Genomic DNA, 72,089 nt, shown 5'->3' on the forward strand with positions numbered 1-72,089 from the left:
AGGGAAAAATAGTGAAAACAGGGAAAAATAGTGAAAACAGGGAAAAATAGTGTGTCCTAGTGGAAAGAGCACAGGCTTGGCAGTCAGAGGGTCTGCCTTCTAATCCCGGCTCCGCCGCTTGCCTGCTGTGCGACCTCGGGCAAGTCACTTCATTTCTCTTGGCCTCAGTTTCCTCATCTGTAAAAGAGGTTGCAACATGGCTCTCCCTCTTAGACTGGGGGCCCCATGGGGGACAGGGACCCGATTTTCTTGTATCTATCCCAGTGCTTAGTACAGACATAGCAAGTACTAAACAAATACCACAATTGTAATGATAATTATTCATGGCATCAGTTGCTGCCCACAACAAACAGGGCAGTGCAAGGAGCACAGCCTGTTGTGAACTGTGTGGTTGGGATTGCAGGCCTCCACATTGACCTTTTTCATTCAGTCATATTTATTGAGCACTCACTGTGTGCAGGGCATTGTACTTGGGAGAGTAAAATATCACAGAGTCAGAGAGTCACAGAGTCAGTAAATATGTTCCCTGCCCACATACCCATGTAGAACATGGACTGGGGCTAACCTGATTATCTTGCATCTATTCCCAGGCTTAGTGCAGTGCTTGGCACATAGTAAGTGCTTAACAAATGCCACTATTATTATTTTTAAGAGAGGACTTTATCACTGAGCTATTGTTGTAAACAGCAGTGTGTTTGGAGAAAACATCTACTCTCCTAGGTTACCAGAACACCATGCCAAACACCACTCTGGGCTAAAAATAAAAAAAAATCTGAAATAGTCACTTCAGAGTTATTCCTTTACTCATAGAATTTAATTACAACTTTTTCTCTCATTCTCAAATGTGCTTAGCACACAGAAAACTTCCAGTACCAAATCCCGTCTCTAACTGGGAGGAAGACGTATAGTCAATAATGTGACTTTTCCCTCAAATCTCATGCTAAAATTCTTGCAAAATATTTCTTTCTTTCCACTCTAAGACCTTAAATTTCAAGCTCTTGCCTGTTGGACGGGAAGAAATACCGGCTCACTCTATGTTTTCATTGAGCTCTAAGTTTTTTCTTTTCATACTATACATGCTTTTTTTAAATCCCTCTTCTCTAACCGATAAATAACCGCTCTAAGAAAATCAGGTACCTGAGAATTTATGCTTCAGAGTTTAAATTCTCACCTGGCACCTCCCCAAAGAAGGAGCTGTAATACGATGGTACAAATCGAGGTGCTGTCAGGATGAATTTGCTTTTAGCTGAGAGATTGTCCTCTCTGAATTAGGCAGGTTTCTTTTTCTATCCATTCCCCTCCTCACGACAACCACCACACCATATACTGAGATTCCATGCAAATGTCTGATTTGCGGAGACTCTTTCAAGTGAGAGAGCTGCTTGCAGACCTCTTTTCTAAATAATTTTCACAATTCCCGGTGCATTTACCTGGACTGTCCTGGGGAATTAAGCAATTAAGTGCAACCATCCAAATCCTACATGGCAACCCTCTGGAAAGGTGTCCTTTATTTACCTGGCATGGGTACTGTTGAAACGGTTGATCAATCAACCGATCAGCGGTATTTACTGAGCGCTCACTGTGGGTCGTGCACTGTTCTAAGCGGTTGAGTGGAACGGCAGCTTTCTGGGATATTTTCCTCAATGGGTGCTGTTGTCCCTCTGAGGACGCTCACCTCTCTCCAGTGCCAGACTGCTCAGCCCACCCTGTCTCCTGCTGCTATGGGGGTCCAGGAGAGAGAATCCGACAATATTTATTGAGCCCATCCTGTGTGCAGAGCACTGTACTAAGAGCTTGGAAGAGTACAATACAACAGAGTTGGTAGCCATCTTCCCTCCCCAAAGTGATCTTACAGTCTAGAGGGGAGAAAGACATTTATATAAATGAATAAATTACAGATACGGACATAAGTGCTGTTGGGGTGGGAGGGAGGATAAGTAAAGGGAGCAAATCAGGGTGACGCAGGAGGGAGGGGGAGAAAAGGAAAGGAGGGCTTAGTCAGGGAAGGCCTCCTGGAGGAGGTGTGACTTTAATAAGGCTTTGAAGTGGGGGGAGAGTGAAGGTCTGCCCCATATGAAGAGGGAGGGCATTCCAGGCCAAGGGAAAGTGTTCTCTGCCGTGCTGCTGTGGAGGCTTTGATAATGATGGTGATGATGATGGTATTTGTTAAACACTTACTATGTGTCAAGCGCTGTTCTAAGTGCTGGGATAGATGCAACTAATCAGGTTGGACATGGTCCCTGTCCCACATAGGACTCATAGTCCTAATCTCCATTTTACAGACGAGGGAACTGAGGCACAGAGAAGTTCAGTGACTTGCCCGAAGTCGCACAGCAGGCAAGTGGAGGAGCCGGGATTAGAACCCAGGTCCTTGTGAGAAGAAAATCCTAACAAGGAAAAGTCTCTGAACCCACCTTCATCCCAACCTTGCGTTAGGTACAGGGCCGCAAGATAGCCACGGATGCTACTCGTGAAATTATAAGGATGATGTTCTTTTGTTTTTCCAGACTCTAATTGCAAATCCATAAACCCCCAAATGAATCAAGCCTGTATTAAGAACAGCCATGAGTTCAGTTCACCCATCTGATTATTCCGCAAAATCATTAGTCTTTCCAGAGAGAGGCTCTTTGGCATATAATAATAAATAATAATGATGGTATTTGTTAAATGCTTACTACGTGCGAACACTGTCCTAAGCGCTGAGGGGGATACAAGGTGATCAGGTTGTCCCATTTGGGGCTCACAGTCTTCATCCCCATTTTTCAAATGAGGGAACTGAAGCACAGAGAAATGAAGTGACTTGCCCCGAGTCACACAGCTGACAAGTGGCGGAGCCGGGATTAGAACCCATGACCTCCGACTCCCAAGCCCGGGTTCTTTCCAGTGAGCCACGCTGCTTTTCCGATTTCTGGGAAGGAGACGGTTGGGATGCACCCAGTAAAGAAACTGTCTCTTTAAAATATAAAATTCAGCCCATCCCAATAGACAACCCAGACGAGGCGTATTTGATATTAGCCTTTGGTTTCCAACCTGTTGTTGGTTGCTTTAGGGCCCTGACCTTTAATGCCACATCTAATCCAAATTTCCTCACAGGACTGTCACCACTGGAAAAAAAAAATCACTCCTTCGGCCTCATTATCTAATGCGACCTTCGGGACCGTAACCCGGAATTAATTTGTTTATTTCTAGGTGTAAATCATTCCCATCCCTCTGACATTTTGAGTGTGTTATAACTCTATTGTCCAAGCTAATAGCTGAGTTCTGCTATCTATATAGTTCACACGGAGTCACCAAGAAAACCAGAGTCCCGCAGCAATAATTATTAATAATAATTTTGGTATTTTTTAAGCACTTACTATGTTGCCACTTTTAGACTGTGAGCCCACTGTTGGGTAGGGACTGTCTCTATGTGTTGCCAATTTGTACTTCCCAAGCGCTTAGTACAGTGCTCTGCACATAGTAAGCGCTCAATAAATACGATTGATTGATTGATTGATTGCCAGGCACTCTACTAAGCGCTGGGGTGGATACAAGCAAATCGGGTCAGACAAAGTCCCTATTTCACATGGGGCTCACGGTCTTAATCCCCATTTTACAGATGAGGGAACCGAGGCCCAGAGAAGTGAAGTGACTTGCCCAAGGTCCCACAGCAGACAAGTGGCAGGGCTGGGATTAGAACCCAGGTCCTTCAGATCCCAGGCCCGTACTCTACCCACTAGGCAACGCTGCTTCCTTTCCTCCATTTTATCAGGGTACGGGGTTTCTAATTCTGTTATATTGAACGCTTCCAAGCACTTAGTACAGTGCTCTGCACACAGTAATAATAATAATAATAATAATGGCATTTATTAAGCGCTTACTATGTGCAAAGCACTGTTCCAAGCTCTGGGAAGGTTACAAGGTGATCAGGTTGTCCCCCGTGGGGCTCACAGTCTAAATCCCCATTTTACAGACGAGGGAACTGAGAAGTTAAGTGACTTGCCCGAAGTCACACAGCTGACAATTGGTGGAACCCACGACCTCTGACTCCAAAGCTCAGGCTCTTTCCACTGAGCCGCACTGCTTCTCTAAGTAAGTAAGCCCTCGATAAATACCATTGATTATCATATCAATCCCAGGCCTTCCATTCAGCTCCACTCTGCTTTCCAGCGACCAGGGGAGTCAAAGACAGAAAGAAAAAGACAAAGAAAAAGACAGACTTCTTATGCAATTTTGCTTTGTTTTCTGAAACACTGTTCTGCCCACAACTCCGTGCCTCTGAAAACCTCCAATGATCACCCGTTTCTCCCAGCAAGAAGAACGAACTCCTGACCATAGGCTTTAAAGTGCTCAGTCAGTTCTCTGCCTCCCACTATATAATAATAATAATGTTGGTATTTGTTAAGCGCTTACTACGTGCAAAGCACTGTTCTAAGCACTGAAACACTGTTCTAAGCGCTAGGGGAGGTTACAAGGAGATCAGGTTGTCCCTCAGGGGGCTCACGGTCTTAATCCTCATTTTACAGATGAGGGAACTGAGGCACAGAGAAGTTAAGTGACTTGCCCAAAGTCACACAGCTGACAATTGGCAGAGCTGGGATTCGAACCTATGACCCCTGACTCCAAAGCCACGAGCAGTTATCCTCTTCCCACCATATCTCAGCTCTCACTCTTTATCCCTCTCAAGCTAACCTATTCACCACACCTTGTCTGGTCTCCCCAACTTCAGGCCTCTGGCTTTCATAGGGACCGTCTCTATATCATCATCATCAATCGTATTTATTGAGCGCTTACTATGTGCACAGCACTGTACTAAGCGCTTGGGAAGTACAAGTCGGCAACATATAGAGACAGTCCCTACCCGACAGTGGTCTCTATATGTTGCCGACTTGTACTTCCCAAGCGCTTAGTCCAGTGCTTTGCACAGAGTAAGCACTCAATAAATGCGATTGAAAAGAATGAATGAATGAGGGCATCCCAGGCCAGAGGCAGGATGTGAAATTCCCAAAGGTAGGAACTGTCTGGAGTCCAAGTCATTCTGGAATGATTTTCCAGGACTGGGGTACCTCAAAAAGGGATTTGATTAAGGGGCCAAGCCTGAATCATGTATTACATAACATCCCCGAACAAGGGGGAGCATTTTAATCATCCTCTTGAAGGGCATACCATGATTCTTCCCATGGCAACCCTCAATCAATCAGTCGATATTTATTAATAATTGCGGTATTTATTAATCATCATCATCATCATCAATCGCATTTATTGAGCGCTTACTATTTGCAGAGCACTGTACTAAGCGCTTGGGAAGTACAAATTGGCAACATTAGGGGAAAAAATCTACTCAACCATGAAACAAAGTAATATTTCTATAAACGTTTTTGGTTATCTCGCTGTTGCATAATAATAATATTAATAATGGTATTTGTTAAGCTCTTACTATCGTCCGAGCACTGTGTAGATACAGGATAATCAGGTCCCAGATGGGGCTCACAGTCCAAATAGGAGGGAGAACAGGTATTGAATCCTCATTTTGCAGATGAGGAAACTGAGGCCCAAGAAGCGAAGGGACGTGCCTAATTTACACACCGGAGATGAGGCGGGGCTGGGATAATAATAATAATGTTGGTATTTGTTAAGCGCTTACTATGTGCAAAGCACTGCTCTAAGCGCTGGGGGGAACACAAGGAGATGAGGTTGTCCCATGTGGGGCTCACAGTCTTAATCCCCATTTTACAGATGAGGGAACTGAGGCACAGAGAAGCGAAGTGACTTGCCCAAGGTCACACAGCAGACATGTGGGGGAGGCGGGATTCGAACCCATGACCTCTGACTCCCAAGCCCGCGCTCTTTCCACTGAGCCACGCCGCTTCCCGAGTAACTTATTGAGCGCTTACTGTGTGCAGAGTGCCTTACTAAGTGCTTATGGTCATGGGTTCTAATCCTGTCTCCGCCACTTGTCTGCTGTGTGACCTTAGACAAATCCCTTCATTTCTCTTTGCCTCAGTTACCTCATCTGTCAAATGGGGATTGAGACTGTGAGCCCACCTTGGGACGGGGACTGTGTCCGCCCCAATTTGTTTGTATCCACCCCAGCACGTAGAACGGTGCCTGGCACATAATAATAATGATGATGGCATTTGTTAAGCACTTACTATGTGCAAAGCCCTGTTCTAAGTGCCGGAGGGGATACAAGATGATCAGGTTGTCCCACGTGGGGCTCACGGTCTTAATCCCCATTTTACAGATGAGGGAACTGAGGCACAGCGAAGTTAAGTGACTTGCCCAAGGTCACACAACAGACACGTGGCGGAGCCGGGATTCAAACCCGTGACCTCTGACTCCAAAGCCCAGGCTCTTTCCACTGAGCCGCGCTGCTTCACCTAGTGCTTAACACACACCATCACTATTATTATCATTACGGAAAAGTCGGTGTGAAAGTACAAAAGAAGGAAAGATAAAGGCCCGAAGTTTTCAAACGGCAGTCAATCTAGCGATTAGCAAAGGCCGCGAGTCCTTCCTTTCCGGCTCCACGTTCTTCCGTGAACTTTCGTGCCCGTCGGCGGCATGAGTGCGAATCCATTTCGAAACGTAACGTTTCTAATGGAGAAATCGTATAAAAATAGCACCGGGGCCCTCCCGGATTCGCTGTAATGGGATCATTAATATACGCCTCCGGGCTCCCGTATTAGCAGCTCCATAAAACACGCTCTGTTGTGTTTGACTGATAGCAAGGAGGAAAAATGCCTGCTTTTGAAATATCTACTTACGTTGACGGGCCGGAGGCCCCAAGGAGCGGAACGGATTTCCTCCGGCTGCTAACCTGACTCTGATGGCTCCCTCGACGAATAACGCGGAAACCTTGAGAGGTCATTACCCCTCGCCCGCTTTATTGAGAAGAGAATTGAAGAGCAAAGGACGCCGGAGGAGAGAGAAGGGGATGGCTGCCGTTCGGGATGGCTATTCGGGCCCCGTCTTCTTCATGCCGTAACCCCTGGAGAGGCGGGGGGTTCCTTCTTCCTTACATCCCCCAATTCAGGAAAACGCATGGCCTAGCGGATAGAGTACAGGCCTTGGAGTCGGAAGGTCATGAGTTCTAATCCTGCCCTGCCACTTGACTGCCGTGTGACCTTGGGCACTTCTCCGTGCCTCAGTTCCCTCATCCCTAAAAAGGGGATTAAAACTGTTAGCCCTACGTGGGACAGGGACTGTGTCTAATCCAATTATCTTATATCTAGCCCAGTGCCTGGTACATGGCACTTAACAATCAATCAATCAATCAATCAATCGTATTTATTGAGCGCTGACTATGTGCAGAGCACTGTACTAAGCGCTCGGGAAGTACAAATTGGCAACACATAGAGACAGTCCCTACCCAACAGTGGGCTCACAGTCTAAAAGGGGGAGACAGAGAACAGAACCAAACATACCAACAAAATAAAATAAATAGGATAGAAATGTACAAGTAAGATAAATAAATAAATAAATAAATAAATAAATAGAGTAATAAATATGTACAACCATATATACATATACACAGGTAACAAATGCCGGTATTATTATTAGAGAGCGCAGGCTTTGGAGTCAGAGGTCATGGGTTCAAATCCCAGCTCCGCCACTTATAATAATAATAATAATGGCATTTATAAAGTGCTTACTAAGCACTTACTATTATGTTGCCAATTTGTACTTCCCAAGCGCTTAGTACAGTGCTCTGCACATAGTAAGCGCTCAACAAATACGATTGATTGATTATGTGCAAAGCACTGATCTAAGCACCAGGGAGGTTACAAGGTGAGCGGGTTGTCCCACTTGGGGCTCACAGTCTTAGTCCCCATTTTACAGATGGGGTAACTGAGGCACAGAGAAGTTAAGGGACTTGTCCAAAGTCCCACAGCTGACAATCGGCGGAGCCGGGATTTGAACCCGTGACCTCTGACTCCAAAGCCCGGGCTCTTTCCACTGAGCCACGCTGCTTCTCAGCTGTGTGACTTTGGGCAAGTCACTTAACTTCTCTGGGCCTCAGTTACCTCGTCTTTAAAATGGGGATAAAGACGGCGAGCCCCCCGTGGGACAACCTGATCACCTGGTAACCTCCCCAGCGCTTAGAACAGTACTTTGCACATAGTAAGCGCCTAATAAATGCCATTATTATTATTATTCGATTGTCTCTGTTGCTGAATTGTACTTTCCAAGCACTTAGTACAGTGGTCTGCACACAGTAAACACTCAATAAATACGATTGAAGGGATGAGTCCCATGAGGGACAGGGACTGTATACAACCCTATTATCTTGTATCTATCTCAGCGCTTATCTTGTGGGTAGGGAATGTTTCTGTTGCATTGTTATATTGTCCTCTCCCAAGCACTTAGTACAGTGCTCCGCACACAGTAAGCGCTCAGTCCATACCATTGATTGATCGATTGATTGATTGAATCCCACATGATACTGTGTCCCACCCGATTTGCTTGAATCCACCCCAGAGCTTAGTACAGTGCCTGGCAAGTAATAAGTGCTTAACAAATATCACATAGTAAGCTCTTAACAAGTAGTGCGAGAAGTAGTTGGCTCCGTGGCTTACATGGTTAAAGCGCCTGTGTAGTAAACAGAAGATCCTGGGTTCGAATCCCAGCGGGACCTCTTCTCTCCAACTTGTACTTCCCAAGCACTTAGTACAGTGCTCTGCGCACAGTAAGTGCTCAGTAAATACGATTGAATGAATTGAATGAAAGTAATATGGTCTAACGGTTAGAGCAGTGGCCTAGGAGTCAGAAGGTACTGGGTTCTAATTCTGCTCCACCACTTGTCTGATGTATGACCTTGGGCCCTTAATAATCATAATGATAATTATGTTATTTGTTAAGCCCTTACTACGTCCCAAGCACTGCTCTAAGCGCTGGAGTAGAGACAAGGTAATCATGTTGTCCCACATGGAGCTCACAATCTTAACCCCCATTTTACAGATGAGGCACTGAGGCACAGAGAAGTGAAGTGACTTCCCCAAGGTCACGCAGCAGACAGGTGGCAGAGCCGAGATTAGAACCCACGTCCTCCGGCTCCCAAGCCCGGGCTCTTCCCACTAAGCCACGCTGCTCCTCTTCTCTTCACTTTGCTTCTCTGTGTCTCAGTTCCCCCATCTGTAAAATGGGGATGGAGACTGTGAGCCCTACTTAGGACATGGTCTGCATGTTAACAAATAACATAATTATCATTATTATTATTAAGTGCCCAAGGTCATACATCAGACAAGTGGTGGAGCAGAATTAGAGCCCAGTACCTTCTGACTCCTAGGACACTGCTCTAACCGTTAGACCATATTACTTTCATTCAATTCATTCAATCGTATTTACTGAGCACTTACTGTGCGCAGAGCACTGTACTAAGCGCTTGGGAAGTACAAGTTGGAGAGAAGAGGTCCCGCTGGGATTCGAACCCAGGATCTTCTGTTTACTACACAGGCGCTTTAACTATGTAAGCCACGGAGCCAACTACTTCTCACACTACTTGTTAAGAGCTTACTATGTGATATTTGTTAAGCGCTTATTATGTGCCAGGCACTGTACTAAGCTCTGGGGTGGATTCAAGCAAATCGGGTTGGACACAGTATCATGTGGGATTCAATCAATCAATCGATCAATCAGTGGTATGGACTGAGCGCTTACTGTGTGCGGAGCACTGTACTAAGTGCTGATTAGCTTGTATCTACCCCAGTGCTTAATACGGTGCCTGCTACATGGTAAGCATTTAACAAATATGATTAAAAAAAAACAAAGAAAAAATTGACTTATCTGACCTCATCTCTCTCACGGGGCTTCTAAACACATTTGACTCAGCCAACTTGTGAATCATCACTCTGTTGAACTTATTCCCCAAGATGTGCCGGACCAGTGACCTTTTCCATACAAAACCATCCGCCGGGCATTTAAAAACCTTTTATTTTACCCATCCCAACCACCCAGTAACTAAATCCACCTCCTTTCTCTTCTCCATTTCCCCAAAGGCTGTATTCCTCGAATGGATTTTCCACCAGTTCTTCCAAAGCCTCACTTCCCTCCCAAGAAGCGGCGTGGCCGAGTGGGCTGGGGCGGCCGAGGCCCTGAGTTCTAATCCTGACTCTGCCTCTCCCCTGCTGCGTGGCCTTGGGCAAGTCGCTTCTCTTCTCTGGGCCTCAGTGACCTCGTCTGTAAAATGGGGATGAAGACCGTGATCCCCCAAGTGGGACGTGGCTCCTCTGGGCCTCATTTTCTTTATCTGTAAAATGGGGATTTAATACCTGTTCTCCCTCTCACTTAGACTGTCCACCTGATGAGGGATGGGAACTGTGCCCTTCTGTGCTTAGTCCACTGCATGACACCTAGTGAGCCCTTAATGATAATAATAATAATAACCGTGGTATTTTTTAGCGCTTACTATGAGCCAAGCACTGGACTAAGCGCTGAGGTAGAACAAGATCATCAGGTCCCACATGAGGCTCATAGTCTAAATATCAAAATAGGAGGGAGAGCAACATCACCCTTGTTACTGGCAAAACAATAATAATAATGGTATTTGTTAAGCATTCACTATGTGCCAAGCACTGTACTAAGCACTGGGGTAGATACAGTTGCCAATTTGTACTTCCCAAGCGCTTAGTACAGTGCTCTGCACACAGTAAGCGCTCAATAAATACGATTGATGATGATGATACAAGGTAATCAGGTTTACCTTGGCGCTCAATACAGTGCCTGGCACACTGTAAGGCTTAACAAATACCATTGCATGAGATACACAGCTTCCCCGTACTGGAGTTCTTGAGGGGTAAACTGAGGAAGGTTCCGGCAGGGTCACGGAGAGGGCTGGAGGAACTAGCCTCTTTTCCAGATGCGATCACAGAGATAACGGTCTCCACGATCAGAGACGATCATGGAGAGCGGAACCTGATTACGGCTTCGCTGAGGCGTCGATGGAGAACGGCGTACATCATTTCAAAGCGGGGCAGTTTGGAATCGGCAATAGCCAACGCTGCCTTTTATACGGGGAGTGCTGCTAAACACAGTAATGGACGTCTTTATGGAGGTCTTTGTATTTTCAGAGGAGCCATGGGGCTTTAGTGTCCTAGTAAATTGGCCTTTGCAGAGGAAATGCCCATACTGGAGAGATGCGAAGACAACATTACCCGTGAAAATCACCTACAATCATCATCATATCATCATCGGGACATTTAGGAAGTGCCGACTATATGCTAAACATTGGGGTGGGCCCACGGTTATCAATCCGTGGTATTTATTGAGTGCTTACCGTGTGCGGAGCGCTGTACTAAACGCTTGGGAGGGTACAATACAACAGAGTTGGTTGACAAATTCCCTGCCCACAAGGAGTTTACAGTCTGGAGATTATGAGACTGGGGCACAGTCTCTGCTCATGTGGGGCTCAAAATCTAGCCTATCCCCATTTTAAAGATGAGGAAACTGAGGCCCAGCCATCTTAAGTGACTTAAGAGAAGCAGCGTGGCTTAGTGGAAAGAGCACGGGCTTGAGAGTCAGAGGATGCAGGTTCTAATCCTGCCTCTGCCACTTGTTTGCTGTGTGACCTTGGGCAAGCCACTTAACTTCTCTGTGCCTCAGTTCCCTCATCTGTAAAATGGGGATAAAGATTGTGAGCCTCATGCGGGACAACCTGATTGCCTTGTATCTACCCCAGTGCTTAATACAGTGCTTGGCACATAGTAAACGCTTAACAAATACCATTATTATTATTGTTTTGCCAGTAACAAGGGTGATGTTGCTCTCCCTCCTATTTTGATATTTAGACTATGAGCCCCATGAGGGACCTGATGATCTTGTATCTACCCCAGTGCTTAGTCCAGTGCTTGGCTCATAGTAAGTGCTAAAAAAATACCAGAGTTGTTATTATTATTATTATCATCATCAATCACATTTATTGAGCGCTTACTATGTGCAGAGCACTGTACTAAGTGCTTGGGAAGTACAAATTGGCAACATATAGAGACAGTCCCTACCCAACACTGGGCTCACAGTCTAAAAGGGGGAGACAGAGAACAAAACCAAACATACTAACAAAATAAAATACAATAGATATGTACAAGTAAAATAAATAAATAAATAGAGTAATAAATATGTACAAACATATATCATTAAGGGCTCACTAGGTGTCATGCAGTGGACTAAGCACTGGGATAGTTGTCAGCTAAACAGAAGGACACAGTTACCATCCCTCATCAAGTGGACAGTCTAAGTGAGAGGGAGAACAGGTATTAAATCCCCATTTTACAGATAAAGAAAATGAGGCCCAGAGGAGTAAGGTCACCAACGGACAAGTTGTGGAGCTGGGATTAGAACTCATGACCCTCTGAATCCCAGGCCCATGCGCTATCCACTACTCCATGCTGCTTCTCAGTAATGTCAGATGATAATCCGTATTGAACAGCTGACCCTCCGAACGAATGAGATGGACTTTTTCGGTCTGACTTGGAGGTTCAGAAGAATTAGGCAGGCTGCCTTCGATTGGCAAAAATCACGTAGGCCTATCGGCTCTTTTGAGGAAGCGTAATGAATGTCATTCATTTTCCGGCATTAGTGGGGAAAGAACGAATCCATAAACTGATCTGACCCAGGATGGCTTGGGAGACATTTAGGGAAAGTACAAACTGCTTCAGGCCAAACCGTTCTCCGGGAAAAGGCCACAGTCTGCAATAAAATCATCGTCGTCGTGATGAACGGCCGTGAGGTTTACTCAGTGTAATTCCAAACCTGTAAAAATCATTTCACGGTGTTTGGTTAGAGCCCGTCTTATTCAGCAGGAGGGCAGGTAGCCACCTCCTCCCAACCAGAAATCATGGATCATCATCAATCGTATTTATTGAGCGCTTACTGTGTGCAGAGCACTGTATTAAGCGCTTAATGGATCATTCGGTCGTGTTTACTGAGTGCTTAAGGTATTCAAAGCACTGTCCTAAGCACTTGGGAGAGAACAGAAGAACAATAAACAGACACGTTCCCTGCCCACAGTGAGCTTACAGTCTAGAGGGGGAGACAGACATTAATATAAACAAATACAAAAATTAATTACAGATATTTACCTGAGTTCTGGAACTCCCAGATAATCCCTATCAGCCTTTGATCACCATCTTCTATTCCAGTTCTGTGTTGACACTGCAACGAGAAGCAGTTCTGCCTAATGGATAGAGCACAGTCCTGGGAGTCAGAGGACCTGTATTCTAATCCTGCATTCCCCACTTGTCTGCCCTGTGACCCTGGGCAAGTCATTTCACTTCTCTGTGCCTCAGTTTCCTCATCTGTAAAATGGGAAATCAGCAATGCCCATTCTCCCTCCTACTTGGATTGTGAGCCCCAGGTGGGGACAGTGTCCAACCTGATTGACTTGTACTTACCCGAATGCTTAGAACGATGCTTGACGCGTAGCAAGCACTTAATAGATGAAGGGAAAGGAGAAGGAAATGGAGGAGAAGGAGAAGGAGAAGGAAGAGGAAGAGAAGCAGAAAGAAGAAGAGGAGGAAGAGGAGAAGGAGAAGAATAAGGAAGAGGAGGAGGAGAAGAGGAAGGGGAATGGAAAAGGTAGGAGGAGGAGATGGGCTCTGGTGCTCACGAGGACTCTAAGAATATGCCAGGTTAGGCTGAGTTACTCCATCCCTCCCTGATAATTTACAGGGTGGCTAGCATTTAGCAATTCTCTCTTTTTCTATAAAGATGTTTTAAGCAACCCAGTTTCTCAAACAGGGAGGCTTGCTTGTGGGGGCCTGGGCAGGTCACTGAACCTCTTAATTTCCACCCTCTATGAAATGGGGATCGAATATCTGCTCTCTCTACCTCTTAGAGTCTGAGCCCCAGGGACCGTGCCTGGTCTGATTATCCTTTTTATATCTCAGCATGCACCGCTTAATTAATATCTTAATGAACTGATTCATCAGATTTAGCTGCTGAAGAATGAAGATCACCCAACTTGCTCACTGCTAATGGAAAAGGTAAATGCAAGATAATCAGGCCTGACACAGTCCCTGCAATAATAATAATAAATAAGAATAATCGTGGCACTTGTTAAATACTTACTGTGTGCGGGGCACTGTACTAAGTGCTGGGGTGGATACAAGCAAATTGGGTTGGACATAGTCTCTGTCCCACGTGGGGCTCAAGGTCTCAATCCCCATTTTGCAGATGAGGTAAGTGAGGAAGGGAGAAGGGAAGTGACTTGCCCGTGACACAGCAGGCCACGTGTTTGGCACATGGTAAGCATTTAACAAATACCGTAATAATAATAATGAAATAATAATACAGAAGCGTTCTCCAGAGGCATCGTTTCTAGGACTTCACCATCCTGGCACTCCAGAGTTAGCGATGTTGGTGTCATTCCTTCCCTTCCCATTCTCTCCTGGCCATTTTTCCCATTGTCATCCAGGTAGTGGGAGGAGTGATTTTTTCCCTGGCTCTGGGCAAAACAAGATGGTGGACTACTTCCCCAATGAAATTATTAGGGTTTGTACTAAACCCCAGCACTTAGTACAGTGCCCCGCACACAGTAAGTATTTAACAAGTGCCACAATTATTCTTATTTATTATTATTATTGCAGGGACTGTGTCAGGCCTGATTATCTTGCATTTACCTTTTCCATTAGCAGTGAGCAAGTTGGGTGATCTTCATTCTCAGCAATCTATGGCAAAGACCCTCTGGCTTTGTTTGTCTTGGAAACCGAGGAGTACCGATTATTTTTCTAAAGAAGAGATAACGAAAGTGACCGGTAAGGTCAGAGAAGGAATTGTGTTGGAAAAGCAGCTTTTATATTCCCTAACTGAAGAGAGATGGCTAAGCTGGTAGGCTTAGGTTTTCTTTGACTTTCTTGAATGCGCCAATACTTCGTTCTTTAAAAGCCTTGCTTTTCTATTCCAGCCCTGGGCAGGGTGTATTATCCTCTGCAAAGGAGCCATCTACTGGGGTAAAATGCCTGAAAATTCAAGATGCATCAGGAAGAAATAGAAAGGCTGAGCCCTCTGACCTTTAACAAAAGCAAACAATCATACGGTGTCAACAGTTTAGAGCAGCACTTTCTGAGAGATTCACTTGACAAAGGTATCGACAGCGCACTCTATGATTTTGAAGGGACAAATTGGAGATGCCTGTGCATTTGTATCCATGTTTCTTGGGGCCAGATATTTGGAAGGGAGAGGCGGGACAAAATGAAGAATTAACACTCCTGAGCTGAGAATTCCTTTATCTTGAAAAACAGATACCTAGATTGAAGCGTACTTTGGGCTGGCACACGATTAACTTTGTGGGCGTAAGAGGTGGGACCAGATGTTACCATGTTTCAAGAATCCCTTCGAGAACACATTCGTTCCCATGGCTTCAACTATGCGGATGATTCCCAAATCTCCATCTCCTGCCCCGATCCCTCTCCCTCTCTGCAGTCTCACGTCTTCTCCTGCCTGTCTTGAGACATCTCTCTTTGAATGTCCCACCGACACCTCCAACTGTCCAAAACGGAGCCCCTTATCTTCCCACCTGATTTTCCCATCGCTGCAGATGGCACCACCATCCTTCCTGTCTCACGACCTCATAACCTTGACTTTATCCTCGACTCCACTCTCTCATTCGACACATATATTCAGTCCACTAAATCCTGTCAGTTCATCCTTCACGAAGTCGCTAAAACCCGCCTTTCCCTCTGTGTCCAAATTGCTACCATGTTTATCCGAGCACTTATCCTACCCCTATCCTTACTGTATCAGCCTCTTTGCTGATCTCCCTGCTTCCTAGCTCACCCCACTCCGGTCTATACTTCCCTCTGCTGCCCGGCTCATTTTTCTACAAAAACGTTCAGTGCATGTTTCCCCACTCCTCAAGACCCTGTAGTGGTTCCCCACACACCTCCACATCAAACAAAAACTCCTCACCGTCAGCTTTCAAGCTCTCGATCACCTGGCCTCCTCCTATCTCGTCTCGCTGTTCTCGTACTACAACCCAACCCGCACACTTTTCTCCTCTAATGCCAAACTACTCACCGTGCCTCGATTGCGTCCATCTCTATGCCAACTTCTTGCCCACGTCCTATCTCTGGCCTGGAACGCCCTCCCATTTCAGATCCGACAAACAATCTCTCTCTCCACCTTCAAAGGCCTGTTGAAGGCACGTCTCCTCCAAGAAGCCTTCCCCGAGTAGCCCCTCATTTCCTCTTTTCCCACTCGCTTCCACATTACCCTTGCACTTGAATTTGTACCCTTTATTCACTACCCCCTCAGCCCCAAAGCACTTATGTCCATACCCCTAATTTATTTATATTAATGTTTGTCTCTCCCCCTAGACTGTGAGCTCATTGTGGGGAAGGAATATGTCTGGAGAGAGACCCCCGGAGAGAGACCGTAGGGGAGAGACCCTCGGAGAGAGATCCCCCCGGGGAAAGCCCCTTGTGGAGAGACCCCTGGGGACAGACCCTTGCGGAGAGGCCCCGGGGAGAGACCCTCGTGGAGAGACCCCCGGGGGAAGACCGTCGGGGAGAGACCCTCGGGGAGAGATCCTCGGAGAGAGACCCCCCAGGGAAAACCCCTTGTGGAGAGACCCCCCGGGGAGAGACCCTGGGGAGAGACCCCCCGGGGAAAGCCCCTCGTGGAGAGACCCCTGGGGAGAGACCCTCAGTCAATCAATCCCTCAATCGTATTTAATGAGCGCTTACTCTGTGCAGGGCACTGGACTAAGCGCTTGGGAAGTACATGGCAACATCTAGAGACAGTCCCTACCCAACAGTGGGCTCACAGTCTAAAAGGGGGAGGCAGAGAACAAAACCAAACCTACTAACAAAATAAAATAAATAGAATAGATATGTACAAGTAAAATAAATCAATAAATAGGGTAATAAATATGTACAAACATATATACACATATACAGGTGCTGTGGGGAAGGGAAGGAGGTAAGATGGGGGGATGGAGAGGGGGATGAGGGGGAGAGGAAGGAAAGGGCTCAGTCTGGGAAGGCCCTCGGGGAGAGACCCTCGAGAAGAGACCCCCCAGGGAGAGGCCCTCTCTATATGTTGCCAACTTGTACTTCCCAAGCGCTTAATAATAATAATGATGGCATTTATTAAGCGCTTACTATGTTCTAAGCGCTGGGGAGGTTACAAGGTGATCAGGTTGTCCCATGGGGGGGGGCTCCCAGCCTTCATCCCCATTTTCCAGATGAGGGAACTGAGGCCCAGAGAACTGAAGTGACCTGCCCAAAGTCACACAGCTGACAATTGGCAGAGCCGGGATTCGAACCCATGACCCCTGACTCCAAAGCCCGGGCTCTTCCCACAGAGCCACGCTGCTTCTCTAGTCCAGTGCTCTGCACACAGTAAGCGCTCAATAAATACGATTGAATGAATGAATGAGGGGGCGAGGTGATGCCTGATTCCTAGGTATGATGGTATTTGTTAAGCACCTATTATGTGCTGAGTATTCATTCATTCATTCATTCACTCATTCAATCGTATTTATTGAGTGCTTACAGTGTGCAAGGCACTGTACTAAGTGCCGGGGTAGATGTAAGGTAATTAGGTTGTCCCACGTCTTAATCCCCATTTTCCAGATGAGGTAACTGAGGCACAGAGAAGTGAAGTGGGCTGTAACACCCCCCCCCCCCCCTTGTTCTCTGTCTCCCCCTTTTAGACTGTGAGCCCACTGTTGGATAGGGACCGTCTCTGTATGTTGCCAACTTGTACTTCCCAAGCGCTTAGTACAGTGCTCTGCACATAGTAAGCGCTCAATAAATACGATTGAATGTATGAATGAATACATATTCATTCTATATATTTTATTTTGTTAATATGCTTTGTTTTGTTGCCCGTCTCCCCCTTCTAGACTGTGAGCCCGCTGTTGGGTCGGGACCGTCTCTGTATGTTGCCAACTTGTACTTCCCAAGCGCTTAGTACAGTGCTCTGCACATAGTAAGCGCTCAATAAATACGATTGAATGAGTGAATGAATACATAGTCATTCTATTTTATTTTGTTAATGTTTTGTTTTGTTACCTGTCTCCCCCTTCTAGACTGAGCCCGCTGTTGGGTCGGGACCGTCTCTGTATGTTGCCAATTTGGACTTCCCAAGCGCTTAGTACAGTGCTCTGCACACAGTAAGCACTTGGCTTAGTGGAAAGAGCAGGAGCTTTGGAGTCAGAGGTCATGGGTTCGAATCCCAGCTCCGCCAACTGTCAGCTGTGTGACTTTGGGCAAAGTGCCCAGCGCTTAGAACAGTGCTCAGCGCTTAGAACAGTGCTTTGCACATAGTAAGCGCTTAACACATGCCATCATTATTACTTCACTTCTCTGTGCCTCAGTTATCCCATCTGTAAAATGGGGATGAAGACTGTGAGGCCCCTGTGGGACAACCTCATCACCTTGCAACCTCCCCAGCGCTTAGAACAGTGCTTTGTATATAGTAAGTGCTTAATAAATGCCATCATCATTATTATTATTATTAATAAATACGATTGAATGAATGAATGAATGAAATACGATTGAATGAATGAATGAACCCATGACCTCTAACTCCAAAGCCCGTGCTCTTCCCACTGAGCCACTTTGCTTCTCACATAGTGAGCTCGTAAATTCCATTATTATTATTATTATTATTATTTTATTATTGTTATTGTTATTATTATTATTAATATGAAGGCCTCTAGTTGGGCCTTTGTGGGGCCTGACAGGATGATTGACAGCGCCGTTCTCGCGCTCGGCGGCCGACCGAAGTCTCGCGAGATTTGGCCGCCGCGCGGGCGGAGCGCGAGAGGCCCCGCCCCCCCGCCCGGCCTCGCGGCCCGGCCGGCTCCGGACCGGAACCGGAAGTCGGGGGGAGGGGCGGGGCCAAGGAGAATCGAAAAAAAAAAAGGGCGCGGGCCGCGGAGGAGGTCCGGCCGACCATGGACGCCGCGGGCTGGATGAAGTCCCTGCTCCTGGCCGGCGGACACTACAAGGCCGCCAAGACCGAGGCCAACGCGGCACAGCTGCAGCGCCACCTGGAGGTGAGGGTCGGGGGCGCGTGGGGGGGGGGGGGCGGCATGTCGCCGTTCTGTGCAGGCGCGGGCGCCCTCTCCTGGACAACCGTTCTGCGCAGGCGCGGGCGTCCTCCCCTTGATAACCGTTCTGCGCATGCGCGGGCGCCCTCCTCTTGATAACCGTTCTGCGCAGCCGCGGGCGCCCTCTCCTGGACAACCGTTCTGCGCAGGCGCGGGCTCCCTCCCCTGGACAGCCGTTCTGCGCAGCCGCGGGCGCCCCCTCCTGGACAAGCCGGGGGAGATGCCGTCCCTGCGATCAACCATTCATTCATTCATTCATTCATTCAATCGTATTTATTTAATCGTATTTATTGAGCGCTTACTGCTCAATACATATATATGTATATATGAAGGGGGAGACAGACAACAAGCGCTTGGGAAGTACAAGCGCTATATGTACATATGTATATATGTTTGTATATGTGTGTGTGTATATATATATATGTACCAATATATGCACATATGTATGCATATATATGTACATATGTGTGTATATGTATACATATATGCAGCACCTGTATATATGTATATATGTTTGTACATATTTTTTTTACTCTATTTATTTATTTATTTATTTAATTTATTTGTACATATCTATTCTATTTATTTTATTTTGTTAGTATGTTTGGTTTTGTTCTCTGTCTCCCCCTTTTAGACTGTGAGCCCACTGTTGGGTAGGGACTGTCTCCATGTGTTGCCAATTTGTACTTCCCAAGCGCTTAGTACAGTGCTCTGCACATAGTAAGCGCTCAGTAAATACGATTGATGATGATGATGATGATAGCGCTTATGTACTTCCCAGTGCAGAGCACTGTATTAAGAGCTTGGGAAGTACAAAAGCTATATATACATATATATGTATATATGTTTGTATATGTACATATATATACATATTTATGTATATAGGCAGCGTGGCTCAGTGGAAAGAGCCCGGGCTTTGGAGTCAGAGGTCATGGGTTCAAATCCCGGCTCTGCACATCGTCGGCTGTGTGACGTTGGGCAAGCCACTTAACTTCTCTGTGCCTCAGTTCCCTCATCTGTAAAATGGGGATGAAAACTGTGAGCCCCCCATGGGACCTGTATATATGTATATATGTTTGTACATATTTATTACTCTATTTATTTATTTATTTATTTTACTTGTACATATCTATCCTATTTATTTTATTTTGTTAGTATGTTTGGTTTTGTTCTCTGTCTCCCCCTTTTAGACTGTGAGCCCACTGTTGGGTAGGGACTGTCTCTATATGTTGCCAATTTGTACTTCCCAAGTGCTTAGTACAGTGCTCTGCACACAGTAAGCGCTCAATAAATACGATTGATGATGATGATGATGATGACAACCTGATCACCTTGTAACCTCCCCAGTGCTTAGAACAGTGCTTTGCACATAGTAAGCGCTTAATAAATGCCATTATTATTATTATTATGTTTGTATATGTACATATATGTACATATACATCTGTGCATGTATAGGTACATGTACATATGTACCTATATATGTACACATACATGTATATAAGCAGCGTGGCTCAGTGGAAAGAGCCTGGGCTTTGGAGTCAGAGGTCAGGGGTTCAAATCCAGGCTCCGCCACTTGTCAGCTGTGTGACTTTGGGCAAGTCACTTCACTTCTCTGTGCCTCAGTTCCCTCATCTGTAAAATGGGGATGAAGACTGTGAGCCCCACGTGGGACAACCTGATCACCTTGCATCTACCCCGGCGCTTAGAACAGTGCTTTGCACATAGTAAGCGCTGAACACATACCAACATTATTATCATTGTTACATATATATGCATATATGTTTGTACATATTTATTACTCTATTTTACTTGTACATATTTACTCTGTTTTATTTTGTTAGTATGTTTTGTTTGGTTGCCTGTCCCTCCCCTCTAGACTGTGAGCCCGTTGTTGGGTAGGGACCGTCCCTATATGTTGCCAACTTGTACTTCCCAAGCGCTTAGTACAGTGCTCTGCACACAGTAAGCGCTCACTAAATACGATTGAATGAATGAATGAATGAAAGTACAAGTCGGCAACATATAGAGATGGTCCCTGCCCAACAACGGGCTCACAGTCTAGAAGGGGGAGACAGGCAACAAAACCAAACCAATAAGTTAATCATAATAATGATGGCATTTGCTAAGCGCTTACTATGTGCGAAGCACTGTTCTAAACGCTGGGGGTGTACTTCCCAAGCGCTTAGTACAGTGCTCTGCACACAGTAAGCGCTCAATAAATACAATTGATTGATTTCCTCCTTCCCTTCCCCACAGCGCCTGAATATATCTATATATGTTTGTACATATTTATTACTCTATTTCACTTGGACATATCTGTTCTATTTATTTTATTTTGTTAGTATGTGTGGTTTTGTTCTCTGTCTCCCCCTTTTAGACTGTGAGCCCGCCGTTGGGTGGGGACCGTCTCTATCTGTCGCCAACTTGGACTTCCCAAGCGCTTAGTACGGTGCTCTGCACATAGTAAGCACTCAATAAAGACGATTGATGATGATTTATCAGCTATTTATTTTATTTTCTTATTATGCTTGGTTTTGTTCTCCGTCTCCCCCTTTTAGACTGTGAGCCCGCCGTTGGGTGGGGACCGTCTCTATGTGTTGCCAACTTGGACTTCCCAAGCGCTTAGTACGGTGCTCTGCACACTGTAAGCGCTCAATAAATACGATTGATTGATTGATTGATTCTCTGGGCCTCAGTTCCCTCATCTGGAAAATGAGGATTAAGACGGGGCGTGTGGGACGGGGACTGTGTCCGACCCAGTTAGCTAGAATCTGCCCCTGGCAGATGACGTGGCTCAATAAATATGATTGATTGATTGATAGTGACCGCTCAACAGATGTCATTTGGCCAAAATAAGGCAGGTTTGACTAATGTTCGGTGAACAACTGTTTTTCAGGTTCTTTCCGGGCAGAAACTCACCCGGCTGTTCGCTTCCAACCAGCAACTGCCCAGCGAATGCCTGACGTGTCTCGTGGAGCTCCTGGACGACCCAAATCTAAGCCCTTCCCTCGCTCTCAGCGTCCTCAGTTTACTCTCTCAGCTCGGTAAGAGCAGACGGGTGGCCAGGCCGGGATTAGAACCCGCGTCCCCTGTGCTCTTCCCACTCCCTTCCCTCCAACTCCCAAGCCAGCTGAGGTTGAGCTCCCGGAATGTCGTCGGCCTCCTCCACGGGGATTGGGGAAATCCGCAGGGAAACTGGCTGCAGAAACCAGCCAGAACCCAAAACAGTCTTGTCAAGGACTGAAGCCCATTGATAACCATCAATCAATCGTATTGATTGAGCGCTTACTGTGTGCAGAGCACTGGACTAAGCGCTTGGGAAGTGCAAGTTGGCAACATATAGAGACAGTCCCTACCCAACAGTGGGCTCACAGTCTAAAAGGCTGTGATAAAAGAAAAGAAAAGACCGTGATAAAATAACAATCAGTCAGTGGTCTTGATTGAGTGCTTACTCATCATCAATCGTATTTATTGAGCGCTTACTATGTGCAGAGCACTGGACTAAGCGCTTGGGAAGTGCAAGTTGGCAACATATAGAGACAGTCCCTACCCAACAGTGGGCTCACAGTCTAAAAGGCTGTGATAAAATAAAATAAAAAGACTGTGATAAAATAACAATCAGTCAGTGGTCTTCATTGAGCGCTTACTATGTGCAGAGCACTGTACTAAGCGCTTGGGAGAGTGCAATAGAAATAGTGGACACAATCCCTGACCTCAAGAAGCTGCTAATAATAATAATAATGGTGGTATTCATCTGTAAAAAGGCGGGGATTAAGACTGTGAGCCCCACGTGGGACAACCTGATCACCCTGTATCCTCCCCAGCGCTTAGAACAGTGCTTTGCACATAGTAAGCGCTTAACAAATGCCAATTATTATTATTATTTGTTAAGCGCTTGCTATGTGCCCTCCTTCCGCTCCCCCTCTCCACCCCGCCGCCTTACTTCCTTCCCCTCCCCACAGCACCTGTATGTATATATGTATGTTTGTACGTATTTATTACTCTATTTATTTTATTTGTACATATTTATTCTATTTTATTTTGTTAATATGTTTTGTTCTCTGTCTCCCCCTTCTAGACTGTGAGCCGACTGTTGGGTAGGGACTGTCTCTATATGTTGCCAACTTTTACTTCCCAAGCGCTTAGTACAGTGCTGTGCACGCAGTAAGCGCTCAATAAATACGATTGAATGAATGAATGCTGTTCTAAGCCCTGGGGGAGATACAAGGTAATCAGGTTGTCCCACAGCCTTAATCCCCATTTTACAGATGAGGGAACCGAGGCACAGAGAAGTCAAGTGACTTGCCCAAAGTCACACAGCTGGCAAGTGGCGGAGCCGGGACTAGAACCCACCACCTCCAACTCCCAAGCCCAGGCTCTTCCCACTGAGTCGCGCCGCTTCTCTAATAATTTTAAATAATGACTTTCTATTAATGCCTGTAGCCCCCTGTAGACTATTAGCTCCTCGTGGGCCGGAAATGTCTACAATTCTGTGTTTTACTCTCCCTAGCTTATATGTATGTATGTTTGTACATATTTATTACTCTATTTATTTATTTTACTTGTACATAGCTATTCTATTTATTTTATTTTGTTAGTATGTTTGGTTTTGTTCTCTGTCTCCCCCTTTTAGACTGTGAGCCCACTGTTGGGTAGGGACTGTCTCTGTAGGTTGCCAATTTGTACTTCCCAAGCGCTTAGTCCAGTGCTCTGCACATAGTAAGCGCTCAATAAATACGATTGATGATGATGGTACAGTATATGCTTGGTAAATCAATCAATCAACCGTATTTATTGAGCGTTTATTGTGTGCAGAGCACTGTACGAAGTGCTTGGGAAGTACAAGTTGGCAACGTATATGCCGTGGGGCGTAATTGGTTGTGGTCCATCGAAGCGGCAGTCGAAGACGTCCTGAGTGGCCCATTTGGACAGACTCGAATGTGATGCCCGTTGTGTTTCTCATTGTTTATCACAGCTACGGACAGTGAGATCAGAAGCTCTCTCCAGAACACCTTCCATCTGAATAGCGTTTTGGCCGGAGTGGTTTATCGCAGTAGCACGGCCCACAGTGACTCCGTATTGCTACAGGTAGGAAGACAAACGTTGTTTTTGGAAAAAATTGCCCCCCTTCACCCAGCTTTTCGTCGCTTTATGCCCTTTGTTAAGCGCTTAGTGTGCCAGGCGTTGTTCTAAGCCCGTGGGCTAATCGTCATCGTCATCATCAATCGTATTTATTGAGCTCTTACTGTTTGCAGAGCACTGTACTAAGCGCTTGGGAAGTCCAAGTTGGCAACATAGAGAGACAGTCCCTACCCAACAATGGGCTCATCAAATTGGACCCAGCCCTTGTCCCACTAGGGGTTAATAATAATAATAATAATGATAATAATAATGTTGGTATTTGTTAAGCGCTTACTATATGTCAAGTACGGTTGTAAGCGCTGGGGTAGATACAAGGTAATCAGATTGCCCTACATGGGGCTCCCAGTCTTCATCCCCATTTTACAGATGAGGGAACTGGGGGCCAGAGAAGCGAAGTGACTTGCCCAAGGTCACGCAGCTGACAAGTTGCGGAGCCGGGATTTGAACCCACGACCTCTGACTCCAAAGCCCGGGCTCTTCCCACTGAGCCACGCTGCTTCCTGTGAACAAGGGCTCCCGGTCTCCATCCATCTACTGATGTTCATTCATTCATTCATTCATTCATTCATTCATTCATTGATGTGATGTGGGATTGTGGGATTGTGATGTGGGATTGATGTGATGTGGGATTCATTCATTCATTCAGTCGTATTTACTGAGCGCTTACAGTGTGCAGAGCACTGTCCTAAGCGCTTGGGAAGTACAAGTTGGCAACATATAGAGACGGTCCCTACCCAACAACGGGCTCACCGGGCCTGGAAGTCCGAAGGACCTGGATTCTAATTCCGGCACTGCTGTGGGACCTTGGGCCAGTCGCTTCACTTCTCTGGGCCTCAGCTTCCCCACCTGCGAGAATGGGTTTAAGATTGAGTAATAATAATAATGGTATTTGTTAAGCGCTTACTCCACGCCAAGCACTGTTCTAGGCGTGGGGCAGGGATCCAACGCAGTTACCTTGCATCCGCCCTGGCACTCAGTACAGTGCCTGGCACATTGTGAGCACTTAACAATAAAAAACCCAAAGGGAAACCTGGCTAGCTTGAAGGAAAGGAAGAGGGCGGGAATCCGAAGGTCCCAAGTTGTAGCGGGGTCGGGAATCCGTCTCGGGAGGAGGAAAAGAAGCGGCGTTGTGTCTGAAAAATTCCCGAAGCGCGACGAAAGAGCCCAAAGCCAAATGGAATATTTCGCGACGGGCAGATGGCCTGTTAGTTGGTCACCTCTCTAGGTATTCGTTCATTTCTATTTATTGAGCACTTATCGCGTGCAGAGCATTCTGCTAAGCACTTGGGAGAGTACAGTACAACGATAAGCAGACACATTCCCTGCTCACAGGGAGCTTACAGTCTAGAGTCATGAGAAGCAGCGCAGCTCAGTGGAAAGATCCCGGGCTTTGGAGTCGGAGGTCATGGGTTCAGATCCCGGCTCTGCCAATTGTCAGCTCTGTGACTTTGGGCAAGTCACTTCTCATCTGTAAAATGGGGATTAAGACTGTGAGCCCCACGTGGGACAACCTGATCACCTTGTATTCCCCCAGCGCTTAGAACAGTGCTTTGCACATAGTAAGCGCTTAACAAATACCAAAGTTATTATTATCATTATTAGAGGACTGTCAGCTTTAGGTACACCACACTCTTTTAGACTGTGAGCCCATTGTTGGGTAGGGACTGTCTCTATATGTTGCCAACTTGTACTTCCCAAGCACTTAGTACAGTGCTCTGCACACAGTAAGCGCTCAATAAATACGATTGATTGATTACGGTACACCAAAAAGTAGATTCCTGGGACAAAAGAGAACCTATTTTGATGCATATCAACAATCCTTTTATCTCCAGAGTGTCCAGTTCCTGCAGAGATTAACCTACAATGTTAGCGTTTTCCATGCCGGTGCCAACATGGATGAACTGATCACGTACCTGATATGTCACGTGTAAGTCATGGGGGGCATTTTCCTGTTGCGATTGTACAGCGTGGCTTAGTCCGCCCAGTCACGTTTTAGAAACTGGAGAAAATCTTTCCGCGAATGTGACTCCATATTTCTTTTTTAACTTGAGTGAGGAAAGATGAAATGTACAGCTTTTTTATGTTGATCGTAAAGAAGCGACGTAGCACAGCGTTCTGTGTCATCAGTGGTGGTTGTAGTTGTCTGCTGTGTGATCTTAGGCAAGTCATTTCACTTTAGTTCCCTCATCTGTCCAGTGAGGATGAAGAACGTGAGCCCTGTGTGGGACAAAGGCCTATGTCCAACCCAATTTACTTCTCTCCACTCTAATGCTTTAGCAGAGTGCCTGGCACGTGGTAAGTCTTCACCAATACCCGAGTTACTGTTGTCATTTATTGAGCGCTTACGAGGTGCAGAACACTGTACTAAGCGTTTGGAGACTACTGGAGTTGGCAGGTATGTTCCCGGCCCATCAATTTGTCAGTAGCCGGTGGTGTCTGAGAGAAGCACCAGGGATTTCTTTGAGAAAACAACTATGGGAACCAGGAACAGAACATTTAAATTCCACTGAGATATCCATATCAATCAATCAATCAATCGTATTTATTGAGCGCTTACTGTGTGCAGAGCACTGTACTAAGTGCTTGGGAAGTACAAGTTGGCAACATCTAGAGATGGTCCCTACCCAACAGCGGGCTCACAGTCTAAAAGGGGGAGACAGAGAACAAAACCAAACATACTAACAAAATAAATAGAATAGATATGTACAAGTAAAATAAATAAATAGAGTAATAATTATGTACAAACATATATACAGGTGCTGTGGGGAAGGGAAGGAGGTAAGATGGGGGGGATGGAGAGGGGGACGAGGGGGAGAGGAAGGAAGGGGCTCAGTCTGGGAAGGCCTCCTGGCATATGTGCACATGTCCTCATCTCTCGGAGACATTGTATTTGTATAATAACGGGTCCATCTCATTCCCAAACATAGGGAGCCAGCCAGCCTCTAGCCGATGTCCTTATGTTAATGAAAGTTTTTGTTTCTCGGGGAACGAAAGTGTTCCAGCCGCTGCAGCTGCGGGGGGATGAAACTTCAATCTGGCGATTAGCAGGCGTAGGTCTGAGCAGTTTGGATTTCAACCGAATGCCGCCCTCTTCTCTTCCGAACAGCCAAGCGCCAGAAGACGAGCTGACGGTGCCTTGCCTGGGACTCCTGGCAAATCTCTGTCGCCACAACCTCTCCGTTCAAGCCCACGTCAAATCTCTGGTGAGGGTTCGGAGTGCTTCTCCATCCCAGGTCTCGTGTTGGGGGGGTCAGTAGGGCGGGGAGAGCCCGGTGACAACGTCCTCCGCGGTTTCTCGCTAGCAGGAAGCTCTCTTAGACTTGGGGGCCACAACCAGCCCTCTCAGGGCAGTGGGGAGTGATGAGGTGAAGCCTAAAGTGGCTTTTTCCCCTCCCCGCCTCACCCCCCCGACCCCGGCCTGGACCCAACTCCGGCCAAAAGTAGCTCTGGTGGGACCGTCGGTACCGGAGGACGGAAGAGATGGGCAACTTTTAGGCGGGATGGCTCGTGGTACTTATTTATTTATCCATAATTGATTTATTTATATCACTGTCTGTCTCCCCCTCTGGACTGCATCCTTGCCGTAGGCAGGGAATGTGTCTGTTATATTGTTGCATTGTACTCTCCCAAGCACTTAGTACAGTGTGCAGAGCACCGAACTAAGCGCTTGGAAGAGCGTGATGCAGTGGAGTTGGTAATACTAATGATGCTATTTATGAAGCGCTTACTGAGGGCAAAGCACTGTCCTAAGCGCGGGGGAGGTTGCAAGGTGATAAGGCTGTCCCACGGGGGGCTCACAGTCTTAATCCCCATTTTACAGATGGGGTGACTGAGGCACAGAGAAGTTAAGTGACTTGGTGCTTAATGTGCTTTAATTGGTAAGCCCAATTCCTGCCCACAAGGGATGTCAAGGGAGCACACTCCGGTGAAATAAATCTTTTTTTAGATATTTGGTTGTCGGTTGGGCACAACTGGAGCCGACAGAGACCCGGAAAATGTTCCCAAAAGAGGCAGAATGGGGTTGGGAAAGCTGACCCTTATAATAAACGTAATAATAATAATAACGCGTGGTATTTAAGTGCTTACTATGTTCCAGGCACCGTACCAAGCGCTGGAGTAGATACAAGTGAATCGGGTCGGGCACAGTCCCTGTCCCACAGGGGACTCACGGTCTTCATCCCCATTTTACAGATGAGGGAACTGAGGCCCCAAGGTCATACAAGAGACCGTAGGAAGGAATAGGAAATAGGAAGTCGGTAGGAAGTGATACTAGCCGGCTGTTTTCATGAGGTTTCCCTCCAAAACATCGACTTCCTTTGACTTCAGTCACCCTCTGACTTACTAGCCGACTTCATCTTTTGTCTCCAGTCACCCAACCTTAGTCAGGAAGTCGTATTTATTGAGCGCTTATGGTGTGCAGAGCACTGTACTAAGTGCTTGGGAGAATATAGCAGTAAACAGACACATTCCCTGCCCACAACGAGCTGGTCAGGAAATCAAAGCCTGGCTAACGTATCATGCGGGGATGAGTTGTCAGGATGGTGACTTTGGGATGTAAGAAATCTCAAAGGGTAAATCTTCAGGGTAAAGGGGCTCATAGTGACCCTTGTTAAATGCCCTGGCTCCTGGCATTTGCTTATGGGAGCAAGGCGGGCCTTATTCTACTCCACCTGATTTGTATTTTGCTCTTTTTCCTCCGCAGAGCTCCATAAAGGCTTTGTATCGTTCGCTGATAAGTTTCCTGGCCCACAGCAGTTTAACGATCGTGGTGTTTGCCCTCTCGGTATTAGCCAGCCTCACGCTGAATGAGGAGGTGGGAGAAAAGGTAAGGAGATGCGTTTGGGTGCCTCGGGGGTTCTCCTCCGGGGACCGTTCATTTTGGGGGGTCCTTGGACTAAAAACCCCAGACGTCACGGGTTTTGTGATTCAAGCAGTGTCTTGATTTTGGCTGGCTGGAAATCATCCTCTGCGGGGATGATTTTTCCACAGAGAAGCAGCGTGGCCTAGTGGAAAATTGCTCGGGCCTGGGCATCAGAGGAACCTAATCCCGGCTTTTCCAGCTGTCCGCTGTGGGGCCTTGGGCAAATCGCTTCCCTTCTCTCTGTGCCCCAGTTTCTTCATCTGTCAAATGGGAATTGAGCCCATTGTGGGACAGGGACTGTGTCCAGCCCAAATCTTGTATCTGCCCCAACACAGTACAGTGAAAGCACTAACCAAACACCGGGAAGTAACATCTGTCGTATTGTCTCCCTCCTATTTTTTATGTTGTTCTTCAGCTCTTCCACGCCCGAAATATTCATCAGACCTTTCAACTGATCTTCAATATTCTCGTTAACGGTGACGGAACGTTAACCAGAAAGTATTCTGTGGACTTGCTGATGGATCTCCTCAAGAACCCCAAAATTGCCGACTATCTCACCAGGTATGGCCTCGGTTAATCGATCACACCTGTGGAGCACTTACCGTGTGCAGAGCGCTGTACACAGTGCTTGGAGGAGTACAGTATAACAGAATGGGGAAGGTGTATTCCCTGCCCACGGGGAGCTTCCAGTCTGGAGGGGGAGACGGACATAAATGAATATGTCCGTAAGTGCTGTGGGGCGAGGGAGGGGTGATGTAATTGGAAGAGCAAGGGCGATGCCGAAGGGAATGGGAGAAGAGGAAATGAGGCTGTCGGGAAGGTGTGTTGGAGGAGCTGTGCCTTCGAAGGTGGGGAGAGCAATAATGTGTTGGAAATGAAGAAGGTCTCCTGTGGAAACCTTGAAAATAGTGCTTGAGTAGAAGAGTGAGCGGCAGAAAACTCTGCTACTAGCTTCCCCCCTAAACCCTCCGTAAAAGTCCCCCATTGGGGCTGGAAAATTGGCAAACGCTGTCAACTGTAAGCTTGTCACAGGCAGGGAACAGTCCTACCAACTCTATGTCGCACTTAGTACGGCGCTCTGCACGCAGTAAGCGCTCACGACGTACGACGGTCCGTAATGCTAATATGCGCCATTTGATTTCTTTCCTACCCAGGTACGAGCACTTCACTTCGTGCCTCAACCAAGTCTTGGGGCTCCTTCAAGGCAAAGACCCCGACTCCTCTTGCAAGGTATTTGAAAATTTTATTTGCGCCCCCTCATCACGGCAGACGGCCTTGGGATGTCATTTTGAGCGGATGGGGCGTCACGGCCCTTGAAACGGGAGCAGAGTCCCAGCTTCTGACGAATCCCCGAGGGAGAAGCTGGGCCTCGGAGTCAAAAAGTCATGGGTTCCAATCCCAGCTCCTCCGCCTGCCTGCTGCGTGACCTTGGGCAAGTCGCTTTACTTCTCTGTGCCTCTTACCCCATCTGGGAAATGGGGGTTGGAGTAGGGATTGTGCCCACCCCGATTTGCTTGCTTCCACCCCAGCGCTTAGTGCAGCGCCTAGTAAGCCCTTAACAAATACGCGTAATTATTAATTAACCGTGCATCATGGCTTAGCGGAGAGAGCACGGGCCTGGGTTCTGATCCAGTTGTCTGCTGTGGGACCTTGGGCAAGTCACCTCACTTCTCCGTGCCTCCTTTCCCTCATCTGTAAAATGGGGATCAAGACTGTGAGCCCCACGTGGGACGGGGACTTTGTCCAAGCGGATTCGCTCGTATCCACCCCAACGCTTATCAAGCGCGGTAAGCGCTTATCAAATCCCACGACGGTTGGGCTTCGGTCCCCGGCAAGTTATGACAGTGGCGCTTTAACGAGGCGGTGTGTGTGTGTGTATTCTCCATTGTGCAGGTTTTAGAATTACTTCTTGCCTTTTGTTCAGTGAGCGACCTCCGCCGCACCCTCAGCCACGCCATCCTGGAAGCGTCCGCCTCCGGGAACGCCCGGCTGGGCAGCCGGCCCAAGTCCCCCGAACCGCTGGTGGCTTTGCTGCGCTGGTCCAGCCAGCCCCTGGAAGCCCCCGAGAACTGCTCCGTTCTAGCCCTCGAACTCTTCAAGGAAATATTTGAGGTAAACGCGGCTACCGGCTTAGACCCGAGCAGGTTTCCTCCCCCGTCGGCGGCCCCGGGTGGAACACGTCCCTGGGCCTCTGTCACCTCAGCTGGAAAATGGGGATCAAAACTGTGAGCCCAAAGTTGGGATTTGGCTAATTTGCTCGTTGAAGAAGCAGCGTGGCCTCGTGGAAAGAGCACCGGCCTGGGAGCGGGAGGACGTGGGTGCTGATCCCACTCTGTCTGCCGTGTGACCTTGGGCGAGTCGCCTCACCTCTCTGGGCCTCAGTTGCCTCATCTGGAAAATGAGGATTAAAGCCGTGAGCCCCGTGTGGGACAGCGACCGGGTCCAACCCGATGATCTCGCATCTACTCCAGCGTTTAGTACGGTGCCTGACACGTAGTAAGCACTCAACAAATGCCACAGTCGTCATCATCGGAGCGAAGCATTAGCGGACAGAATGGGTTGAGGGGGGGGAACGTCCAAAGGAAATGAAAACAAAGGAGAGCTGAGGGGGCGTGATTCAGAACTCCTCTGGGAATTGAAAATGAAAGAGTTGGAGCTGACTCGAAGGAGGTGGTTTTAAGGAAAGCCCTTCACCAGCATCTCTTGATAGCTCTCTTCCTCCCTTCAAGGCCCTACTGAGAGCTCACCTCCTCCAGGAGGCCTTCCCAGACTGAGCCCCCTCTTTCCTCTCCCCCTCCATCCCCCCGCCTTACCTCCTTCCCTTCCCCACAGCACATGTATATATGTATATATGTTTGTACGGATTTATTACTCTATTTTACTTGTACATATCTATTCTATTTATTTCATTTTGTTAATATGTTTTGTTTCGTTCTCTGTCTCCCCCTTCTAGACTGTGAGCCCACTGTTGGGTAGGGACCGTCTCTATACGTCGCCAACTTGTACTTCCCAAGCGGTCTGCACACAGTAAGCGCTCAATAAATACGATTGATCGACTGGAAGCTCGTTGTGGGCAGGGAATGTGTCGGTTGATTGTTTTTAATGGCATTTACTAAGCGCTTACTATGTGCAAAGCCCTGTTCTAAGCTCTGGGGAGGTTACAAGGTGATCAGGTTGTCCCACGGCGGGGGCTCACAGTCTCCCCCCACCCCCCCCCCACATTTGACAGATGAGGGAACTGAGGCCCAGAGGAGCAAAGTGACTTGCCCAAAGTCACACAGCTGACAGTTGGCAGAGCTGGGATTTGAGCCCATCTTTGCACTGAGCCACGCTGCTCCGATTGTTCTGTTGTATTCTCCCCAGCGTTTAGTACAGCGGTCCGCGCGCAGTAACAGTCAGTAAATTTGAATGAATGATCGATTGACCGACCGATTGACTTATTGTGTTTCTCCCCGTGGGGCCGCCTCCTCCAGGACGCCCTGGATGCTTCCTCCCGCTGCTCCTCGGCCGACCGATGGATGACCCTGCTCTTGCCGGCCCTCTCGGACCAGCTTCAGTGCTCCGAGCCCAGCCTGGAGGAGCCCTTGGCCAAGAGGAAATGTCAGAGGATGGTCAAGGCCATGGACGTCCTGCTCAATATCCTTTCTCGGGGCAGAGCCGGGAGGCGCCGCGGCGAGCGGGTCCCAATTCCGAAATTCCCCGTTCCTCGTTGGTTCCGGGCTCCTCGTTCGGGTCGCTTCTCGTGCTACCCGTGACCTTGGGTGAGTCACCGCACTTCTCCGGGCCTCGGTTCCCTCATCTGCGGAATGAGGATTCCACCCTTGGACTGCAGAGTTGCATGTGGGAAGAAGCAGCATGGCTCAGTGGAAAGAGCCCGGCCTTTGGAGTCAGAGGTCATGGGTTCGAGCACATGTCTGCAGTGTGACCTTGGGCAAGTCACTTAACTTCTCTGAGCCTCAGTTACCTCATTTGTAAAATGGGGATTAAGACTGGGAGCCCCACGTGGGACAGCCTGATCACTTTGTATCCCCCCAAGCGCTTAGAACAGTGCTTTGCACATAGTAAGTGCTTAACAAATGCCAACATTATTGTTATTATTATTATCTGATTCTCTCATCTCTACCTCAGCGCTTAGTACAGTGCTTGGCATGCAGATGTGGTATTAAAGCGTTTACTATGTGCCAGGCACTGTACTGAACGCTGGGGTAGAGACAGGCTAATCAGGTCAGACACATCCAATGTCCCACACTCAATGTCACAGTCGTAGTCCCCATTTTAGGGATGAGGGAACTGAGGCCCAGAGAAGTGACTTGCCCAAGGTCACACAGCAGAACAGCGGCAAAGCTGGGGTTAGAACCCAGCTTGTCTGACACCTGCTCTTTCCATTAGGCATATATATGTGTTTAATGGATTCCACTATTATTTTAATTAATATTATTGATATATACATATCGATATATACTATATAGATATACACATAATATACAATTGATATTATTATTGATAATAATAATGATATTTGCTTAGAATGAAGCTCCTCAAGAGGAAACGCTGCATTGAAAAGAAAGTAATGAGCTGCCCCCCCTCTACTGCTCATTGATTTGACTTTCAAAGCTAAAACTATTGGAGCAATAGTACTGTTGATTAAATCACAGGTCACGGGTTCAAATGCCGCCTCCCCCACACGTCTGCTATGTGACCTTGGGCAAGTCGCTTCACTTCTCTGGGCCTCGGTTCCCTCATCTGTAAAACGGGGGTTAAGACTGTGAGCCCCACACGGGACAACCTTATCTCCTTGTATTCCCCCCCGGCGCTTAGGACAGTGCTTTGCGCATAGTAAGCGCTTACCAAATGCCAACATTATTATTATTATTATTAAATGCTTTGAATCTGCCTTGGGAATGGTTCCCCTTGCTCCCCTCGATTTTGCTGAATTTTAGAAATGTGTGTGTGTGTATGTGTTTTCATGTTAAGCGCTTACTACGTGCCAGGCTCTGTATTAAGTGCTGGGATAGATCCAAGATCATCCTTCCGACTCTCAGGCCCGTGCTCTAGCCATTAGGCCACACTGCTTCTGATCATAAGTGTGGTGTTGAGAGTTTACTGTGTGCCAGGCACTGCTCTAAGCGCTGGGGTAGATAGAAACTAATTGGGTGGGACGCGGTCCCCGGCCCACATGGGGCTCACGGTCTCGATCATCATTTTCCAGATGAGGGAACTGAGGCCCGGGGAAGCCAAGTGACTTGTCCAAGGTCACGCGGCAGACAAGTGGCAGAACCGGGGTTGGAAGCCGGGTCCTACTGATTGCCAGGCCCGTGCTCTATCCACTCGCCCACGCTGCTTCCCTTTAGACTGTGAGCCCACTGTCGGGTAGGGACCGTCTCTATATGTTGCCAACTTGTCCTTCCCAAGCGCTTAGTACAGTGCTCTGCACACAGTAAGCGCTCAGTAAATACGATTGATTGATTTAGATGACCATCATCCTCGAGCTTTTCGTCTGTGCCCCCCCTCCCTTAACTGAGCCCACCCCTCTGCGGCGACGATGAGCTGAAAACGCACACGGCTAAGGCGATGTCGCCCCAGCGATGCACCTCTCTGATCGAGCAGCAGTTCGCCTGGCGCGGGATTGACTTTGCCTTTGGAACCAAAATCACCGACTCGGAACTGTGGTGAGCGTATTAATAATAATAATAATAATAGTGATATTGAGTGCTTATTATGTGACACACACTCTACTAAGTGCTCTAGTGGGTAGAAGCTAAATTGGGTTGGGCACGGCCCCTGGGCGCCCTGGGGCTCGCAGGCTCGATCCCCATTTTACAGAAGAGGGAACTGAGGCCCAGAGAAGTGAAGTGACCTACCCAAGGTCACACGGCAGACCAGTGGCGGAGCCGGGATTAGAACACAGGTCCTTCTGACCCCCGGGCTTGTGTCCTATCCACTGGGCCGTATTGCTTCTCAGTTGAACCGATCATTTGGATCTAACCCTAGCTAAGGCTCTATCCGGTTCGTCCGGAAAGGGGCACGTTTCGGGCTGTTCGGGAGGAGGAATAAGGAGAAATGGAGACCTATCAGGATACTACTACTACTACTAATAATAATGATAGCATTTATTAAGCGCTTACTATGTGCAAAGCACTGTTCTAAGCGCTGGAGAGGTTACACGGTGATCAGGTGTCCCACGGGGCGGGGGGCTCACAGTCTTAATCCCCATTTTACCGATGAGGTAACTGAGGCACTGAGAAGCAGCATGGCTTAGTGGAAAGAGCCTGGGCTTTGGAGCCAGAGGTCATGGGTTCAAATCCCGGCTCCGCCACTTGTCAGCCGTGTGACTTCGGACAAGTCACTTAACTTCTCTGAGCCTCAGTTCCCTCATCTGTAAAATGAGGATTAAGACTGTGAGCCCCCCGTGGGACAACCTGATCACCTTGTAATCTCCCCAGCGCTTAGAACAGTGCTTTGCACATAGTAAGCGCTTAATAAATACCATTATTATTATTATTAAGTGACTTGCCCAAAGTCACACAGCCGACCATTGGCGGAGCCGGGATTTGAACCCATGACCTCTGACTCCAAAGCCCGGGCTGTTCCCACTGAGCCACGCAGCTTCTTCTGGAGGTGCAAGCGCTTAGTACAGTGCTCTGCACACAGTAAGCGCTCAGTAAATGCGATTGAATGAAGGAATACCTCCAGCTCCTGCTAGAAGGGCAGCTGAGAGCCATCAACCCTGGCCACGAGGGTGATTTCATAACCACACCAAATCAATCAATCGATTATTGATTGGTATCGATCAATTATTGAGCGCTTACTGTGTGCAGAGCACTGTAGCGACACCGTGGAATTATTTAAATCTCACATCTTATTGTTCGGCTCTTGCGACGTGCCAAGCGTTGCGGGGGTAGATACAGGATAATCAGGTTGGACATAGTCCCTGTTTCACATGGGGCTCCCAGCCTAAGTTGGAAGGGGGAGGATTTAATTCCCATTTTTCAGCTGAGAAAACCGCGGCGCAGAGAAGCTAAGTGATTTGCCCAGTGTCACACAGCAAACACGCGGCGGAGCTGGGATTTCCGCTAGGCCTGCTAGTTTTGTATTCGGCCTGCTGGTATTTTCAGGGGATATTTAAGGCCCTGCTGAGAGCTCACCTCCTCCAGGAGGCCTTCCCAGACTGAGCCCCTTCCTTCCTCTCCCCCTCGTCCCCCTCTCCATCCCCCCATCTTACCTCCTTCCCTTCCCCGCAGCACCTGTATATATGTATATATGGTTGTACATATTTATTACTCTATTTATTTATTTATTTTACTTGTACATTTCTATCCTATTTATTTTATTTTGTTGGTATGTTTGGTTCTGTTCTCTGTCTCCCCCTTTTAGACTGTGAGCCCGCTGTTGGGTAGGGACTGTCTCTATGTGTTGCCAATTTGTACTTCCCAAGCACTTAGTACAGTGCTCTGCACATAGTAAGCGCTCAATAAATACGATTGATTGATTGATTGATTGATATTTGACCCCTTGTCGTTCTGTCGCTTCTTAAACCTGTCCCAGTTTCGGCAAGAAGCTTAAAGGATCAAACGTGAAGTGATTCAGCGTTCCGGCGGGAGGGGAGGACGGGGATTCTCCTGCACCTTGCATCGTCCTAACTTTTCTGCAACTTGTTTTCAAAGCCAACTCGCCGCCGCCGTCATTTTGAAAACGCTCGACCTGATGAGTCGATTAAAGCCGTTGGTACCAGGAATGGAAGTCAGCTTCTACAAAATCCTCCAGGTAGGTTTCGGGCCGTGACGGCGACAGAGTATCGAGAATCAAAGATGACCCTCGATCCCAAAAATCCCGAAACACTCCTAAACTCTTGTACCTCTAGAAACCTAATTATGGTCTTTAGACCCTTTATGAAGCAGTTGCCCTGGAATAATAATAATAATAATGGCATTTATTAATTGCTTACTATGTGCCGAGCACTGTTCTAAGCGCTGGGGAGGTACAAGGTGATCAGGTTGTCCCACGGGGGGCTCACAGTCCTAATCCCCATTTTACAGAGGCGGGAACTGAGGCCCAGAGAAGTGACTTATCCAAAGTCACACAGCTGACAGTAGGCGGAGCCGGGATTTGAACCCATGACCTCCGACTCCAAAGCCCGGGCTCTTTCCGCTGAGCCACGCTGCTGCTTCTGGAAGCTGAAAGTGACTTAAACTCTCCCTCAAGTCTTAAGAGCGCGCTCGATTTAGTGCCGGCATTTGGGTTAACCGCTCTAAAGCAGCGTGGCTCAGTGGAAAGAGCCCGGGCTTTGGAGTCAGAGGTCGTGGGTTCAAATCCCGGCTCCGCCACTTGTCAGCTGGGTGACATTGGGCAAGTCACTTCACTTCTCTGGGCCTCAGTTCCCTCATCTGTAAAATGGGGATGAAGACTGTGAGCCCCTCATGGGACAACCTGATTACCTTGTACCTACCCCAGCGCTTAGAACAGTGCTTTGCACATAGTAAGCGCTTAACAAATACCAACATTATTATTATTATTATTATCATTATCTAAAGCAGTGGATGATGGGGCGTTACTGGTATTTGGGAAGTTGTTTCACGGGCCGTTTCAGCTTCAGTCAATCAGTGATATTTATTGAACGTTTCTGCGTGCGGAGGGCTGCACTGAATGCTTGGGGGAGTAAAATGCAACAGAGTTGATAGGTTCCCTGTCTACAATGAGCATATGGTCTAGAGACCGATCTGAATGTTATAATACATTTAAACGGTGGGTTTGGGTCCCAGTTACATCAAATAGCTAGAGCGTCTTTAACACGTAGCCTGGTTTTGAAGTCTGGGTTTTTTTTTGGTCTTTTTTGACAACTAACGTGGCGTAGGATCCTGGGAGTCAGAGGTCGTGGGTTCTAATCCCAGCTTTCAGTCATATTTATTGAGCGCTTACTGTGTGCAGAGCACTGTACTAAGCGCGTGGGAAGTCCCAAGTTGGCAACATATAGAGACGGTCCCTACCCAGCAGTGGGCTCACAATGTAGAAGACTGTGACTAGTCTAGAAGACTAGAAGCTTCACCACTTGCCTGCTGTGTGACCTTGGACGAGTCACTTCACTTCTCTGGGCCTCAGTTACCTCATCTGGAAACTGGGGATTGAGACGGTGAGCCCCACGTGGGACAGGAGCAGTGTTCCAACTCAATTCGCTTCTCTCCACCCCAGTGCTTAGTACAGTGTCTGGCACGTAGTAAGCGCTTAATAAATGCCGTCATCATTGTTATTAGTTACTGTAATAATAATAGTAATAATAATGGTATTTATTAAGCGCTTATTATGTGCAAAGCACTGTTCTAAGCACTGGGGAGGTTGCAAGGTGATCAGGTTGTCCCACATGGGGCTCACAGGATTAATCCCTATTTTCCAGATGAGGTAACTGAGGCCCAGAGAAGTTAAGTGACTTACCGAAAGTCACACAGGTGACAGCTGGCCGAGGCGGGATTTGAACCCATGACCTCTGACTCCAAAGCCCATGCTCTTTCTACCTAGCCACGCTGCTCCTCTGTAGTCATTGCTCATTTAATTTCTCACTCACCACTATTTTTTTAATGGTGTTTTAAGCGTCTGCTGTATGCCAGGCACTGTGCTAAGCACTGGCTAACCCTGGATACAGTCCCTGTCTCACGTGGAGCTCACAGTCTTCATGCCCCAACTTCCAGATGAGGTAACTGAGGCACAGAGAAGTGAAGCAACTTGTCACCCACAGCAGACAAGCGGCAGAGCCGGGATTAGAACTCAGGTCCTTTGGCTCCCAGGCTCGTGCTCTTTCCACCAGGCCACTTTCCATCTGAATGAATTGGAACTCGGTTATTTTTCTCCTTCCCTCCTTTGAAAAAAAAAGTATGTAAACATGAATCAGATGTTATGGTTGGTATTTCAGATTCACCCAGTCAGATAATTTAAGGTTGGGTTTCCGCAAGGATGCCTTAAATGAGTCAATCAATCAATCAATCAATCGTATTTATTGAGCGCTTACTATGTGCAGAGCACTGTACTAAGCGCTTGGGAAGTACAAATTGGCATCAAATAGAGACAGTCCCTACCCTACAGTGGGCTCACAGTCTAAAAGGGGGAGACAGAGAACAGAACCAAACATACCAACAAAATAAAATAAGTAGGATAGAAATGTACAAGTAAAATAAATAAATAAATAAATAGAGTAAATAGAGTAATAAATATGTACAACCATATATCCATATATACAGCTGCTGTGGGGAAGGGAAGGAGGTAAGACGGGGGGATGGAGAGGGGGACGAGGGGGAGAGAAAAGAAGGGGCTCAGTCTGGGAAGGCCTCCTGGAGGAGGTGAGCTCTCAGCAGGGCCTTGAAGGGAGGAAGAGAGCTAGCTTGGCGGATGGGCAGAGGGAGGGCATTCCAGGCCCGGGGGATGACGTGGGCCGGGGGTCGATGGCGGGACAGGTGAGAGCGAGGTACAGTGAGGAGATTAGCAGTGGAGGAGCGGAGGGTGCGGGCTGGGCAGTAGAAGGAGAGAAGGGAGGTGAGGTAGGAGGGGGCGAGGTGATGGACAGCCTTGAAGCCCAGGGTGAGGAGTTTCTGCTTGATGCGCAGATTGATCGGTAGCCATTGGAGGTTTTTGAGGAGGGGAGTAATATGTCCAGAGCGTTTCTGGACAAAGATAATCCGGGCAGCAGCATGAAGTATGGATTGAAGTGGAGAGAGACACGAGGATGGGAGATCAGAGAGAAGGCTAGAGCAGTAGTCCAGACGGGATAGGATGAGAGCTTGAATGAGCAGGGTAGCGGTTTGGATGGAGAGGAAAGGGCGGATCTTGGCAATGTTGCGGATAAATTAAACTTTTTCCACACCGCTTAGATCTGTTGCGTTCACCGATCGGACTTGATTATATGTTATCCTTCGCAAAGGTGGAAAGCAGGAGTCTAAACTCAAATCTCGTCATCTAGATCTTCTGATAAGATCTTAAGATCCCTCTCTATTTAATATTTCTCTATTTTCCCCTCCCTTCTGCCCACACTGATGAAGCCGGGCGGAATAATGGTGATGATTGTTATGGTTTTTGCCTGTGTCAAGCGTCGTACCAAACACTGAGGTGGATAAAAGAAAATCTGGTCGGGCGCAGTCCTCGTGCAACTGTAGTGGATAGAGCACGGCTTGGGAGTCGGAAGGTCATGGGTTCTAATCCAGCCTAAACCGTTTGTCTGCTGTGTGACATTAGGCAAGTCACTTTACTTACCTCGTCTGTAAAATGAAGATTGAGACTGTGAGCCCCACGTGGGACAGGGACTGTGTCTAACCCGATTCGCTTCTTTCTACCCCAGCGTTTAGTACAGTGCCTGGAATGTACTAAGGGTGTAACGAATTCCGCGGTCATTATTATTATTAGGGAGAACGGGTACTTAATCCCCAAGATAGAGAGGAGGAAACTGAGGCCCAGGGAAACTAAGTGACCTGCCTGAGATCATACATCAGGCCAGTGGCAATCAATCGTATTTATTGAGCGCTTACTGTGTGCAGAGCACTGTACTAAGCGCTTGGGAAGTACAAGTTGGCAACATATCGAGACAGTCCCTACCCAACAGCGGGCTCACAGTCTTAAAGGGGGAGACAGAGAACAAAACCAAGCATACTAACAAAATAAAATAAATCGAATAGATATGTACAGGTAAAATAGAGTAATAAATATGTACAAACATATATACAGGTGCTGTGGGGAAGGGAAGGAGGTAAGATGAGGGGGATGGAGAGGGGGACGAGGGGGAGAGGAAGGAAGGGACTCAGTCTGGGAAGGCCTCCTGGAGGAGGTGAGCTCTCAGTAGGGCCTTGAAGGGAGGGCAGAGCCAGGATTAGAACCCAGGTCCCGTGCCGTATTCACTAGGCCACTCAAGTCCTCTCGACTGTAAGCTCCTTGGGGGCGGAGATCTTTGTCTATCAACTCTAGTGTATTGTGCTCTCCCAACCGCTTCCCAACCGTTGACTGATGAATAAAGTGCGGTGCTGGCGATGGGTCCCTATTCCCCTCCAACTCCTCTAGACCGGAAGCCTGTTGTGGGCAGGGATCGTGTCCGTTTATGGTTGTATCGCACTCTCCCAAATGCTTAGTACAGTGCCCTGCACACAGTAAGCGCTCAGTAAATCTGACTGAATTAACGAACTCCGGCTTCTCCCTCCTCAGGATCAGCGCTTGGTCATCCCGCTGACTTTTTCCATCACGTCAGACTGCAGGGAGCAGGTGCAGTCCGGGCTTCGGATCTTGTTTGAGGCGGCCCCGCTCCCAGACTTCCCTGCCATCGTGTAAGTGACTGACAGCTGTCCGTCGTGCTCCCCCGGGGTGTCTAATACACCACTTTCCCTGCCCACAGTGCGCTCCCTTCCTCGAGACTGGCAGGTACCGCAACCTTCCCCTGGGAGCAAATTATCCCTCCCCGTGGAGCAGCATGTCGTAGTGGCTAGAGCTCAGGTCTGGAAATCAGGAGGAGCTGACTTGTCTGCTGCGTGACCTTGGAGAAGTCACTTCACAGCCCCGGGTCTCAGTTCCCTCATCTGGAAAATGGGGGTGAAGACCATGAGCCCCTCGCGGAGCAGGGACCGTGTCCAGCCTGATTGGCTTGTATCCATCCCAGCGCTTAGAGCAGTGTTTGCCACACAGTAAGCGCATAACAAATACCACCACCACCACCGCCATCGTCATCGTCACCTTCCCCCCGTAGACTCGGGGAGAGCATCGCCGCCAACAATGCCTACCGGCGCCAGGAATCGGACCTCACGTCCCAGAGGATGCAGGCCTCGCTGGCCTCCTTCGCCACCACCGCCAAGAAACTCGCACCCCAGGCCTCCAGCGACGGCCTGTCTGACGTCAGCATCCAGGACCTGATCCAGAGGCTCTGTTCGGGAATGGAGGTGAGCTGCTCCGGGCCAGAGGGCCGATGAGGTAAAAAAAAAAAATAATAATAATAATAATCACCCAACGAGCCAATCTTTTTGTTGTGGTGGTGGTGGTATTTGTTAAATGCTTACTATGTGCCAGACACTGTATAAGTGCCGAGGTAGATGATGATGATTGTGGAATTAAAGTGCTTACTATGTGCCAGGCACTGTACTAAGTGCTGGGGTCGATGACGATGACTGTGGTATTTGTTAAGCACTTACTATGTGCCAGCCACTTTTCTAAGTGCTGGGAGGTAGATGATGATGATTGTGCTATTTGTCACGTGCTAACTCTGTTGTCAGGCACTGTGCTAAACACTGGGGTAGATACAAGGGAATTGGGTTGGACACAGTCCCTGTCCCACATGGTGCTCGCAGTCTTCATGCCCGTTTTACAGATGAGGGAACTGAGGCACAGAGGAGTGCTCTGCCTGGGGTGGTTTGCTCCGAGCTGGTGCTAGCCAAGGGCGGGAGATAGATCCCAGCTAACCAAGTTGGGCACAGTCCCTGGCCCCCACGGGGCTCCGAAATCATCATCAATCGTATGTATTGAGCACTTACTGTGTGCAGAGCACTGGACTCTAAACTCCATTTTACGGATGTGGGAACTGAGGCCCAGGGAAGTGAAGTGACTTGCCCAAGGTCACAGCCAACAAGGAGCAGAACCAGGATCGGAGTCCAGATCCTTCTGACTCCAGCCGCCAGGCCTGGCGGCTTTTCAATCCGAGGGGAAACCCACAGTATCTGGACACCAGACCCTGGCGTGGAGTTTTTTTAATTTATTTACAGATTACGGGTATGCCGTGAAGCGATATGATAGAGCCTGCCCAATGATAGAGTGAAATTCCAAGTCCTTTCCAATGCAGCATTCTTGTTTGATAGCCTGGTGAAATCACCACTTCCCCCTGTAGACTGCAAGCTTATTAAGGACAGGGAATGCGCCTCCTAATTACGTTGAATTGGGCTCTCCCAAGCGCTTAAAACAGGGCTCTGCATCATCATCATCATCATCATCATCATCAATCGTATTTATTGAGCGCTTACTATGTGCAGAGCACTGTACTAAGCGCTTGGGAAGTACAAATTGGCAACATATAGAGACAGTCCCTACCCAACAGTGGGCTCACAGTCTAAAAGGGGGAGACAGAGAACAAAACCAAACATACTAACAAAATAAAATAAGTAGAATAGATATGTACAAATAAATTAAATAAATAAATACATAGAGTAAGAAAATATGTACAAACATATATACATATATACATATGTAAACGCTCTGCATATGTAAACGCTCAGTAAGCTCATTGTGGGCAGGACTGTGAGCCCACTGTTGGGTAGGGACTGTCTCTATATGTTGCCAGCTTGTACTTCCCAAGCGCTTAGTACAGTGCTCTGCACACAGTAAGCGCTCAATAAATACGATTGATTGATTGAATCTGTCTGTTGTTATATTGTCCTCACCCAAGCACTTTGTACGGTGCTTTGCATCCATTCGATCGTATTTATTGAGCGCTTACCGAGTGCAGAGCACTGGACTGAGCGCTTGGGAAGTACAAATCGGCAACATATAGAGACACAGTGAGCGCTCAAATAAACAACTGTGTCCAACCCGATTTGCACGTATCCACCCTTATACATAGTACAGCACCCGGCACATAATAAGCGCTTAACGAATACTAAATACTATTACTACTGCTAGAGCGTCTGATGCAAAGTAAGCGCTTAATCAGTCAATCAGTCGTATTTATTGAGCGCTTACTGTGTGCACAGCACCGTACTAAGCGCTTGGGAAGTCCAAGTTGGCAACATATAGAGACAGTCCCTACCCAACAGTGGGCTCACGGTCTAAAAAGGGGGAGACAGAGAACAAAACCGAAACACGCTAACAAAATAAAACGAACCACTACCGCTGTTGTTGTTACTGTCATTATCACGGCTCGTGAAGGTGGTCGAACTTAATTTGTGCCAGCTCTCGTAACGGGTACTTCGCGTTGTGACATTTTCCAATTGTGCCGGACAAGCCTCCGTGGTGACATTTTCCAATTGTGCCGGACAAGCCTCCGTGGTGACATTTTCCAACGGATCACTTCGGGCTCTGCTGCCCCTCTTTTCCAGATGAAGGACCAAGTACCTGACGTGAGACTGTCCGACCTAATGGCCATCTACGAGCAGAAGTTATCGACGTTAGCGGTGAGTCCGGGTGGATTTGTTTTTTTGGGGTTTTTTTATGAGTCCGGCCGGTTCATCAGCTGCGGGACGGACCCGGGAAGCGGTGGGGGTCTCGCTTTAGCTCTAATAATGCGTCTTGTAGTCCAAAGAAAACAGGTTACAGGACCTTTTGGAGGCCAAAGCCCTCGCCCTCGCCCAGGCGGACCGACTGATTGGTCAGTACCGGCGTCAGAGAGCCCAGTCGGAGTCAGAGGTGAGCGTGGCCAGGACGTCTGACCGTGGCACGAGGGGAGAGGGAGACGAAAGGCTGCTGGGTGACCTTGGATGAGTCACTTCCCAGGCCTCAGTTCCCTCGTCTGGAAAGTGGGGATTACAGTCGGGAGCCCTGTGTGGGGACATGGACTGTATCTACCCCAGCGCTCAGTACGGTGCCAGGTACATAGGAATCCGGCTTAACTAATACCGCTTTAAAAAGAAGGGGGGAAAAAAGCAACCTCGACCCCGGTCGAATGGACGGGGCACGATCTGGTGAGAATCCCTTTGGAAATTGCTTCGCTGTAGTCTTAGTCAAGAAAAAGCTGTCTTGAAATTAGACATTTGGGGTGACCATCATCATCATCAATCGTATTTATTGAGCGCTTACTATGTGCAGGGCACTGTACCAAGCGCTTGGGAAGTACAAATTGGCAACATATAGAGACAGTCCCTACCCAACAATCAATCAATCAATCAATCAATCAATCAATCAATCGTATTTATTGAGCGCTTACTATGTGCAGAGCACTGTACCAAGCGCTTGGGAAGTACAAATCGGCAACAAATAGAGACAGTCCCTACCCAACAGTGGGCTCACAGTATAAAAGGGGGAGACAGAGAACAAAACCAAACATACTAACAAAATAAATAGAATAGATATGTACAAATAAAATAAATATTTATCACCAGAGGGATATAATTCAGATCTGTGACCTTTGGGCGTTTGCCATTCGTCCCACCCCGTCCTCGGCCCCACAGATGTTCATATCTAGAAATTGCATCTTATAAATTACTGATTTCCGCGTGGTTTCATGCTGAGATTTTTGAAAGTGCCTCAGGGAAGCGGTGTGGAAGTCGGGAGACCTGGCTTCCGATCCTGGCGCCACTACTGGTCTGCTGTGTGACCCTGGGCAAGTCCCTTCACTTTTTCTGTACCTCAGTTCCCTTGTTTGCAAGATGGAGACTCAATACCCATTTTCCCTCCTGTTCAGACTGTGAGCCCCATGTGGGGCCTGAGGATTTTGTATCTACCTCAGCGCTTGGTAGAGTGCTCTGCACACACTGAATGCTTAAAAAGGGGCACAATTATTGTTCTGCCAAGCTGTGTGACTTTGGGCAAGTCACTTCACTTCTCTGTGCCTCAGTTATCTCTTCTGTAAAATGGGGATGAAGACTGTGAGCCCCCTGTGGGACAACCTCATCACCTTGTAACCTCCCTGGCGCTTAGAACAGTGCTTTGCGTGTAGTAAGTGCTTAATAAATGCCATCATTATTATTATTATTATTATTATTATTATTGTATATACCTGTATATATAATAATAATTTGAGCCCAATGTTGGGTAGGGACTGTCTCTATATGTTGCCGATTTGTACTTCCCAAGCACTTAGCACAGTGCTCTGCACATAGTAAGCACTCAATAAATATGATTGATTGATTTGTACATATTTATTACTCTATGTATTTTACTTGTACATATCTATTCTATTTATTTTATTTTGTTAGTATGTTTGGTTTTGTTCTCTGTCTCCCCCTTTTAGACTGTCAGCCCACTGTTGGATAGGGACTGTCTCTATATGTTGCCAACTTGTACTTCCCAAGCGCTTAGTCCAGTGCTCTGCACACAGTAAGCGCTCAATAAATACGATTGATTATTATTATTATTACTATCGTTATTATTACGGAGAAAGCAATGATAAGCTTCCATTTCCAGCACAATCATACTCCAGATTGGTTTCAAAACAACAGTAAATGCTTCCTAACTCACTAGCTGCTTGATAGCACCTCCTAATTTTTTATTCCTCCCCGAAGACGATGCAGCCAAACGCTGCAAGCAACGAAATGGGAGACCACCCCCCCCCCACCCCGCCATTTTAGTCAGTACGTCATATTTATTGAGCACTTAACACTGTACTAAGTGTTTGGGACAGCCCAGTGGAAAACTAGAGCAGGCACGTTCCCTGCCTACAACGGGCTTAGAGTCCAGAGGGGGAGGCAGACGTTAATATCAAGAAATAAAAGACAGAGAGGATTGTAACCATGGTTGTTTCTGCTCTGCCGAAGACTAGGACGCTAGCCGTCATGTTGAAGGAAGCGGAGAGGAGGAACGAGGAGCTCAGCGCGTCGTTGCAGGGCCAGCGGGTTGAGGCGGAGCGCGCCCAGAGCGACATCGAGCACCTCTTCCAACACAACAGGAAGCTGCAGGCCGTGGCCGAAGAGCACGAGCTACTGAAAAGATCGTACGCGGAACTCACGCAGAGGTGAGGCACTGTACTAAGCGCTGGTTGAGAGAAGTCATCATCATCATCAATGGTATTTATTGAGCGCTTACTGCGTGCGGAGCACTGTACTAAGCGCTCGGGAAGTCCAAGTTGGCAACATATAGAGACAGTCCCTACCCAACGGCGGGCTCACAGTCTAAAAGGGGGAGACAGAGAAGAAAACCAAGCAAATTGGATCGGCCACGGTCCCCGTCCCGCGTGGGGCTCGCGGTCTTAGTCCCTGTTTTACAGGTGAGGTAACGGAGGCCCGGAGAACCGAAGTGACTTGCCCTGAGACACATAGCAGACAAGGGGCAGAGCGGGATTAGAACTCGGGTCCTCCTAACTCCCAGGCCCGTGGTCCATGTACCAGGCCGTGCTGCTTCTCGTAGTTAAGTGCTGTCTATGGATTAACTATGGGTTAATCAGTTGGCACGGTCCGTGTCCCACAGGGGAGAGCGTTTGTCCAAAAGCGACGGGAAGTGAATCTCCTGGCAGAGAAGCCCTGGCCCCTCGGGCTTCGAAGGGCATTTCTTCCCTTCTCCTCCCTCCAAGTTCCATCTTGAATCGGTTCCAATGTTTTTTCTGCAGTGGCCTCCCCGGTGGAAAGAGAGGGAGGCGATTGCAGAGAATGATGGTAATTGATAAGCGCTTACTATGTGTCAGGCACTGTCATGAGCGCTGAGGTAGAGAGAAGCTTTTGGACTCAATCTGTGTCCCACGTGGAGCTCACGGTCTTCATCCCCATGTTACAGACGGGGGAACTGAGGCCCAGAGAATAATACTAATAATAATGATAGCATTTGGTAAGCACTTACTACATGCAAAGCACTGTTCTAAGCGCTGGGGAGGTTACAAGGTGATCAGGTTGTCCCACGGGGGGCTCACAGTCTTAATCCCCATTTTACGGATGAGGTAACTGAGGCACAGAGAAGTGAAGTGACTTGCCCAAGGTCACACAGCAGACGTGGCGGAGCCGGGATTCAAACCCATGACCTCTGACTCCAAAGCCCGGGCTCTTTCCACCGAGTCATGCTGCTTAAGTGGAGGGACTTGCCCAAGGTCACCCAAAGGCACACAGCTGACACCCACGTCCTCCAGAAATGGAGAGGGACCACCTCTATTTGTTATTTATAACTATTATTATTTATTTATTGATATTAATGTCTGTTTCACCCTCTCGACTGTGAGCGCATTGTGGGCAGGACTGTGTCTATTTGTTGCTATATTGTACCCTCCCAAGAACAGTAAGTGCTCAGGAAATACAACTGATTTGAACCGCTTCTTTCTGCCTCCTCTATGCGCTTAGATCTGGGACCTTTGGACATTTGATATTCACCCCAACCCCACAGCACTTACGTATATATCTTTAAATTATTTATTATAAATAACGTATTTATTCACTTTAACATCGACCTCGGCCTCTAGGCCGTCAGTTCATTGTGGGCAGGGAATGTGTCTGCTATCACTGTTGTATGGAGAAGCAGCATGGCTTAGTGGAAAGAGCACAGGCTTGGGAGTTAGAGGACGTGGGTTCCAATCCCGGCTCCGCCAGTTGTCCGCTGTGTGACCTTGGGCAAGCCGCTTAACTTCTCTGTGCCTCAGTTACCTCTTCTGTAAAATGGGAATTATGACTGTGAGCCCCACGTGGGACAACCTGATTACATGGTATCACACCCAGCGCTTAGAATGGTGCTTGGCATATAGTAAGCACTTAACGAATACCGTAACTATTATTATTATTGTTGTACTTTCCGAAGCACCTAATAATAATAACAACGATGGCATTTAAGCGATTCTTATGGGCAAAGCACTGTTCTAGGCTCTGGGGAGGTTACAAGGTGATCAGGTTGTCCCACGGGGGGCTCACAGTCTTCATCCCCATTTTACAGATGAGGTCACTGAAGCCCAGAGAAGTTAGAACAGTGCTCTGCACATAGTAAGCGCTTAACAAATGCCATTATTATTATTATCATTATTATTATTATTATTATTATTAAGCGACTTGCCCAAAGTCACACAGCTGACATTTGGCGGAGCGGGGATTTGAACCCACGACCTCTGACTCCAAAGCCCGGGCTCTTTCCACTGAGCCACGCTGCTTCTGTAATGGTGCTCCACAATTAAAGCTCAATAAATGCCATAAGTGCCGTGGGGCCGATGGAGGGGTGTGAAAAGGGTAAAAATTCAGGTGCAAAGGTGATGCAGAAGGGAGAGGAATTGAGGGCTTAATCCTTTAATCTCAGTCATTAAGATTTGGCCTTTGAAAAAAATCCTAAAGAGAACTCGTCTGGGCTTTTTAATTTACAAAGATAAGAAGCAGGAATCCCCATGCTATTCAGGATTTTTTTTCCCCTCTTTATAAAGACCTTAATCCTTTGGTGTGTTTTGTTTGGATTTTTTTTTTTTTTCCCCATTCAGGAGCGAGACCTTGGAACGGCAGGGGCAGGATCTACAGACCGTGTGTAATTCGCTGAGCAAACAGATCGAGACCGTGAAGAAGCTGAATGAATCGCTCAAACAACAGAACGACAAGTAAGTGGAATGGTTTCTTGGTCTCCTTTAAGGCGCGCGGACGTGGCTTGGCTAGTAGGGAAACTGGCTTTTCCCACCCACCGAATTGGCGGACGTTTCCCCCTCTGTCGACCCGTCTCATTCTTCGCAGTATTCCCAGGGTTTCCGGGGGCAAGGATTTGTACTTCCCAAGTGCTTAGTACAGTGCTCTGCACATAGTAAGCGCTCAATAAATACGATTGATGATGATGCTGGACAGCTCTTGTCTGTCCCCACAGGCACGCTCACCACCAAAAAGCGCCTTTTTTGTTCTTTTTTTAATGGTATTTAAAGCACTTATTCGGTGCCAGGCACACTTTTAGACTGTGAGTCCACTGTTGGGTAGGGACTGTCTCTATATCATCATCATCATCATCATCAATCGTATTTATTGAGCGCTTCCTATGTGCAGAGCACTGTACTAAGCGCTTGGGAAGTACAAATTGGCAACATATAGAGACAGTCCCTACCCAACAGTGGGCTCACAGTCTAAAAGGGGGAGACAGAGAACAAAACCAAACATACCAACAAAATAAAATAAATTCATTCATTCATTCAATCGTATTTATTCAATCTATATGTTGCCAACTTGTACTTCCCAAGCGCTTAGTACAGTGCTGTGCACACAGTAAGTGCTCGATAAATAGGATTGATGATGATGCTAAGCACCAGGGTAGATACAAGACAATCGGGTTGGACACAGTCCGGGTCCCACCTGGGGCTCACAGTCTTCAACCCCATTTTACAGAGGAGAGAAGTGAGGCTCAGAGAAGGGAAGTGACTTGTCCGAGGTCACGCAGCAGACTCGCGGCAGCATCGGGATGAGAACCTCCTCCTCCCTCGAGCTCTATCCACCAGGCCACGTTGCCTTTAAAGCCAAGACCACCGCGGTGGGTGGCCGAGTTTGGAGGTTGGCTCCCGACTTATCTCCTCTTACAGAACCCTTGCCCAGTTACTGGAGACGGAAGAGCAGAAGAAAGAAGGGGAGAGACTGCTCCGGGACCGCGAGTGTAAAATATCAGGTAGGTCGTTCTTTGATCGAAGGGTTTTCTCCCGTCAGCCCCGCAGCGGCAAAATCCCGAGACCGGATCTTGCGAAATGAAAGTTAAATAGTCGAAGAATCCATTTGGGGGTAGAAAGGCACAGATAACTGGGTTTTGCTAAAAAATAAACAGCTTACCTTTTGTTCTCCTCAGGCATCAATGGTATTTATTGAGCATTCATTCAGTCGTATTTATTGTGTGCATACTATTCATTCATTCATTCAATCGTATTTATTGAGCGCTTACGGTGTGCAGAGCACTGTACTAGGCGCTTGGGAAGTACAAGTTGGCAACATATAGAGACGGTCCCTACCCAACAGCGGGCTCACAGAACCGTACTAAGTGCTAGGGAGAGTACAGTATAACACCAAACAGACACATTCCTGCCCACAAGGAGCTCGCAGTCTAATAATGATAGTAATAATGGCATTTATTGAGGGCTTACTCTGTGCAGAGCACTGTTCTGAGCGCTGGGGAATTTACAAGGTGATCAAGTTGTCCCACGTGGGGCTCCCAGTCTTAATCCCCATTTTTACAGATGAGGTAACTGAGGCCCAGAGAAGTGAAGTGACTTGCCCAAAGTCAATTGGCGGAGCCGGGATTTGAACCCATGACCTGTATATATGTTTGTACATATTTATTTCTCTATTTATTTATTTTACTTGTACATATCTATTCCATTTATTTTATTTTCTTGGTATGTTTGGTTTTGTTCCCTGTCTCCCCCTTTAAGACTGTGAGCCCACTGTTGGGTAGGGACTGTCTCTAGACGTTGCCAACTTGTACTTCCCAAGCGCGTAGTACAGTGCTCTGCACACAGTAAGCGCTCAATAAATACGATTGATGATGATGATGACCTCTGACTCCAAAGCCCGGGCTCTTTCCTCTGAGCCACGCTGCTTCTCATAGCCACGCTAACAATACCATCTGCTGAAGTTGAAAGGATCCCTACCCAGAGGCAATTAGTGGATGGTATACATTGAGCGCTTACCGTGTGCAGAGCACTGTACTAAGCACTTGGGAAGGTACAATATAACAGCAAAACAATAAACAGTGGCATTTCCTGCCCACAACAAGCTCGCCGTCTAGAGCGAGCCCACTGTTGGGTAGGGACCGTCTCGATATGATGCCAACTTGTACTTCCCAAGCGCTTGGAACAGTACTGTGCACACAGTAAGCGCTCGATAAATACGATTGAATGAGTGGGGGAGACAGACATCAGTACAAATCACAAAATGGACAGATGTGTCCATCAGAGGCCTTCTGGTTTTCAGCCTTGGCTGCGCGGTTTTTTGCCCAGAGCCAACCCTTCCTGCTGGGGAGGAGTTTTAACTTTCGGCCGGGGGCTTCCGGGTTCATCGGCGTCCGATTTAAGGAAGGGGACGGTGGTCCTTTGGGTAAATGGAGGCTGTCACGGTAGACTGGCGAGATTGGCGTCCGGCAGTTCTCCGAACAGACCGTGGAAGCTCGCTCCTCACCGGGCCTGAAACAACCTCATCCTAAAGGTTTATTAGGAACAATAACAGTAACAGTGGTAGCGGTTAGGCGCTCACCGTGTGTGCCAAGCACTGTGTTAATCACTAGAGACGACACAATAAATACGATTGATGATGATGATGATGATGCCCAAAGTCACACAGCCGACAATTGGCCGAGCCGGGGTTTGAACCCATGACCTCTGACTCCAAAGCCCGGGCTCTTTCCACTGAGCCATGCTGGGGATTACGACTGTGAAGTCCCTGTGGGACCTGGACTGCTTCCAACTTTTAGACTGTGAGCCCACTGTTGGGTAGGGACCGTCTCCATATGTTGCCAATTTGTACTTCCCAAGCACTTAGTACAGTGCTCTGCACATAGTAAGCGCTCAATAAATACGATTGATGATGATGATGATGATGATGATTTTATTTTATTTGTCCATATTTGTCCATATTCATTCTATTTTGTTAATACATTTTGTGGTGTTCTCTGCCTCCCCCTTCTAGACTGTGAGCCCGCTGTTGGGTAGGGACCGTCTCTATAGGTTGCCATCTTGGACTTCCCAAGCGCTTAGTACGGTGCTCTGCACACAGTAAGCACTCATTAAATACGATTGAACGAATGAATGAATGAGTGAATGAATGAACTCCCTGTGGCACCTGGACTGCATCCAAACTATTTATTTTATTTGTCCATATTTGTACATATTTATTCTATTTATTTTATTTTGTGAATATGTTTTGTGTTGTTCTCTGCCTCCCCCTTCTAGACTGTGAGCCCGCTGTTGGGTAGGGACCGTCTCTATATGTTGCCATCTTGGACTTCCCAAGCGCTTAGTACAGTGCTCTGCACACAGTAAGCGCTCATTAAATACGATTGAACGAATGAATGAATGAATGAATGAATGAATGAACTCCCTGTGGGACCTGCACTGCATCCAAACTGATATTTTATTTTATTTGTACATATTTGTACATATTTATTCTACTTATTTTATTTTGTTAATATGTTTTGTGGTGTTCTCTGCCTCCCCTTTCTAGACTGTGAGCCCACTGTTGGGTAGGGACCGTCTCTATATGTTGCCATCTTGGACTTCCCAAGCGCTTAGTACAGCGCTCCGCACACAGTAAGCGCTCAATAAATACGATTGAACGAATGAATGAGTGAATGAATGAACTCCCTGTGGGACCTGGACTGCATCCAAACTGATATTTATTTTATTTTATTTGTACATATTCTATTTTGTTAATATGTTTTGTGTTGTTCTCTGCCTCCCCCTTCTAGACTGTGAGCCCGCTGTTAGGTAGGGACCGTCTCTATATGTTGCCGTCTTGGACTTCCCAAGTGCTTAGTACAGCGCTCCGCACACAGTAAGCGCTCAATAAATGCGATTGAAGGAATGAATGACACAAGATCGTAAAGGGGCAGCCGCGGATTAAAGCCGGCCACCCATCCCGCCTCTTCCCTCCCTCTCGTCCTCCACCCGGAGCAGTTTTTAAGCAGTCGCTCCCGGACGTCCTCTCTCCCGGCGGGAACCCGTGGTGGTTTCCGAGCCACATCTGCCGGAGCGGGGGGAATCTCCGGAAGGGCAGAAGAGAGGAGCAGCCGGTCGCAATTGTGTCCAAACCTCTCTCCCAACAGGCCTGCAGCAGAAGGTGAAGACCCAGGAGGACAACCTGAAAGTGCGACAGAAAGAAAAGGAAGACCAGGAAGAAGCCATCGAGGCGCTCAGGAAGGAACTGAGCCGAACCGAACAGGCGAGGAAAGAGCTGAGCATCAAGGTGAGGAGCACCGGGGCCTAGCGGATGGAGTACGGGACTGGGAATCATCATCATCATCAATCGTATTTATTGAGCGCTTACTGTGTGCAGAGCACTGGACTAAGCGCTTGGGAAGTACAAATTGGCAACATATAGAGCCAGTCCCTACCCAACAGCGGGCTCACAGTCTAAAAGGGGGAGACAGAGAACAAAACCAAACATACTAACAAAATAAAATAAATAGAATAGATATGGACAAGTCAAATAGAGTAATAAATATGTACAAACATATATACAGGTGCTGCGGGGAAGGGAAGGAGGTAAGATGCGGGGGATGGAGAGGGGGACGAGGGGGAGAGGAAGGAAGGGGCTGAAGGACCCGGGTTCTAATCTTGACGACTCCGCTTGTGTGCCGTGTGACCCCGGGCAAGTCGTTTCACTTCTCTGGGCCTCAGTTCCTTCGCCTGTAAAATGGGGATTAAGACGGTGGGACCGGGACTGTGTCCAACTGGATTCGCTTGGCTCTACCCCAACGTCTAGTCCAATGCCTGGCAAATTTATTCATTGATTCCTATTTATTGAGCGCTTAGTACAGCTTGGAAAGTACAGTTCGGGCTTGGAAAGTACAATGCAGACTTGGCACATAATAATAATAATAATGATGGCATTTATTAAGCACTTACTATGTGCAAAGCACTGTTCTAAGCGCTGGGGGATACAAGGTGATCATGTTGTCCCACGTGGGGCTCACAGTCTTAATCCCCATTTTACAGATGAGGTAACTGAGGCCCAGAGAAGTTGTGACTTGCCCAAAGCCACACAGCTGACAAGTGGCGGAGCCAGGATTTGAACCCATGACCTCTGACTCCAAAGCCCATGCTCTTTCCACTGAGCCACGCTGCTTCTCTTACTGCTTCTCGTAGTAAGCGTTTAACAAATACCATTATTATTACTACTATTAATAATTATAATATTCGTTCGTTCAATCGTATTTATTCAGTCATATTTATTGAGCGCTTACTGTGTGCAGAGCACTGTACTAAGCGCTTGGGAAGTACAAGTTGGCAACATATAGAGACGGTCCCTACCCAACAGCGGGCTCACAGTCTAGAATAATATAACAATATGATGGTATTTATTCAGCGCTTACTATGTGCAAAGCACTGTTTTAAGCGCTGGGGAGTTTACAAGGTGATCAGGTTGTCCCACGTGGGGCTCACAGGCTTAATCCCCATTTTACAGATGAGGTAACTGAGGCACGGAGAAGTGACTTGCCCAGAGTCACACAGCTGACAACCAGCAGAGCCGGGATTTGAACCCCTGACCTCTGACTCCAAAGCCCACGCTCTTTCCACTGAGCCACGCTGCTTCTCTGAAGGGGGAGACAGACAACAAAATGAAACATATTAACAAAATAAAATAAATAGAATAGATATGTACAAATAAAATAGAATAATAAATATGTACAAACACATATACAGGATACATATATGCATATATATAATAAATAGAGTAATAAATATGTACAAACATATACAGGATACATATATATGTATAATATGCACATATAATATACAATATATTATATAGAATAATTATATATTAATATAATATAATATAAATAATAATATATAAATGAAATATTGATAATTATGCTTGTTACTATTAATAATATGGTATAAAGTACAGCATGAATGAGACCGAGATGAGCTTAATATTATGGGAGTTCTCTGGGGAAGGTGTCCACATAAGCCATGGACTATTGGTGTCTGTCTTCTCCTCTAGACTGTGTGAATGTGGGCAGTGAATTTGTCTGTTTATTGTTGTAGTGTACTCTCCCAGGCACTTAGTACAGTGCTCTGCACACACTAAGTGGTCAATAAATACCATTGACTGACTCATTTGAAACTAGCACACACAAAAGCAGAAGGCAGAGAGAAATGGAGATCACACCCAACTAAAGCAAAGGAGTTCAATCAAAGACAGGGGCAAAGGCAGAGACATTGGGTGAGCCGTATTTTCGATTGCCCTAAGCAAAACATTTGTTGAGTGTTGCTATTGGGAAGGTGCCTTATTTTAAAGTACTTTTTACCACTCTAGGGGTTGGTACAGTGCTCTTTCTGCACACAAAGTGCTCAGTAAATATGATCGATTGGTAGGGGTTGAAGCCACCAGGTAATTTCCCATTTATCTTTTCCCATTCATAGCTAGCATTTCGCTCGCCTTTTCCTCTGCTCCTCCTCCCCTCCCCATCGCCCCTACTCCCTCCCTCTGCTCTACCTCCTTCTCCGCCCCAAGCACTTGTGTATATTTGTACATATCTATTATTCTATTTATTTTATTAATGATATGTATCTATCTATAATTCTATTTATTTTGATGCTATTGTTTTGTTTTGTTGTCTGTCTCCCCCTTCTAGACTGTGAGCCCGTTGTTGGGTAGGGATTGTCTCTATCTGTTCCCAAATTGTACTTTCCAAGCGCTTAGTACAGTGCTGTGCACACAGTAAGTGCTCAATAAATACGATTGAATGAATGAATGAATAATATTATTAGAATTAATATGATATTATAATAATAATGTCACGTTTGTGTGGCCCTTCCCCAGGCCTCCTCCCTGGAAGTTCAAAAGGGCCAGCTGGAAGCCCGCCTGGAAGAGAAAGAGACGCTCGTCAAAGGACAGCAAGAGGAGCTGAACAAGCACGCCCACATGATCGCCATGATCCACAGTTTGAGCGGGGGCAAGCTGAGCCCAGAAACCGTCAACCTCACCCTGTAGGGCTGGGAGACGGAGAGATGGGGGACACCCCACTCCCAATCCGGGCCGGCCGCCTCGGTCCCGGCGAAACCACATTCCGGTCCTCTGTCCCGCCGGACTCGAATCTCCTCTCCGAGGACCCGCGGAAGGAGAACCAGAAGGTGCGGCTCGAGGCGGGGGAATCTGCAGAGCGGAAGGAACCGCGGGACTTGATCTGAATGAATTCCTTCATTTTTAACATAGCCGGTCAGGCGCGGCTCTGAACCGCCTTTATTCCACCTGCGGACCTCGCGTGCGTCGGAGCGGTCGGAAGCGTGTGAGCTTGACGGCGGCGTGTCGATGTTAAGGCAGTTGGGATCTGTGGCCTAAGAGACCCTGCAGCCATTTCTGACCCTTCCAGCTCCCTCCCGCCTGAGAATTTCAAACTGTTGAGGGGCCGGCCCAGCCTCTTCCCTCTAGGCTGTTGGTTTCCAAAAATCATTCTCCATCTGTACGGTGGACTGACACATCTATTCGACCACTTTGTCAACAGTTCTAGATATTTTTTTTTTAAAGAACTGAAGACACTGGCTTTTTTTTTTTTTGGAACACTTTTGAGGCATGTGTCCGCAAGGGAAGACATGTTCCACATTTTTATCCCCAAATTTCCCCAGAGCGCTGTTGGTAGGCGAGTCCCATTTTGACTGGAAATCCTAGTCAAAATGTATCGGCTCACTGACAGCCCTGGCAGGGAAGGTCTTTTGGAAGAATGGCCTGCGTGTCGATGTTTTGGACTGCCCGGGATGCCAACAAGTACGGTATGCTGTGTTTGTGCACTGTACAAATTAGCTCATTAAGACAGCTGCAGTTGAGTTTCTCAGCTGCAAGGCAGCAGGTATGCAAACGTAACCTTGCCCTCTGAAATGTAAACCAAATCAAGTGTATTACTGCTTGATCGGGCTTTAGCCAAGTGACGGCTACGTCAGGCTTTCTGAAATCCGTATTTGCATAAAGTTCTCCGGACCCTTCGGAACCGCCAACGGTTTTTAGACGACGTTATTTTTTTAATTGCTACATTTTTTCCACCCATGTACAGCCCTCGATGCTCTTCCCAGCAAAACTACGAGAAGGTTTCGAACTCAATAAAATGCCTGTTTTATGCAGCGATTAATGAGTTGAGAACAAATCAGGATCCCGTTGGCTGTAAATCTTAGAAAGAAGTCTCAAGGGAAGACCTAAGGAGAAGCAGCATAGCCTAATGGAAAGAACAGGAGACCTAGCTTTGGATACCTGGTTCTCGGGAATCGGTCAGTGGGATTTATTCATCCATTCAACCGTATTTATTGAGTAAAGCGCTGTACTAAGCGCTTGGGAGAGTACAATATAACAACAGACGGACACATTCCTGTCCACAAGGAGCTCGCAGTCTAGAGGGGGAGACGGACATTTAACATAAATAAATATTTGAGCGCATGGAGAACACTATACTAAGTGTTTGGGAGAATAGTCTATTATATTCTCTCCCAAGCGCTTAGGACAGTGCTCTGCACACAGTCCGTGCTCAATAAATACGATTTGAATGAATAAATAAATACCACGTAACAGAGTTGGTCGATTTCCCTCTTGTTCTAGTTGAGTCCTGACAACTCCCGTGACTGTAAGGGTTTATTCCCTTGCAGGGAATAAGGAAAGTGGCTTTTTTGCCCTTGATTCTAGCCTTAGTGGGCAATCAGGAGAGAAGTATGGGTGTGGGATCCCAGAGGGAATTCCAGGTTGGGAATATTGAGACCGATTACTTTGCGGCGAGTGGCATCTCCCGGCTGGAGAGAGCTGTGTGAGCTCTCCCCTCCCAGGAATCCAGGAGGGGCATGATTAGTTAGCATTCAGTCATATTTATTGAGCGCTCACTGTGTGAGGGACACTGTACTAAGCGCTCGGGAGAGTACAACACAATATAAACAGACCCCACAGCGAGCTGTCTAGTCAATTCCATAGGGGAGGGTGAGTCAATTGATCGTATTTATTGAGCACTTACTGTATCCAAAGCACTATACTAAGCACTTGGGAGAGTCCAATATAGCAATATGACAGACACATTCCCTTTCCACAGCGAGCTTAGAGTCTAGAAGATGAGCTTGCATCCTTGTTAATTTTTTTAGGGAGGGTCGGTCCGTATTTATTGAGCGCTTACCGTGTGCAGAGCACCGTACTAAGTGTGTGGGAGAGTCCAGTCTAATGACACGACAGACACGTTCCCTGCCCACAATGAGCTTAAAGTCCAGATGACCTGAGTTTTCCACCCTGCCGGGGTGTGAGAGGTCAAAGCGCTTAGTGCACTGCTCTGCACACAGTAAGCGCTCAATAAGTACGATTGATGATGACGATCCTCATGCAAATCTCAGCCCAATCCTGTTCCTGCACCCCAAGAGTGTGAAATTGCTCCGGTCCATCTTGGCAGCCTCTTTCCTCTTCCCCATTCCCTGCCCTGGAGGCGGGTGGTCATATTTTTATATGCCTGGTAAAACTGCACAGCTAGAGCGGATGAGAAAAAGCAAAAAAACACCATTCACTGAATCTCCTGGCATGTGCAACATATATTACAAATTAAGGTTAGAATTTAAGGGTGGTCTGTGCCCCGGATCGGAGCCAGAGGGTCAGGCCCGCCGTTTTCAGACCCTTCCATCATCATCATCATCATCAATCGTATTTATTGAGCGCTTACTGTGTGCAGAGCCCTGTACTAAGGGCTTGGGGAGTCCAAGTTGGCAACATATCATCAATCGTATTTATTGAGCGCTTACTATGTGCAGAGCACTGTACTAAGCGCTTGGGAAGTACAAATTGGCAACATATAGAGACAGTCCCTACCCAACAGTGGGCTCACAGTCTAAAAGGGGGAGACAGAACAAAACCAAACATACTAACAGAATAAAATAAATAGGATAGATATGTACAAGTAAAATAAATAAATAAACATATAGAGACGGTCCCTACGCAACAGTGGGCTCACAGTCTAAAAGGGGGAGACAGAGAACAAAACCAAACATACTAACAAAATAAAATAAATAGAATAGATATGTTTAAATAAATAAACATATAGAGACGGTCCCTACCCAATAGTGGGCTCACAGTTTAAAAGGGGGAGACAGAGAACAAAACCAAACATACTAACAAAATAAAATAAATAGAATAGATATGTTTAAATAAATAAACATAGAGACGGTCCCTACCCAATAGTGGGCTCACAGTTTAAAAGGGGGAGACAGAAAACAAAACCAAACATACTAACAAAATAAAATAAATAGAATAGATATGTATAAGTAAAATAAATAAATAAATGGAGTAATATTCTTCCACCCAATCAGGGCCTTCGTATTCCATCAATCAGGGGTATTTATTGAGCGCTTACTGTGGCCAGAGCGCTGGAATAAGGGCTTGGGAGGGAACGATAGAACAGATATCATAATAACGGTGGTATCTGCTAAGCACTTATGGGCCAAACACTGAGCCAACCACTGGGATAAAAACAAGATTCATTCATTGTGAATCGTGAATCACAATGTGAATCATTGTGATAGTGTAACAGTGAAGAGTGACGATCCCTGCCCGCAATGAGCTCACAGTCTAGAGTAGGGGAGAAAACAAAGGGTATTAGCAGCCTGAGATATGCTTAGAATAAGATTAGGAGGTTGGGCTCAATCCTTTTCCCACATGAGGGTGAAAATCTAGTGACCCCCTTCTTCTTCTTCAAGCTCCCCCATCCAGACCCAAAATAGGATGACGGACTGTCTATGCCGGATGAGCTGAGCCCACGGGGCTCCTCCAATTCCTTCATTCAATCGTATTTATTGAGCGCTTACTGTATGCGGAGCACTATACTGAGTCCTTGGGGGAGCACAATAAGCGGATGCGTTTTTTGCTCACAGTGAGTTCACTGACTAGAAAGGGAGATAGAAGTTAATATGAATTAGTAAATGACAGCTATATACATAAGCGGTGTGGGGCTGGGAGGGGGGATGAATAAAGGGAGCGGGGCAGAGTCAGAGGGTGGAAGAAGAGAGGAGGGCTAATATCTCTGCTTCACTTGGCGAGTGTCGCCATGGCAAGGGCAAGGATGTGCCCACCCATGGCATTAAATAATAATTGTGATATTTTTTAAGTGCTTACTAAGTGCGAGGCACTGTACTAAGCTCTGGGGTAGCTACAATATAAGCGGGTTGGACACATTCTCTGTCCCAACTGGGCCTCACAGTCTTAATCCTCATTAATTCATTCATTCAATCGTATTTATCGAGCGCTTACTGTGTGCAGAGCACTGTACTAAGCACTTGGGAACATGTAATAATAATAATAACGGCATTTATTAAGCGCTTACTATGTGCAAAGCACTGTTCTAAGGGCTGAGCACTGTTCTAAGCACTGTAGAGACAGTCCCTACCCAACAGCGGGCTCACAGTCTAGAAGGGGGGGACAGACAACACAACAAAACATATAAACCAAATAAAATAAATAAATATGTACAATCAATCAATCGTATTTATTGAGCACTTACTGTGTGCAGAGCACTGTACTAAGCGCTTGGGAAGTATAAGTTGGCAACATATAGAGACAGTCCCTACCCAACAGCGGCTTACAGTCTAGAAGGGGGGGACAGACAACAAAACAAAACATATAAACCAAATAGAATAAATATGTACAAGTAAAATAAATAGAGTAATAAATATGTACAAACATATATACATATATACAGGTGCTGTGGGGAGGGGAAGGAGGTAAAGCGGTGGGGGAAGAGAAGTGATGCAGACAAGAGAAGCAGAGAAGTGGCAGAGGCAGGATTAGAACTCATGTCATTTTACAGATGAGGAAACTGAGGCATGGAAGAGTGAAGTGACCTGGCCAAGGTCACAGAGCAGACAAGTGGCAAAGCCAGGATTAGAACCCAGGTCCTTTTGACTCCCATGCTCGGGTCGGCCCAGGACTAATGGATGCTAGTAGCAGAGCGTCACTGAGCGGATGTCTTGGGCAATGGCTCACTGGGCCTGCGCAAACCACTGCTCTGCTCCGTCACAGGTCCTTTCGACCCTTGCCCCCCACCAATTCCCCTGCCCCTATAATAATAATAATAATAATAATAATAATAATGGCATTTATTAAGCGCTTACTATCTGCAAAGCACTGTTCTAAGCGCTGGGGAGGTTACAAGGTGATCAGGTTGTCCTACGTGGTGCTCACAGTCTTCATCCCCATTATAGATGAGGTCACTGAGGTCCAGAGGAAAAAAAATGGCATTTATTAAGCTCTTACTATGTGCAAAGCACTGTTCTAAGCGCTGGGGAGCTTACAAGGTGATCAGGTTGTCCCATGGGGGGTTCACAGTTTTAATCCCCATTTTACAGATGAGGGAACTGAGGCACAGAGATGTTAAGTGACTTGCCCAATGTCATCATCATCAATCGTATTTATTGAGCGCTTACTATGTGCAGAGCACCGTACTAAGCGCTTGGGAAGTACAAATTGGCAACATACAGAGACAGTCCCTACCCAACAGTGGGCTTACAGTCTAAAAGCCCCACAGCTGACAATCGGCGGAGCCGGGATTTGAACCCGTGACCTCTGACTCCAAAGCCCACGCTCTTTTCCGCTGAGCCACGCTGCTTCTCTAATGCTGCTCTTCTCATGCCAAGTCACGAGACTGGGGCCCTTTCAATCTAGGGACCCCCAACCACGGGCTAGAGTTCCCCCCCGTTTTTCCCCCAAATTCATTCATTCAATCTTATTTATCGAGCGCTTACTGTGTGCAGAGCACTGTACTGAGCGCTTATTTGGTAAGTGCTTACTATGCCAACCCCCGCCCACCGCTCAGACGTTCCCTCCTCCTCGCCCGCTGGGATGGGGAGGGCTGTGAGCCCCTCATGGCCTCCCCTGACTCAAACCAAAATGCAACGAAGAACGACTTGGAGTCCTGGTGCCAAGCGTCCACTCTCGGGGAGGGACGCGAGTTCAGAACCTGCTGTGTGTCACCCCGCAGAGAAATGGAGACAGACGCTGAGAGAGACGGGGGGAAGAAGAAAGAGACACAGAGTCAATCAGAAGGGAGGGAGAAGAAGAGGCAGAGAAGCAGTAATTCTATCTATTAAGCACTTACTTGTTGCCAAGCTGGGAAAAGGAAAATGGAAATTAAATCAGACCCAGTTCCTGGCCCGTAGAGGACTCTCAGTCTTAGAGAGAGAAGAAGACCCAGAAAATAGGAAAGACAAAATGGGATCCATTCGACTAAAGCGAAGCATCCTCCTGCTCAACTGTGAGCCCGCTGTCGGGTAGGGACCGTCTCTAGATGTTGCCGACTTGGACTTCCCAAGCGCTCAGTACAGTGGTCGGCACACAGGAAGTGCTCAATAAATACGGTTGATGATGATGAACCCTTCTTGACTGAACAGCCGTTAGAGGGGATTTCACTCCCTCCTCCCTGGCGTTTCTCCCTGCTGATGGATCGGTGATGGGTAGAGGGGGTGGGAGGGGAGAAGATTCCCAATAATCAGGCATTCCCCATGGACACTGGAACCCCAGGGTTGAGGGAGGCGTCTAGTCTGCTTTTAGTCAGCCCTGTTTCAGTAGGGGCGTGTGTGTCAGGGCTTAGTTTTTTTTATGGTATTTTTTAAGCACTTACTATGTGCTTTACATTTAGCGCTGGTATAAATGCAAGATGGGGCACAATCCATGTCCCACCTGGGGCTCGCAGTCCTAAATTTGCGTTTTAGAGATGAGGTCACAGGCCCAGAGAAGCGAAGCTACTTGCCCCGGGTCACACAGCGGAGAAGTGGAGGAGTCAGGATTAGAAGCCAAGTTCCTCTGACTAGGCCACGTTGCTTCTTTGTGTGTGTGTGTTTGTGTGTCTGCCTGGCTGTTTAGAAACTGACCCTGTTAGCTCCTCAAGGAAGAGCATCCCTTTTTCTGGAAAATGGGGCTCAAACCCGGGGTCCCTCCTCTTTCCAGGGGGTGCCCAGCCCAGCAGCCTCCTAATTAACCGTCGTTACCAAGTAGACGGCGATGGCGGCGGGCGGGGAAATATTCTTAGCCGAAGGCATCCATCCCTCCACCGGCTCTGGAGTTTCCATGGCAACCTAGCCTAAAAATACACTTCCCACCCCTCAAGCTCCCAGCTCCTCCCGGAGCTTGGGAGCAACAGGTCTGTAGAGGCCTGAACATTCCCAGCAAGGAGGGAGTTCCTCTGTTTCTTCCTTCTTACTTGCTTTTCACATAGTAAGCGCTTAACAAATGCCATTATTATTATTATTATTCTCTGTGCCTCAGTTACCTCATCTGTAAAATGGGGATGAAGACTGTGAGCCCCCGTGGGACAACCTGATCACCTTGTAAGCTCCCCAGCGCTTAGAACAGTGCTTTGCACATAGTAAGCGCTTAACAAATTCCATTATTATTATTATTATTATTATTATTAGTCTCTGTGCCTCAGTTACCTCATCTGTAAAATGGGGATTAAGACTGTGAGCCCCCGTGGCACAACCTGATCACCTTGTAACCTCCCCAGTGCTTAGAACAGTGCTATGCACATAGTAAGCGCTTAACAAATGCCATTATTATTATTATCATTATTATTATTATTATTATTATTATTATTATTCTCTGTGTCTCAGTTACCTCATCTGTAAAATGGGGATGAAGACTGTGAGCCCCCGTGGGACAACCTGATCACCTTGTAAGCTCCCCAGCGCTTAGAACAGTGCTTTGCACATAGTAAGCGCTTAACAAATTCCATTATTATTATTATTATTATTATTATTATTAGTCTCTGTGCCTCAGTTACCTCATCTGTAAAATGGGGATTAAGACTGTGAGCCCCCGTGGCACAACCTGATCACCTTGTAACCTCCCCAGTGCTTAGAACAGTGCTATGCACATAGTAAGCGCTTAACAAATGCCATTATTATTATTATTATTATTATTATTATTATTATTATTATTATTATTCTCTGTGCCTCAGTTACCTCATCTGTAAAATGGGGATGAAGACTGTGAGCCCCCGTGAGACAACCTGATCACCTTGTAACCTCCCCAGTGCTTAGAACAGTGCTTTGCACATAGTAAGCGCTTAACAAATGCCATTATTATTATTATTATTATTATTATTATTATTATTATTATTATTATTATTATTCTCTGTGCCTCAGTTACCTCATCTGTAAAATGGGGATTAAGACTGTGAGCCCCCGTGGGGCAACCTGATCACCTTGTAACCTCCCCAGTGCTTAGAACAGTGCTTTGCACATAGTAAGCGCTTAACAAATGCCATTATTATTATTATTATTATTATTATTATTATTATTATTATTATTATTATTATTATTATTCTCTGTGCCTCAGTTACCTCATCTGTAAAATGGGGATTAAGACTGTGAGCCCCCGTGGGGCAACCTAATCACCTTGTAACCTCCCCAGTGCTTAGGACAGTGCTTTGCACATAGTAAGCGCTTAACAAATGCCATTATTATTATTATTATCATTCTCTGTGCCTCAGTTACCTCATCTGTAAAATGGGGATTAAGACTGTGAGCCCCCGTGGGACAACCTGATCACCTTGTAACCTCCCCAGTGCTTAGAACAGTGCTTTGCACATAGTAAGCGCTTAACAAATGCCATTATTATTATTATTATTATTATTATTATTATTATTATTCTCTGTGCCTCAGTTACCTCATCTGTAAAATGGGGATTAAGACTGTGAGCCCCCGTGGGACAACCTGATCACCTTGTAACCTCCCCAGTGCTTAGAACAGTGCTTTGCACATAGTAAGCGCTTAACAAATGCCATTATTATTATTATTATTATTATTCTCTGTGTCTCAGTTACCTCATCTGTAAAATGGGGATGAAGACTGTGAGCCCCCTGTGGGACAACCTGATCACCTTGTAACCTCCCCAGCGCTTAGAACAGTGCTTTGCACATAGTAAGCACTTAACAAATGCCATTATTATTATTATTATTATTATTATTATTATTATTATTATTCTCTGTGCCTCAGTTCCCTCATCTGTAAAATGGGGATGAAGACTGTGAGCCCCCTGTGGGACAACCTGGTCACCTTGTAACCTCCCCAGCGCTTAGAACAGAGCTTTGCACATAGTAAGCGCTTAACAAATGCCATCATTATTATTATTATTCTTTTCCTTTGCTTATGGGATTTAAGTGCTTCCTATTCATTCATTCATTCATTCAATCATTTATTGAGCACTTACTGTGTGCAGAGCACTGTACTAAGCGCTCGGGAAGTACAAGTTGGCAAGATATAGGGACGGTCCCTACCCAACAACAGGCTCACAGCTAGAAGGTGTGCCAGGCACTGTGCTAAGCGCTGGGGTAGATACGAGATAACCGGGTCGGACACAGTCCCTGCCCCACCTGGGGCTCACAGTCCAAGGGGGAGGGAGATCAAGTATCGAATCCACATTTTACAGACGGGAAGGGAAGGGAAGGGAAGTGACCGGCCTAAGGTCACCCCAGCAAGCAAGTGCCAGATCCTGGTTTCAAACTCGGGTCTTCCGCATCCCAGCCCTGTGCTCTTTCCAGCGCTTAGAACAGTGCTTTGCATATAGTGAGCGCTTAACAAATGCCATCAACGTTTCCACTAGGTCATGCGGTTGTCCCGCTCACCAACGGAAACTGCTCCGGATTCCTCAAAGCCCCCCACCTTCCAGAGTCATGGCCCGTATCTTGGGGGGGCAGGGGTCACCACCTCCAACCCACGACCCTTCCTCCTCCCGCCCTGCCTCGGAGCTCTGTTCCGAGTCTCCTTTTATTCTCCATCTACACCCGTTCCCTTGGAGAACTCATTCGCTCCCACGACCATCCCAATACGGATGATTCCCAAATCTACCTCTCCTGTCTTGATCTCACCCCCTCTCTGCAGTCTCACATCTCCTCCTTCAAGACATCTCTACTTGGATGTCCCGTCGCCACCTCAAACTTAACATGTCCAGAACACAGCACCCAAACCCTGCCCTCCCCCTGACTTTCCCATCACCGTAGACGGCACCACCATCCTTCCTATTCCACAATCCCGGAACTTTGGTATTACCGAGTTCGAATCCCGGCTCTCCGCTCCGTTGGACTTCTCTGGTCCTCAGTCACCTCATCTGTAAAATGGGGGTTAAAACTGTGAGCCCCAAATGGGACAATCTCACCTTGTATCCCCCAGCGCTTAGAACAGTGCTTTCTTACATTCCCAGCAAGGAGGGAGTTCCTCTGTTTCTTCCTTCTTCCTTGCTTTTCCTTTGCTTATGGGATTTAAGTGCTTCCTATTCATTCATTCAATCGTATTTATTGAGCGCTTACCTTAAGTAAGCGCTTAACAAATACCATCATCATTATTATTATTATTATCCTAGGCTCATCCCTCTCATTCAGCCCACGTGTTTAGTCTGACACCAAATCCTGTCAGCTCTACCTTCTTTCAGAACACTTGTCCCCACTTCTCAAAAATCTCCAGTAGTTGCCCCCCCATAAGCGTTCAGTACAGTGCTCTGCACACAGTAAGAGCTCAATAAATATGATTGAATGAATCTCCACGTTGGACAGAAACTCCTTACCATTGGATTTAAGGCTGTCCCTCCTATCTCATCTCACTGCTCTCCTACTATCATCAATCGTATTTATTGAGCGCTTACTATGTGCAGAGCACTGTACTACCACCCAGCCCACGCGTTTAACTCTAACGCCGACCTGCTCACTCTAACCGCCATCTCTTCCGTTTTTTGTCTCTCCTTTCTGGAACTCCCGGACTGTAAGCTCGTTGTGGGCAGGGAATGTGTCTGCTATATTGTCATACTGTACTCTCCCAAGCACTTAGTACAGTGCTCCATAAATATGATTGATATCTGACAGGCCACCTTCAAAGCCTTATTAAAATCATGTCTCCTTCAAATAATAATAATAATGGTATTTGTTAAGCGCTTACGATGTGCCAAGCACTGTTCTAACCTTCAAATAATAATAATAATAATGGTATTTGTTAAGCACTTACGATGTGCCAAACACTGTTCTAAGCGCTGGGGTAGATACAAGGTGATCAGTTGTCCCAGATGGGGCTCACAGTCTTATTCCCCATTATACCGATGAGGCCCAGAGACGTTCAGTGACTTGCCCAAAGTCACACAGCTGACCAGTGGCGGAGCTGGGATTGGAACCCATGACCTCTGACTCCCTTGATTTCCCTGCCTAAGCTCTCATTAATCAATCAATAGATCAATCCCCTCTGCATCACCAGTGGGCTTAGATCTGCGCTCCTTTAACAACATTTATACTCACCCCAATCTCAACCTCACAACATTCGTACGTATAGCCTTACACTCTGTCTTTCCTGTCTATTTATTTTAGTTTGTTAATATTTGTTTGTTAATATTTGTTAATATTTGTTTTGTTTGTATATGTTTGTACAGACTGATTACTCTATTTTGCTCGGACATATTGACTATTCTATTTTATTTTGTTAATATGTTTTGTTCTGTCATCCGTCTCCCCCTTCTAGACTGTGAGCCCGCTGTTGGGTAGGGACCGTCTCTACGTTGCCAACTTGTACTTCCCAAGCGCTTAGTACAGTGCTCTGCACACAGTAAGTGCTCGATAAATATGATTGAATGAATGAATGAATGCCTGTAACTTGTTTTAATATCTGTCTCCCGCTCTAGACCGTAAGCTCCTTGTGGGCCTCGTGTCTACCAACTCTGTCATATTGTACTCTCCCAAGTGCTTAGTACAGCGCTGTGCACATAGTAAGTGCTCAATCAATTCCATCTGCTGATTGATTGATTGATTGATGATCAATGGGAAGGGCAAGCAGGGAGAGGGACAAAGTTGAAAAGATGTGGGAATACAGTGCTCTGCACACAGTAAGCGCTCAATAAGTACGATTGAATGAATGAATGAATTAATGAGTTATGAGTGGACTCTAGTGGATAGAGCACAAGCCTGGAAGTCAAAGGCCCTGGGTTCTAATCCTGGCTCCGCCATATTTCTGCTGTGGGACCTAGGGTAAGTCACTTCTCTTCTCCGTGCCTCAGTTCCCTCATCTGTAAAATGGGGATTTGATTCCTTTTCTCTCCCCTGCTTAGGCTGCATCCCAACAGACTGTCTTGTCTCTACCCCAGTGCTTAGTACAGTGCTTGGCATATAGTAATCGCTGAACGGTTACCCCAATTAGCACTCATGCCTCTAGATTGTAAACTCAAGGTGGGCAAGGAATGTGTCTGTTCCTTGCTCTCCCCCTTTTAGACTGTGAGCCCACTGTTGGGTAGGGACTGTCTCTATGTGATGCCAATTTGTACTTCCCAAGCGCTTAGTACAGTGCTCTGCACATAGTAAGCGCTCAATAAATACGATTGATTGATTGATTGATTGATTGATTGTTCTATTGAACTCTCCAAAGCACTTACTACAGTGCTCTGCACACAGTAAGTGCTCAATAAATGTGATTGACTGGCTGACTGATCATTATTAGGAAGTCCTTTCTCTCGGGTACAGGGCCTGGCACGTAGTAAGCACTTAAATACAGTCATAATTATTAGGGATTTATTAGATTGACAGATATCTTCTTTTCTCAGGGAGACTCAGAGCTTTCATTCAACCCTTTGAAACGCGTTGTGGGTAGGGAATGTGTCTGTTTATTGTTATACTGTAATTTCCCAAGTGCTCTGCACACAGTAAGTGCTCAATAAACACGATTGAATGAATGAAACTCCAGTTTCTCCTAATCTAGCTGCTGTTGCTGAGGCGATTTGAGCTGCAGCATTTATGTCAAAAATAAATTAACCTCCCCTCCTCCCCAGTCTGTCAGCGGCGAATGATTTGAGTCCTCAGCAGGAACAGGAGATGTTGGAAAAAAAATGGGCTTCGTTAAGCGCTTACTTTGTGCCCAGCACTGTACTAAGCGCTGGGGTGCTGGGGTAGATACTAGCTAATCAGGTTGGATTCAATCCATGTCCCACACGGGCCTCTGAATCTTGATCCTCATTTTACAGGTGAAGCAACTGAGGCCCAGAGAAGTGAAGTGATTCGCCCCAGGTCACACAGCAAACGAGTGGCGGAGCCAGGATTAGAACCCAGGCCCCTCAGACTCTCAGGCCTCTTCCCAAGCGCTTAGTACAGTGCTCTGCACTCAGTAAGCGCTCAATAAATACGATTGATTGATTCTACCCACCTCACTACACTGCTTCAGGAGAAGAGGACTTGAAGCGATCGGGATTTTGCTCACAAAGATGAAGCTTTATTTAGCTTTCAGTGCGGATCAATTAGAGAGGGACTTGATTGAGGGATTCAGGGCTCTGAAAGGTGCAGTCTCGTCAGAGACAATCAGCCCCTCCATTTCCTCCTGGCCCGCGACCCAGGAACAATGAACCACTCAGAGAGATGAGTGGCCGTCGGCTCCAAATGGAGAGAAGGAAATATTTCTTTGTGCAGCGCGCGAGGCACCGGACTTCATTGCCTCACAAAAACTAAAGAAGAAATAAAGCGACACCGAGCCACAGGCGAATTCTAGTGAATTCTGAACCTGGCAGGAAGCAGCGGGGCCTAGTGGAAAGAGCACAGGCCTGGGAGTTGGAGGACTTGGGTTCCAATTCCACCTCCTCTACTTGTCCGCTCTGTGACCTTGGGCAAGCCACTTCACATCTCTGGGCCTCGGTTAGCTCATCAGCAAATTGGGGATTAAGACTGTGAGCCCCATCTGGGACAGGGACTGTGTCCAACCCGATTATCTGGTATCTCCCCCAGTGCTTAGTACAGTGCCTGGAACATAGTAAGCGCTTAAGAGATACCATAAAAAGGGCTGAACATTCCCTCTGTCCTGCCATAGCCCAGCCTCCACTGATGATAAAACAACTTCCAGCTGCTGGAACCGTGCCCTCTGCGTCACAAGGAGCGAGAGACCCTGATTAAACCGCTGATTAAATGGAGGCTACAAGCCAGGGACAGAGAGCCAAGATGCCAGGGCGGCAGGAGGAGCAGAAGAGGAGGAAGAGAAGGAGAATAAAGACGAGGAGAAGAAGGAGGAGGAGTAAAATAGGGAGTCAATACCTGTTCTGCCTTCCTGTGAGACTGTGAACCTCCATCTGATAATCTTGTTTCTACCCCAGTGCTTATAGTGGTCAGCGCCTAATAATGATATTTGTGAAGTGCTTACTATGCCCCATGTACCTTACTGCATGTAATAAATGCTTGTCAAATACCACAATGTGAAAACAAAACTCAGACAGCAACCAGGGGCCCCCAGAATTGCAGCAGAGAACCAGAAAAGTGGCAGGATTTTCCAGTTTGAAAGCCCTTTCTGGGATGTTGTTATTATTATTTTTAATTGTGTTTGTTAGACTTTTAGACTGTTGTCTTTTAGACTGTGAGCCCACTGTTGGGTAGGGACTGTTTCTATATGTTGCCAACTTGTACTTCCCAAGCGCTTAGTACAGTGCTCTGCACGCAGTAAGCGCTCAATAAATACGATTGATTGATTAAGCACTTACTATGTGTCAGGAACTGTACCTAGCGCTGGGGTAGATACAAGTTCATCAGGTTGGGCACAGTCCCTGTCCCACCTGGGGCTCAGTCTCTTAGTCCCCATATTACAGTATTAGTGGGAATTAAGCCAGATTCCTGTTTCTGGAACAGTGGTTCAGATCATCTCGGTTGTTGTGAATTCACACAGACCCTCGGGAGGCAACTTGGAATTTCGTCAGTGTTCCTTTTTCCCCATTCTTTCATTCACAGCTGCCTTCTCCTAAGGTCTCAAGGCTGGGATGAAGCTCTCAGAACAGTGAACATTCCTAAAAGAGCTTCCTTTCTTAAAATAAAAACCTCTAATTATCCACAATGCCCCAAACAAGCAAGAACCTCCCCCCCCCCCTCACACCCCAGGACCATTATAAATCACCTCACACCTCGCAGATGAACAGCAGGTGTTTGAGCTGGCCATTGACCTTCAACAGAGGTAGGAATGTTTTGTCTGATAAGGAGTTGATTTGCGATCTTTTTGTGAAGCAGAAGCTTACGGTTCAGGAATTCGCCTGGCACTGGAAAGTTCTTGGCTGTTCTCGCCCTGCTAATAATTATTGTGTCATTTGTTAAATGCTTATTAGCCAGCCAGTTCTGGGATAAATTCTAGGCAATTATGTCAGTATAGTAGCTTGTCCCACACTGGGCTTGTATTCTAGAGAAGCAGTGGAAAGAACCCCGGCTTGGGAGTTAGAGGACCTGGGTTCTTATCCCGGCTCCACCACTTGTCTGCTGGGGGACCTTGGACAAGTCACCTAACTTCTCTGTGCCTCAGTTCCCTCATCTGTAAAATGGGGATTAAGACCGTGGGCCCCACGTGGGAAAGGGACCGTGTCCAACCCGAGTGCTTGTCTCCACTCCAGGATTCAGTACAGTGCCTGGCACATAGTTACAAATACCACAGTTATTATTATTGATGTGAACCGTGGAACTGCCAACATGGATCTCTGAGTAAGAACAGCTGTATTGTCTTCAACTCAGTGTCAATCTGCTGGTTCACAGGTTTCGCTCACAAAGGGCAATTTGGATTCTGGTCTCGTTGCCTCTCGTCACTTGGTCTAAAATCCTCCCGAAGCTCTCCCTTTCCAATTTCCAGAATCACCAGGAACACAGATGATTCCGCCGGCAGCGATCACTGTGTGTGAATAATGTCCGAACCGAGAATTATCCCATCTGGCACTATGTTACATAGGACTCACGGATGATTCTTGTTGCTATTTTCTCTGAGGTCATTTTTCAACCGAAACTTTCAGGCCATGTTTTCCCCCCTCCTCAAAAGCCTTCAGTGGTTGCTCATCAACCTCTGCATCAAACTGAAAC

General features: G+C 47.1%; 1 protein-coding gene across 1 annotated transcript; it reads left to right on the forward strand.

Moving 5' to 3' along the window:
- Window positions 1-18,877: 18,877 nt before the first annotated feature.
- Window positions 18,878-57,382, forward strand: CIP2A (cellular inhibitor of PP2A). Its single transcript, XM_038766125.1, has 21 exons — window positions 18,878-18,979; window positions 21,930-22,077; window positions 24,009-24,121; window positions 26,008-26,102; window positions 27,282-27,378; window positions 28,878-29,000; window positions 29,452-29,597; window positions 30,191-30,266; window positions 30,930-31,148; window positions 32,510-32,672; window positions 34,564-34,705; window positions 36,701-36,800; window positions 41,208-41,326; window positions 41,743-41,932; window positions 44,075-44,149; window positions 44,271-44,381; window positions 46,448-46,644; window positions 49,066-49,179; window positions 50,137-50,219; window positions 53,361-53,500; window positions 56,087-57,382. Exons 1-21 carry the CDS (start codon window positions 18,878-18,880, stop codon window positions 56,255-56,257), a joined length of 2,724 nt encoding a protein of 907 aa, XP_038622053.1. The 3' UTR covers window positions 56,258-57,382.
- Window positions 57,383-72,089: the final 14,707 nt, after the last annotated feature.

Source organism: Tachyglossus aculeatus, chromosome 24 (assembly GCF_015852505.1).
Source record: "Tachyglossus aculeatus isolate mTacAcu1 chromosome 24, mTacAcu1.pri, whole genome shotgun sequence".
NCBI lineage: Eukaryota > Metazoa > Chordata > Mammalia > Monotremata > Tachyglossidae > Tachyglossus > Tachyglossus aculeatus.

Bases quoted from the DNA above. Each gene is read 5' to 3' on its own strand.
- CIP2A (XM_038766125.1), top strand. From the start codon at position 18,878: ATGGACGCCGCGGGCTGGATGAAGTCCCTGCTCCTGGCCGGCGGACAC. The intron at 26,103-27,281 runs GTAAGTCATGGG...TCTTCCGAACAG, and splicing joins ACGTACCTGATATGTCACGT to CCAAGCGCCAGAAGACGAGC. The intron at 34,706-36,700 runs GTGAGCGTATTA...TTGTTTTCAAAG, and splicing joins ATCACCGACTCGGAACTGTG to CCAACTCGCCGCCGCCGTCA.